Here is a 72,089-nt window from a genome sequence, read left to right on the forward strand (position 1 = left end):
ACATCAACAGAAGAAAATAGAAGGGCTATCACTAAAAGATAGAATGGAAAGGGACTCATCGGTCTGTGGACGCGACAGATATACCTTGAAGTCTCTGGAACAGTCGCCTCGCCTCAAGGGTGATAGGACTGAGTCAAAGTACCTGGATCTGCACATGAAAAACATGCCCAGAAAAGGCATGAGTACACCACAATGGTACTCAGTAAGTGCCAAGCCTAATCTCGGTCAGGCAGTGACGAGGAAGGTCAGGGCCCTACTGAGGTTAAATAAAATATAAAGTTTGACAGTGTAGAACAGAACAGTATAAATAACTACATCCGTAAAAGTAACACAAGATATAAAGGGCAACAACAAATATTACAGAGTCAAGGTAAACACAGAACAAAATACAGCTCAGCACCAAAATAACAATCAGGGATCTCCCAGGATACCGTCCTATAGTCCTAAATGTACATATCCAATGGATCTCGCGGGATCCCGTCCCGTAGGCCAACTCATAGTGCGCGGGGATCTACCGGAATCCCGTTCCGTAGTCCCAAATGTAAATACTTAGTACTGGTGGAATCTACCGGTGCAGTCCCGTAGTTCCATATAACTGTGTAGGGGAATCTACCGGAATCCCACATCCATAGTCCCAAATAAACAGACAAGGGGGAGCTACCGGAATCCCACATCCGTAGTCCCAAATGTAATTACACAGCAGAATATGGAAGATATTCTGAAAATGTCAATTTCATATTAAGGCAAACAAGTAATCCTAGCCTAGCATGCTGCACAGAATTCAGGTAAGCAGATGAGCAATTAAGGGAATTAAAACACTTAGACATGCTTTCCTAAGCTAACACCGGGCTTTAAGTGTAAGTAATATAAACAGGAAAAGAAACATACTAGTAATTACTTAATGGAAATCGGATTATCAACAATTAGCAAAAGTACGCACTTGTCACCTCACGTACAAGGCATTTCCATTAAAAGTAATATCAAATCCTAAGGGGAAGGTCCCTCATACAAGGTTAAGCAAGCCACTAACCTCGAACCGGCTCAAAATCAACTCGAAACCACGTTCTTGCCATGAGTACTCGACTCCAAATGGCCCAAATCTATTCAATTCAATTGCATAATGTAACTAACACTTCAAGTAGCTGATTCTACAATTTAATTCTAAGCTAATACGCTAAATTAGGTAAAATGAGCAAAACGCCCCTCGGGCCCACGTCTCGGAATCAGGTAAAATTTACATTTCCAGAATCCTCACACTCTCATGATCATCGCTCAAAGGTACCAAAATCGGACCTCAAATGGTCCCTCAAATCATCGCTCAAAGGTCTCTAATTAGTCAAGCCCTAACCCCCAAATTTACCACTGATTTTCCTTAAATTTTCATGTTTATAATGATAATAATCACCTCAATAACGAGTTTAGGTTCCAAGGATCTTACCTTCTCGAAGTTCCCTTGAAGTCCCTCTCAAAACCCCCCTGAAAAGCTCACTTCCCGGATGAAAATGGTGAAAGAATAGCTCAAATTCGCGAAGGCAACTATTTATATTTTCTTCCCAGCAATCCCGCATTTGCGGTCCACCCATCGCATCTGCGATACCGCTTATGCGGTTGGGGAACCGCTTCTATGGTTCTCACTTAAAGTTCCATCTCCGCACATATGATCCAGATGCCTCATCTGCGGTCCCGCAGGTGCGGTAATCCTATCGCTTCTGCGGTCCCTGCTCAAATTCCTCTTAGCCTCTTCTGCGGCTAAACTTCGTATCTGCGGTAGTCGCATCTGCGGCTTACCAACCGTAGATGCGGTTATGACAACAGCCCAAAGACTTCAGCTGTGATTTCCTACTTTCCAACTTCCCGTTAACCACCCGAAATCATCCCAAGACCCCTGGGACCTCAACCAAAAGCACAAACAAGTCCAATAGCCACGTCCAAACTTATACCAATCCTTAAAACACCTAAAACAACATCGAAACGACGAATCAACCACGAATTCAAGCCTAAGAACTCCAAAACTCTAAAAATACGCTTTCGATCAAAAAGTCTATCAAGCCTCGTCCGAATGACCTGAAATTTTGCACACACGTCACATTCAACACTACGGAGCTACTCTAACTTCCAGAATTCCATTCCGACCCTTGGATTAAAATATCACTATCGAACCGGAAACTTCAAAATTCGACCTTTTGGCATTTTAAACCTAAATTAACTACGGACCTCTAAAACACAATCTGAACATGCCCTAAGCCTAAAATCACCCAATGCTGCTAACAGAACCATCGAATTTCCATTCCGAGCCCGTCTTCACATTGTTCCAACTACGGTCAAATATCCAACTATTAAAGCTCTCATTTAGGGACTAAGTGTCCCAAAACTCTCCGAAACGCAACACCGAACATACCGGCAAATCAAAATAGCAGAAATAAACACGGGAAAAGCAGTTAATAGGGGGATCGAGGCGTTAATTCTTAAGATGACCGGCCGGGTTCGTCACATCCTCCTACACTTAAACATTCGTTCGTCCTCGAACAAGCATAGAGACATACCTGAAGTAGTGAAAAGATGAGGGTAATGGCTGCGCATATCCTGCTCGGTCTCCCAGGTTGCCTCCTCGGCCGGCTTACCCCGCTACTGAACCTTCACTGATGCAATGTTCCTTGACCTCAGCTTTCTAACCTGCCTATCCAATATTGCCACCAGCTCCTCAACATAGGATAGATCCTTGTCCAACTGGACGGAACTGAAATCTAACACGTGCGACGGATCACCGTGATACCTCCGGAGCATGGAAACATGAAATACCTGATGAACTCCTGCCAAATTGGGAGGTAAGGCAAGCTCTTAAAATGACCAATAAACCTCGGACTCAACTTTCCTTTCTTCTTGAATCTCATAACACCCTCCATAGGCGAAACCCGAAGCAGAATGCGCTCTCCAACCATATAGGAAAAATCACGAACCTTTCGGTCCGCATAGCTCTTCTGTCTAGACTAGGCTGTACGGAGTCTATCCTGAATCACCTTAACCTTCTCCAAATCATCTTGTACCAAGTCTGTGCCCAATAGTCTGGCCTCACCCGACTCAAACCAACCCACCGGGGACCTACACCGCCTACCATATAATGCCTCATATAGTGCCATCTGAATGCTGGACTGATAGCTATTGTTGTAAGCAAACTCCGTCAATGGAAAGAACTGATCCCAAGACCCTCTGAACTCAAGAATCTGAATAGTGTGCTCGGGCTGTCCGTCTATCTGAGGGTGAAATGATGTACTTAACTCCACTCGAGTACCCAACTCATGCTGAATGGCCCTCCAGAACCGTGATGTGAACTAAGTACCTCTATCTGAAATGATGGAAACTTGAATACCATGCAGACGAACAATCTCCCAGATATAAATCCCCGCTAGGCGCTTCAAAGAATATGTAGTATACACAAGAATAAAGTGCGCAGACTTGGTCAGCCGATCTACAATCACCCAAATAGCGTCGAATTTACTCAAAGTCCGTGAGAGCCCAACTTGAAAGTCCATGGTGATCCTCTCCCACTTCCACTCCGTAATCTCTATCTACTAAAGCAACCCACCCGATCTCTGGTGCTCATACTTCACTTGTTGACAGTTTAGGCACTGAGCTACAAATCCAACTATATCCTTCTTCATCCGCCTCTACCAATAGTTCTGCCTCAAATCCTGATACATCTTCGCTACCCCCGGATGGATGGAATACCGCGAACTGCGGGCTTCCTCTAGAATCAACTCCCGAAGCCCATCAACATTGGGTACACAAATCCGACCCTGCATCCTCAATACCCCGTCATCACCGATAGTCACATCTATGGCATCACCGTGCTAAACCTTCTCCTTGAGGACAAGCAAATGAGGGTCATCATATTGACTCTCCCTGATACGATCAAATAAGGATAACCGAGAAACCACGCAAGCTAGAACCCGACTAGGCTCCGAAAGATCCAATCTCACAAACTGGCTGGCTAAGTCCTGAACATCCATCGCCATAGGTCTCTTCGATGCTGGTAAATAAGCCAAAATCCCCAAACTCTCTGCCCAGCGACTCAAGGCATTGACCACCACATTGGCCTTGCCCGGGTGATACAAAATAGGAATATCATAGTCCTTCAGCATCTCTAACCAGGTGCTCCAAGCTTCGATGATCAGTATAAATCTCACAAGGAACCCCGTACAAATAATGACGCTATATCTTCAGGGCGTGAACAACGGCAGCTAACTCAAGGTCGTAGACTGGATAATTCTTCTCGTGAACCTTCAATTGTCTGGATGCGTAGGCAATCACCCTACCGTCCAGCATCAAAATCGCTCCAAGGCCAATCCTCGAGGAATCACAATAATCCGTATAAGACCCCGAACCTGTAGGCAATATCAAAACTGGTGTTGTAGTAAAAGTTGTCTTGAGCTTCTAAAAGCTCGCCTCACACTCTTCCGTCCACTGGAACGGAACACCCTTCTAGATCAGTCTGGTCATAGGGGCTGTAATCTATGAAAATCCCTCAACAAAATGACGGTAATAACCCGCCGAGCAAAGAAAACTGCGGATCTCTATAGCTGAGGATAGTCTGGGCCAACTCTGAACAACCTCTACTTTCTTCGGATCCACCTGAATACCCTTACTCGACACCACGTGGCCTAAGAATGCCACGGAATCCAACCAAAACTCACATTTTGAGAACGTAGCATATAACTTCTTTTCTCTCAAGGTCTGGAGCACTGTCCTCAGGTGCTGCTCATGATCTTCCCAGCTTCGGGAATACACCAAAATATCATCAATAAAGACAATGACGAACGAGTCAAGATATGGCCGGTACACACTGTGCAGCAAATGCATAAAGACTGCTGGGGCATTGGTCAGCCCAAATGACCTAACAAAGAACTCGTAATGACCATACCGAGTCCTGAAAGTAGTCTTCAGGATATCTGGCTCCCGAATCTTCAACTGATGGTAACCTGAGCGCAAGTCAATCTTAGAAAACACACGTGCGCCTTGAAGCTGGTCAAATAGATCATCAAAACGAGGCAAAGGATAATGGTTCTTCACTGTAACCTTGTTCAACTGACGATAACACATACGCATAGAACCATCCTTTTTCTTCACAAACAAGACATGAGCACCCCAAGGTGATATACTAGGCCGAATAAAACCCTTATCAAGCAATTCCTGTAACTGATCCTTCAACTCCTTCAACTCAGGAGGAGCCATACGATACGGAGGAATAGAAATGGGCTGAGTGGCTGGCAAGAGATCAATGCCGAAATCAATATCTCTATAAGGAGGCATGCCCGGAAGATCAGCTGGAAATACATCGAAAAAATTCCGTACTTCTGGGACTGAAAGTGGTATCAACACTGACATCTCTCACATAAGCTAAATATGAGTCACACTATCTCTCAACCATGCGCTAAGCTTTAAGAAAAGAAATAACTCTACTGGGAGTATGATCTAAATTACCCCTCAACTTAACACGCGGTACACTTGGCATAGCCAACGTCACGGTTTTGGCGTGACAATCAAGAATAACATAATGGGGTGACAACCAGTCCATGATCAATATAATATCAAAATCTGCCATGCTGAGCAACAATAAATCGGCTCTGGTCTCAAAACAACTAAGAGCAACCAAACACAACCGATAAATGCGGTTTACAATAGGATAATCTCCCACATGAGTAGAAATATAATAGGGGAACTTAAAGAATCTCGAAGTACACCCAAATGCGGAGAAAAATAAGAAGACACATTAGAGTAATTGGAGCCTGGATAGAATAGAACCGATGCATATCTGTAACAAACCAGTATAATACATATGATGACAAATTTGGAGGCAACGACCTCGGTACGGGCAGGAAGGGCATGGTATCTGGCCTGGCCTCCCCCTCTAGGGTGACCTCTACCTCAAGATGGCTGAGCAGGTGGGGTAGCGACTTGAGCTATAATTATAGCCTGAGAACTCTACGGGGCATGTTGTGGCTGAGAAGTCTGTGTAGGTGCACCCCTTCCAAGTCTGGGGCAATACCTCACCATATGGCGTGTGTCACCACACTCAAAACAAGCTCTGGAAGGATGTGGCGGCTGTGACTGGATCGGGCCAGGTCTGATGGACTAACCTCTGAAAGCACCCCACGCAGGAGGCACGCTAGAAACCGGATGTGCATAATAAGGCTCCTGAGGTCTAGGAGGAGCTTGAATACCACTGGCTGCTGGAAGAGGTGAATGAACAGGGTGACTCATATAACCCTTACCGTGATGACCTGCAGCTGGGGCACGAGCACCAAAATAATGGCTCGACTCTCGAGACCTCTTGGCCCCCCTCTCATTTCTCTCCCTAGCATGCATACCCTCAATCCTCCTAGCAATGCTCACCACCTGCTAATAGGAAATATCCATCTCTAACTCATGATCCATGTTATACTTGATGTTGGGAATAAGGCCCTCAATAAACCAGTGAACCCTCTCGCGAACAGTAGAAACCAAGGCTGGTGCATGTCTAGGGAAACTAGTGTAACAGATAGCATACTGTAAGATAGTCATAGCACCCTAGTGCAAATGCTCAAACTCTGCACGCCATGCATCCCTGAGGCTCTGAGGAACATACTCACTTAGGAACATATCTGAAAATTGAGTCCAAGTTAGTGGAGCAGCCTCATCCGGACTGTCTAACTCATAGGTGTGCCACCACTCATATGCGACTCCTCGAAGCTGGAAGGTAGTGAAAGAAACCCCGCTCGACCCTGATATACCCATGGTACGGAGAATGCAGTAACACTCATCTAGAAATCCAGAGCATCATCTGATGCTAGACCATTGAATACAAGAGGCTTGTACTTTATGAACCTCTCAAGCCTCAATTGCTCGTCCTCAGAAATCGCTGCCCTGTCCTCAGGCATATCTCAGACTGCAAGTTGTACAGGAATAATCTCAGGAACCTGCTCAACATGCACTCGCTACTCAGGAGTGCGGGTAGCGGGAGTCTATGCCCCTTATCCAGCCTGAGGCATAATTACAGCAAGGGGAAGCAACCCTGCTTGAGCCAAAGTGGTGTGCATGCTCATGAACTGTGCCAGAGTCTCCTGAAGTGCTGGAGTAGTAGTAGCAGTAGGCGTATCAGGTGCCTGGACTCTGGCTGGAACTGCTGGTGGTACCTCGGTGGTAGCTCATGAAGGTGCTCTGGCTACACCACGTGCTCATCCTCGGCCTCTGACGGCTGTAGTAGGGGGCGCGGGTGCCTGATCATCTCGGGTAGTGTGTGTCCTCACCATATGTGAGAGAATAGAAGATAGAAGTTTAGAATTGTGATATCAAATCTCATACGACATAGAAATCAAATGAAATGTAAATTTTCCTAATGACTACACAGCCTCTAATAGATAAGTACAGACGTCTCCGTACCGACTAGTGAGACTCTAATAAACTGGCTTGTGATTCATGACTCCTATGAACCTAGTGTCTACGACTAGGTAAGCCTAAGATGCGGAAGATAGGCCAAATTTGGGGAAAAATCAATTTAAAACAGAAATAGAGTAATAAAACAACGTTTAAAAGTGTCGCTCGGCATACACAATATTAACTCTTAAAACCAATACACTTTCCCAAAACCTGGAAACCCATAAATCACAAGCTACGAATGTAACAAAAATGCTCTAACTCTAGAATGTCTACATCAATACAAGAAAATAGAAGGGCTATCACCACAAGATAGAATGGAAAGGGACTCCCCAGTCTACAAACGCGGTAGATATACCTCGAAGTCTCTTGAGCAGTCGCATCACCTCAAGGGTGATATGACTGAGTCAAAGTACCGGGATCTGCACATGAAAAACATGCGCAGAAAGGGCATGAGTACACCACAGCGGTACTCAGTAAGTGCCAAGCCTAACCTCAGTCGAGTAGTGATAAGGAAGGTCAGGGCCCTATTGAGGTTAAATAAAATATAAAGTTCGACAGTGTAGAACAGAATAGTATAAATAAGTACAACCGTAAAAGTAACACAAGATTTAAAGGGCAACAACAACTATTACAGAGGCAAGGTAAACACAAAAAGAAATACGGCTCAGCACCAAAATAACAATCAGGGATCTCCCAGGATATCGTGCTATAGTCCTAAATATACATATCCAATGGATCTCCCGGGATCTCGTCTCGTAGTCCAACTCATAGTGCGCGGGGATCTACCGGAATCCCGTTCCGTAGTCCCAAATGTAAATACCTAGTACTAGAGGAATCTACCGGGCGCAGTCCCATAGTTCCATATAATGGTGCAGGGGGATCTATCGAAATCCCACATCCATAGTGCCAAATAAACAGACAAGGGGGAGCTACCGGAATCCCACATCCGTAGTCCCAAATGTAATTACACAGTAGCATCAAGAAGATATTCAGAAAATCTCAATTTCATATTAAGGCAAACAAGTAATCCTAGCCTAGCAAGCTGCACAGAATTCAAGTAAGCAGTTGAGCAAATAAGGCAATTAAAACACTTAGACATGCTTTCCTAAGCTAACATCAAGCTTTAAGTGCAGGTAATATAAGCAAGAAAAGAAACATACTAGTAATTACTTAATGAAAACCATATTTTCAATAATTAGCACAAGTACGCACTCGTCACCTCATGTACAAGGCATTTCATCGCTCAAATATCTCTAATTAGTCAAGCCCTAACCCCAAAATTTACCACTGATTTTCCTTAAATTTTCATGTTTATAATGATAAAAATCACCTCAATAACGAGTTTAGGATCCAAGAATCTTAACTCTTCGAAGTTCCCTTGAATTCCCTCTCAAAAGCTCACTTCCCAGATGAAAATGGTGAAAGAATAGCTCAAATTCGGAAGCCAACTATTTATATGTTCTGCCCAGCAATCCCGCATCTGCGGTCCACCCATCGCATCTGCGATACCGCTTCTACGGTTGGTGAACCGCTTCTGCGGTTCTCACTTAAAGTTCCATCTCCGCACCTGCAACCCAGATGCCGCATCTGCTGTCTCGCAGGTGCGGTAATCCTATCGCTTCTGCAGTCCCTGCTAAAATTCCTCTTAGCATCTTCTACGACTTAACTCTACTTCTGCGGTAGTCGCATCTGTGGCCTACCAACTGCAAATGCGGTTATGATAGTAGCCCAAAGACTTTAGCTGCAATTTCCAACTTTCCAACTTCCCGTTAACCAGCCGAAATCATCCCAAGGCCCCCGGAACCTCAACCAAAAGCAAAAACAAGTACAATACCGCTGTCCAAACTTATACCTATCCTTAAAACACCTAAAACAACAATGAAACGACAAATCAACCACGAATTCGAGCCTAAGATCTCCAAAAATCTAAAAATACGTTTTCGATCAAAAAGTCTATCAAACCTCGTCCGAATGACCTGAACTTTTGCACACACGTCACATTCAACACTACGGAGCTACTCCAACTTTCGAAACTCCATTCTGACCCTCGGATCAAAATCTCACTATCGAACTGGAAACTTCAAAAATTGACCTTTTGGCATTTCAAGCCTAAATTAGCTATGGACCTCCAAAACACAATCCGAACTTGCCCCTAAGCCCGAAGTCACCTAACGGAGCTAACGGAACCATCAGATTTCTATTTCAAGCTCGTCTTCACACTGTTCCGACTACGGTCAGATTTTCAACACTTAAGCTCTCATTTAGGGACAAAGTGTCCCAAAACTCTCCGAAACTCAAAACCTAACATCCCAACAAATCAAAATAGAAGAAATAAACATGGGGAAAGCAGTTAATAGGGGGATCGGGGCGTTAATTCTTAAGACGAAAAGCCGGGTCATCACAAGTTGTGATCGGCCCTTACCTGTTTACACAATAGATCGAGTATGAAATTGTGAAGTAGAAAATTTTTCTAAGGCATGAGCTATTGGCAAATAAAAATACTTCTTTCAATAGATGAATATACATGCGTACATGTTTGATGTTAGGGCTCGAGTAACCTATATGGTAATGGTTCATTCGACCGTTTGGCCCTCACAAAATTTACCTATCGAAATCCCGCTGTTATGAAGTAATTTCCTTGCAACAAAGTTGACATTCAATGGTAACGCCCCCCAGTATTCGAGGTTGATTGTAAAGAATCCTTGGATACTATTGAATTGTTCTAAGTTATCACGATCAATGGTTTCCTCGTTAAAAAGCTCACCGGAAAACCCAATTGGGACAAAACCGGTCTAAGGGAAAAAGAGTGCAACGCGTGCTTTCAGACATAAAGGCTTCGTGCTGAAGGATCTGTCATTGTTCCTGGTCGAACACCTGCATTTGGTTAGTTTAAACTATAAATGAAAATGGAGAAGGTCGTACCTTAGCAGTAGTATCACTTTAGGAGTGATACGTTCCAATTGTTTGGTAGTTTCTCGCCGCTCATCGTGCCAAGCTTGTAGGATCCCTTTCCGATAACATCGAGAACTTGATATGGTCCCTCCCAATTCGGACCCAATTTTCCTTCATTTGGGTTTCGAGTGTTGAGGGTGACCTTTGTTAGAACCAAGTTCCCTATTTTGAAGTGTCAATGATTGGTTCTTCGGTTATAGAACCTCTCGATCCGCTGTTTTTGTTCGGCCAATTGAACGAGGGCGGCCTCGCATCTTTCATCCAACAATTCTAGGCTTGTTTTCATAGCCTTGTTATTTGATTCTTATGTCGCATATCGAAACCTGATGCTATGTTCCCGGACCTCGATTGAGATAAGAGCTTCGACACCATAGACCAAAGAGAATGGTGTTGCCCCCATACTGGATTACGACGTCAATATCTCTATCCATTTCCCTTAGCATCGGTTAATCTTTTCTTAAGATTTTGAATGATGGTTTTATTGGTTGATTTGACTTGCCCGTTCCCACTGGGATGGTACGATGTTGATAGAATCCTATTAATCTTGTGATCCTCGAGAAATTTTGTCACTTTGCTGCCGATGAATTACTTTTTGTTATCTCACACAATCTCGTCAGGCATCCCAAATCGGCGTATAATGTGGTCCCAAATGAAGTCTATGACTTCTTCTTCTTCTCTGACTTTCTCGAAAGCATGTGTTTCAACCCACTTAGAAAAATAATCAGTCATAAATAAAATAAACTGAGCTTTACCTAGGGCCGACGGTAGAGGGTCGACGATGTCCATTACCCATTTCATGAATGGCCATGGGGATAAGACCGAATGGAGCTGCTCCCCAGGCTGGTCAATCATCGGCGCATACCTTTGACATTTATCGCATTTTCGAACAAACTATTTTATATCTTTTCCATATCAGCCCAGTAGTACCTTGCTTGGATGACTTTGTGAACCACTGATTCGGCACCGGAGTGGTTCCCACAAGTGCCTTAGTGAATTTCCTGTAGGACGTAGTTGGTGTCTCCTGGTCCCAAACATATTTCCATGGCCCATTGAACGTCCTTCTGAATAAAGTTCCATCCTCGGACAAAGTGAATTGTGTTGCATTAGTGCGTAGAATCCTTGACTCCTTCGAATATATCGAGAGTTTCCTGTTCTTTAGGTATTCAATGTACTTGGTCCTCAAGTCCTAGGTCGAACTCGTAGAGTTCATTTCGGCGTGGCCTTCTTCGATTACTGATCTCGAGAGTTGTACGATAGTCCCTGAGTTAAGTTCGTCATCCTCGATCGATGACCCCAAGTTTGCAAGGGCATAAACCTCACTGTTATGTTCCTGAGGTATGTGTTGTAAAGTCCATTCTTTAAATCGATGTAAAGTTACCTATAGTTTGTCCAAGTATCTCTGCATTCAATCTTCTTAGACTTCGAAAGTTTTGTTGACTTGGTTTACCACAAGTAGGGAATCATATTTGGCCTCGATGACCTCTGCTCCCAAACTTTTAGCCAGCTCGAGACCTACAATCATGGCCTCATACTCAGCCTCATTGATAATTAACTTCGAAGTCTTGATAGACTGTCTAATTATGTTACCTGTGGGTGGCTTCAAAACGATGCCTACCCCAGACCCTTTCACATTCGAATCACCATCCGTGAAGAGGGTCCACACCTCCGATGATGTACCTGATTTTAACAGTAGTTCCTTTTCGACTTCGGGCACGAGGGTTGGCATAAAGTCAGCCACGAAGTCTGCCAAGATTTGGGACTTGATGGTTGTTCAGGGTTGATACTCAATATCGTACCCGCTGAGTTCCACAACCCATTTGGCCAATCGCTCCATAAGTTTGGGTTTATGCAAAATATTAAGAAGGGGATAGGTAGTTACAACACAAATTAGGTGACATTGGAAATATAGTTTAAATTTCCTAGAGGCGCTTATTAAAGCAAGCGCTAATTTCTCTAAGTGTGGGTATCGGGCATCGGCCTCACCTAAGGTCTGGCTAAAATAGTAAACAAAGAATTGTGTGCCTTGCTCTTCTCGAACTAGGACCCCACTTACTGCTATTTCTGAGACTACCAAGTATAAGTAGAGTAGCTCGTCTGCTTTCGGGGTGTGAAGCAGTGGAGGGCTTGACATGTATCATTTAGTTCTTCTAAGGCTTGCTGGCATTTTGGGGTCCATGCAAAGTTGCTCTTTTTCTTAAGTAGTAAGAAGAACCGCTAACTTCTATTTGAGGACCTCGAGATGAATCGCCCTAGGGCGGCTATATGCCCAGTCAGCCTCTACACGGCCTTCACATTATCCACGACTTTGATATCCTCGATAGCTTTGATTTTATCGGGGTTGATCTCGATTCCCCGATTGGACACCGTAAAGTCGAGAAACTTGCCCGAGCCGACCCCGAATGCACACTTTTCTGGGTTGAGTTTCATGTTTTACCTCCTTAGTATATCAAAAGTCTCCTCCAAATGTTTCAAATGGTCCTCTGCTCGCAGGGACTTAACTAGCATGTTATCAATATAAACTTCCATAGATTTCCCTATTTGCTCTTCGAACATTCGATTTACTAGGAGTTGATAAGTTGCACCAGCATTTTTGAATCCGAACGGCATTACATTATAACAATAGGTACCGTATTTAGTGATAGACAAAGTTTTTCCTTGCTCCTCCGGGTTCATCTATTTTTGATTGTACCCAAAGTAGGCATCGAGAAAACTAAGAATCTCTTGGCCGGCCGTGGCATCGATCATGCGATGGATGTTCGGAAAAGGAAAAGAATACTTAGGGCAGGCCTTGTTCAAGTCCTTATAATCTATGAACATTCTAAGTTTATTTCCCTTCTAAGGACCACCACTAGGTTTGCTAACCATTCGGGATATTTAACTTCCCGAATGGACCCTATTTTGAGAAGTTTGGTTACCTCGTCCTTGATGAATGCATGCTTAACCTCGGACTGGGGCCTTCTCTTTTGCTTTATAGGACGGAACTTTGGGTTAGCTTAATCGATGGGTAGTGATCTCTGGTGAGATTCATGTCATATCGAGATGGGACCAAGCAAAACAATCCATGTTATCTAAAAGGAATTGAATATGTTTTTTCCTAAGCTCGAGAGTTAACCGCGTGCCCAAGTATACCTTTCGATCGGACATATGCTCGATCAATATAACCTGTTCCAGCTCTTCGACCGTCGACTTTGTTGCGTCAGAATCATCGGGGATTATGAAGGTTAGAGGTATCATATAATCATCATCCTCAAAAGTTTCCTGCTCCTCAGATCGGGCTGAGGCCGATGACTGTGGTTGCTATTTGACTTCCTGCTTTCCCTTCGACTCTAGTCCCTTTGTTAATGAAAGTGAAAATACTGGCATCACTTCATCGATTGGAAACATTTCTTTGGAGGCGGGTTGTTCACCATACATTATGTTGATTCCTTCCGATGTTGGGAACTTCAGGACTTGATGAAGCATCGAGGCCACTGCCCATATGTTATAGATCCAAGGCCTTCCCAGTAGTGTGTTGTACCTCATGTAACCCTCGATCACATGGAACATTATTTCTTGGACGGTCCCGGCCATATTTACTGGCAAAATGATTTCCCTTTTGGTGGTTTCACTTGCCATGTTGAAACTGTTAAGTACTCGAGTTGCGGACACAATTTTATCTTGGAGGACAAGTTGCTCTACGAACCTTGATCGAATAATGTTTGCCAAGCTACCTAGATCAACCTACACACGTTTAACTTGAATTTTATTCATAATAATAGATATTACCAGTGCGTCGTTATGGGGTTGTTCGATCCCTTCTGCATCCTCGTCGTTGAAATACAAGGTTTCTTCTGGTAAGTAGTCTCGAGTTCGCTTTTCCCTTGTGATCATCACCTTGGTGCGTGTAAATACCGGTCCTTGAGGAACATCGAATCCTCTAACGATCATGTGAATCACATGTTGTGGCTCTTTCTGCTCGTTCTGTCTGTTTGAATTTCTGTTTTTGAAGTGGTTCTTGGCTCGATCACTTAATGTCACGATTCTAAACCAGACCCGGCCGTGATGGTACCTATCGTAAAATAAGGCCAGCCGACACAAACCCTTAATATCAATTAAATAGTCATAATAATTCAATTTAAGTCATTAATATGCTATAAATCCCAAAATAAAAGTGAAGTAGAACAATTGCGAAAACAACACAGCCCGACATTGGGGTGTCACCAGTCATGAGCATCTAAACATGTATATAAGTGTATGAAAAATGACTACACAGTTTATTACAAAGCTAGTACAAAGATAAGTAGAGATAGGAGGGAGACGCACTAGGCGTCAAACGCCGAGCAAGTACTTAGGGAACTCCAAACAGCCTGCTGGAAGCAATCAGCCCTTGCTAGCGTGACCCGAGATACATGGATCTGCACACAGGGTGCAGGGAGTAATGTGAGTATGCCAACTCAGTAAGTAATAAAAGTAAAAGTAGCTGAGTGATAAGAAAACACGTAAAACACAGCAAAATACTACAATGAGGAAATATAAAATCAGAGTAATGCAATAAGACAGTAAAAGCTCGTAGAAATACCTTAGTTTAGTAAAAACCATTTTAAAACATCTTTTAGCAGTTGAGCGAGTGAATGAAAAGCAGTGAGAAAAGATAGACACTTAAAATCAGCCCCTCGGGCAAAATACCAACAGAATCAGCCCCTCGAACTATATCACATCTCACACTGGGTACCCGCGCTCACTGGGGGTGTACAAACTCCAGGAGGGGCCCCTTACGGCCCAAGCACAATAACAACCCATCTCATGGCATAATCAAACAGGCTCTCACCCTCATATCAGGCCATGTCGTGGCACAACAAATCAGGCCCTCAGCCTCATAATCATGAATCAGTATAACACTGCTGCGGCGCGCAGCCCGATCCAATAGTATCCACACAACACAAGTCCTCGGCCTTACTCAGTCAGAATCTCATAAGCCACACAGGCAACAGTAAAATGTGATACTCAGCCCAAAATATCAAAAAAAAAGTAAATATGGCTAAGTTGTGAAAACAGTAGAATATAGCATGACTGAGCACAAATACGAAGTCAAAATAGTGAGGAGTAGTAGTAAAATCCCCTTAGGGTCCAACTGTTGGCACGAGGCCCAAATAAAGCATTCAGCCCAAAATATGATGATAGCAAATAGTTTTCAATCAAATATGCAATTAAACAGTCATACGGGACGGACTAAGTCACAATCCCCAACGGTGCATGACCCCACGCTCGTCATCTAGCGTGTGTCACCTCAAAGTAGCATAACAATGTGAAATCCGAGGATTCATACCCTTATGACAACATTTACAATCATTACATACCTCTATCCAGTCCAAACTCTAGTCCGCGATGCCTTTGCCTCTCAAATCGGCCTCCGGATACTCCAAATCTGCCACGACCCGAATTTCCTACCCTCGGGAGTCTTGATGGCGCCTACTAATGTGAGCTAGGCAAGCCAATTATTGAACATATTACCTTTATCCATTTTTATACCCTTTTAGCATTTATAAAGCAATAATGTGAAAAACAGCGGAAATTTCATTAAGTAGAAGAAATGTAGTAAAATATCTAAAATATGAATATAATACAACTCTTTAAGCCTTAATCACCCAGAACTGGTGTCATAGTACCACAGACGATCTAAGAGTGCTAAATACAAAGCCTTAAAATAAAGATACACTATTTCCGAATCAAAGAAATAAAACAGGAAATAAACGATAGAAGAGACGCCAGGGCCTGCGAACGCCTACAGGTCTACCTTGGATCTCCGTGTGGACTGAAGGTAGCCACCCAAATGCTATGGTCCAAGAGTTGCTCCAGGATCTGCACATAGTGCAGAGTGTAGTATCAGCACAACCGACCTCATGTGTTGGTAAGTGCCTAGCCTAACCTCGACGAAGTAGTGACGAGGCTAGGACCAGACTACCAAATGAACCTGTGCAGTTATATAATATACAATGGAAAATGAAACAAGAATAATCAAGTAAAGATGGGAGGGTGGTACATGTTGCGGGGGTGTATCAATATCAACAATAAATCAAGAGTAATGGCATAAGGATAGCTTAGAATTCACGACAAAACAATAAGAAACTTGTATCCAATCTATAAACACTTTGTATCAACAATTGTTGTGCCACGCAACCCGATCCCAATATATAACAACACTATTGCGGCGTGCAACCTGATCCATATCATTTATCACCGTTGCAATGTGCAACCCGATCCACATATATCATTGTTGCAGCATGCAACCCGATCCACATATATCATTGTTGTGGCGTGCAACCCGATCCACATATAATATTGTTGCGCCGTGTAACCCGATCCACATATATAATCAACAACAATCATAACAAGAGTCTTGGCAAGGGATCAATAAAGAACTACACTATCCTGGTAAGGGAATCGACAAAATCAGTAAATACGTCCCGGCAAGGGAGAAATAGCTATAACCAAACTTGTTCCAATATCTAACTACCTCAGTTAACACCAATACTCAATCATAAGTAATTCCACGAGAACAATCATAATCCTTGCTTAATACAGAGAATCATCAATTTAAGCATCCGTAGTATTATTCAAGAACAAAGTAAATCACAATTTAAGACTCACGGTCATGCTCGACACCAATGTATAGATACTCGTCACCATGCCTATGTGTCGTACTCAACAAGAAACAAGTAGCAAATAGGAAACAACTTCTAATCCCTCAAGCAAAGGTTAAACTAAACACTTACCTCGATGTCACGAACACAATTCACGTCTCAATTATCGTTTACACCTTGATTCCACCACCAATTCTAGCCACAAGTTACTTAATTACATCAATAAACAATAAATGAATCAACCCCGATGCATAAAAATGAGTTTTCCAAAGTTTTACCCAAAAAGTTAAAAATTGCCCCTGGGCCCACATGGTAAAAAAACCCGAGATTCAAACCAAAACCCGATTACCCATTTTCCCACGAACCGAAATATATAATTTGTTTGAAATCGGACCTCAAATCGAGGTCCAAATCCTCAATTCTTGAAAAACCTATGTGCTACCCAAAATACCCAATTTCCCCCATGAAAATCATTGATCTTGAGTTGAAATCATGTGAAAAGATATTAATGATTGAAGAAAACGAGTTAAAATTGACTTACAATCGACTTTGGAAGAAGAGTTGTTTTTGAAAATTGCCCAAGAGTGTTTTGGTTTTAAAAGAGTGTGAAAAATGGTTGATTTTTGGCTAACTATAAAATTTGCAGGTTGTAGATATGGGAATTGCGAACCCCGGCCTTTGCTATGTTCGCATTTGTGACTAAGGGGGATTCCAGGCAGATGTGGCATTTGCGACAGACTCTTCGCATTTGGGAAGAAGGCAGCCCATGCCACTTCTCGCATTTGCGATACATTGCTCGCATTTGCGAGACAGGCTTCGCAATGCGAAGCCTGCAGGCCTGAAGCATACATAATTCCCTAAGTTAAAATTTCACTCTGTGGCCTATCCAAAACTCACCCGATCCCCCGGGGCTCCCAACCAAACGTGCACACCAACCTAAAAACATCATACGGACTTGATCGTGCATTCAAATCACTAAGATAACATCAACAACTAGGAATTTAGCATCAAAATCATAAAATTTTCTTAAGAACTTCAAATTTCTAATTTTCTCAAAAATGATCCGATTCACGTCGTTTCAAGTCCGTTTCTCACTAAATTTTACACACTTATCTTAAATCACATATAAGACCTGTACCGGGCACCGGAACCAAAATACCGGCCCGATACAATCGAGTTCTAATCACAATTCATTTCCAAATCTCCTAAATAATTTCAGAAAATAACTTTCTTTAAAAATTCATTTCTCAGACTTGGGACCTCAGAATTCGATTCCGGGCATACGCCCAAGTCCCATATTTTCCTACGGACCCTCCGGGACCGTCAAATCATGGGTCTGAGTCCACTTACCCAAACTATTAATCGAAGTCAACTTAATTCATTTTATAATCAAAATTTACCATTTTCACAGATTTTCACATATTAACTTTCTGGCTATGCACCCGGACTACATACGCAAATCGATGTGAGACAGAAAGAGGTTTTTAATGCCTCGAAACGCAGAATTCATTTTAAAAACAGGTGATGACCCAAGGTCATCACATTCTCCCCCTCTAAAACAACTGGTCGTCCTCGAATGGACAGATGAAGGAAGTACATGAGTCGGGAAAAAGATAGGGATAATGGCTCCGCATATCGGACTCGGACTCCCAGGTCGATGCCTAAGTAGGCTGACCTCTCCACTGAACACGAACAGAAGGAAAACTTTTCGATCTCAACTGACAAACCTGCCGGTCCATAATAGCTATCGGCTCCTCCTCATAAGACAAGTCCTTGTCTAACTGGGCAGTGCAGAAATCTAACACGTGGGATGGATCGCCGTGATATTTCCTAAGCATGGACACATGAAACACTGGATGCACGGCTGATAAGCCCGGTGGCAACGCAAGTCTATAAGCCACCTCTCCCACTCGATCAAGAATCTCAAACGGGCCAATGAACCTAGGGCTAAGCTTGCCCTTCTTCCCAAATCTCATCACGCCCTTCATAGGCGACACTCGAAGCAATACCCGCTCACCAACCATGAATGCCAAATCACGAACTGTACAGTCGGCATAACTCTTTTTCTTGGACTAAGCTATACGAAGCCTATCCTGAATAATCCTGACCTTGTCCAAGACATCCTAAACCAGATCTGTACCCAACAACCGGACCTTTTGCAGCTCAAACCATCCAACTGGCGACCGTCATCGCCTACCATACAAAGCCTCATAAGGAGCCATCTAGATACTCGATGGGTAGCTGTTGTTGTAGGCAAACTCCGCTAAAGGCAAAAACTGATCCCACGAGCCTACCATACCGCTCGGACTGCCCATCCGTTTGAAGATGAAATGTTGTGCTCAACTCAACCGGTGTGCCCAACTCTCGCTGAACTGCTCTCCAAAATGCGAGGTAAATTGCGTACCTCGGTCCGAAATGATAGACTCGGGCACACCATGAAGACAAACAATCTCCCGGATATAGATCTTACCTAACCTCTCGAAAAAATAGGAGACTTCCACAGGAATGAAATGTGCTGACTTAGTTAGCCTATCAACAATAACCCACACTGCATCGAACTTCCTCTGAGTCCATGGGAGTCCAACAACAAAGTCCATAGTGATCCGCTCCCACTTCCACTCGGGAAGCTCAATCCTCTGAAATAAACCACTAGGCCTCTGATGCTCGTACTTAACCTGCTGACAGTTCAAATACCAAGCCACATATGCAACGATATCCTTCTTCATTCTTCTCCACTAATAATGTTGCCGCAAATCCTGATACATCTTAGCAGTGCCCAGATGAATAGAGTATCGGGAACTATGGGCCTCCTTTAAAATCAACTCTCAGAGCCTATCTACATTAGGCACGCAAATTCGACCCTGCAATCTCAAAACTCCATCATCACCTAAAGTAACCTGCTTGGCTCCTCCGTGCTGCACCGTGTATCTAAGGACACACAAATAGGGATCATCATACTGCTGATCATGGATACGCTCCAATAAAGAGGAACGAGCGACCGTGCAAGCTAACACACGACTGGGCTCAGAAACATCCAACCTCAGGAACTGATTGGCCAAAGCCTGAACATCCAAAGCAAGACTGCCCATACTGGCTGACTTCCTACTCAAAGCGTCGGCCACCACATTGGTCTTTCCCGGATGATATAAGATGGTGATATCATAGTCCTTTAATAGCTCCAACCACCTCCTCTGCCTCAAATTTAGCTCCTTCTGCTTGAACAAATACTGCAGACTCTTGTGATCGTGAACACCTCACATGCCATGCCATACAGATAATGCCTCCAGATCTTCAACGAGTGAAAAATGGCTGCCAACTCCAAATCATGAACTGGATACTTCTTCTCATGAATCTTCAACTGCCGCGAAGAATAGACAATGACCTTGCCATCCTGCATCAACACCGCACCAAGTCCAATACGAGATGCATCACAATAAACTGTATAAGGCCCTAAACCTATGGGTAAAACCAACACCGGTGCCATAGTCAGAGCTGTCTTGAGCTTCTAAAAGCTCTCCTCACACTCGTCCGACCATCTGAACTAGTCACCCTTCTAGGTCAACGTAGTCATCGGGGCTGCGATAGATGAAAACCCCTCCACAAACCGACGGTATTATCCTGTCAATCCCAAGAAACTCCGAATCTCTGTAGCTGATGCTGGTCTAGGCTAGTTCTTGACTACCTCAATCTTCTTCGGATCAACCTGAATACCCTCTGCAGATACAACATGACCCAGGAATGCAACTGAACTCAACCAGAACTCACATTTTAAAAACTTGGCATACAACTGACTATCCCTTAAAGTCTGAAGAACCACTCTAAGATGATGCTTGTGTACCTCCCGATTGCGGGAATATATCAAAATATCATCAATGAAGACTATCACGAATGAACCCATGTAAGGCCTGAACACTCAGTTCATCAAATCCATAAAAGCTGTTGGGGCATTTGTCAACCCGAATGACATCACCAGGAACTCATAATGCCCGTACTGAGTGTGGAAAGCTGTCTTAGGGACATCGGATGCCTTAATCCTCAACTGATGGTAGACAGATCTCAAGTCAATCTTCGAGAATACCTTGGCACCCTGAAGCTGATCAAACAAATCATTAATCCTCGGCAATGGATACTTATTCTTGATTGTAACCTTGTTCAATTGCCGGTAATCGATACACATTCTCATTGATCTGTCCTTCTTCTTAACAAACAACACTGGCACACCCCAAGGTGAAACACTCGGTCTAATGAAACCCTTCTCAAGCAAGTCTTGTAACTGCTCCTTCAACTCTTTCAACTCAGGCGGGGCCATATAATACGGTGGAATAAAAATGGGTTGAGTGCCCGGAGCCAAATCAATGCAAAAGTCAATATCCCTATCAGGTGGCATACCTGGCAGGTCTGAAGGAAATACCTTAGGGAACTTACAAGCAACAGGCCCAGAATCAATGGAAGGAACCTCGGCACTAGAATCACAAACATATGCCAAATAGGCCAAACACCCCTTCTCGACCATACGTCGAGCCTTCACATAAGAGATGACACTACGGGTAGAATGACCAGGAGTCCCTTTCCACTCCAAACGAGGTAAATCCGGCAAGGCTAAGGTCATAGTCTTGGCATAATAGTCCAAGATAGCGTGGTAAGGTGATAACCAGTCCATCCCCAATATGACATCGAAATCAACCATGTCCAGAAGAAACAAATCTACACGAGTCTCAAGACCCCTAATCACAACTATGCAAAAGCGATGGACTCGATCTACCACAATAGAGGCACTAAAGGAATGACTAGGCATGACCAGATACGGTGCAAAATAAGATGACACATAGGAGTATATAGACCCTGGATTAAATAAACTGAAGAATCTCGGCCACAAACTAGAACAATACCTATGATAACTACATCGGAAGCCTCAGCCTCAAGCCTAGCTGGAAGAGCATACCCTCGGGGTTGGGCCCCACCACCCTGGACTACATCTTTGGGACGGCCTGCAGCTGGTTGGCCTCCACCTCTAGCGGTCTGACCTCTACCTCTATCTCTAGCACCTTTACCCCCACCTCTAGCTGGCTGGGCGGGTTGTGGAACACCTGGTGCCTGAACCATAACACGGGAACCATACCGCTGCGACTGAGTACCTACCAATCTAGGACAAGCCCTCCTGATATGACCATACTTATCACACTTAAAACATCCACCTGAATGCTACAGTAGAGGAAACTAAGACTGACCCTGGCGACATTAATGACCACCCCAAAAACTCTTGAGCGTCGGTGTACTGATAGGAGTTGGTGGTGCACTGTAGGACTGCTGATCAGAATACTGCATATGAGAACTACGGCCACCCAAAGCACCGTGAGAAACCTGAAGTGTTGACTGAAAGGGCCTAGGAGGATGGCCTCTACCATATGAATCCCTGGCTCCAGAGAGAATCTGCCTGAATGACGGGGCCTCTTGTCCGACCCATGACCATCTCCCTGCGATAGAACCATCTCAACTCTCCGGGCCACATTGGCTACCTCCTGGAAAGATATCTCACTCCCAGCCTCCCTAGCCATCTGAAGATCCCTCTCTCTCTCGGTGGGAAGTATGATAAGAGCATGATGAGCCAAGTCGATGAATCTGGTCTCATACTAGGTAACAGTCACAGAACCCTACTGAAGACGCTCAAACTGCCTCCGATAGGTTTCTCTCTGAGTGATGGGGAGAAACTTCTCCAGAAATAGCTGAGTAAATTTCTCCCAAGTCAAGGCTGGTAATCCAGATAGTCTATCCAAACAATAGTCTCTCCACCAAGTCTTTGCGGATCCCGACAAGCAAAAGGTACAAAAATCGACCCTATTGGTCTCTACTATCCCCATGATCCTGAGAACCTCATGACAGCTGTCTAGATAATCCTGGGGATCCTTAGAAGATGCACCGCTGAAGGTAGTTGTGAAGAGCTTGGTGAACCTGTCCAATCTCTACAAAGCATCAGCAGACATAGATGCTCCATCACCGATCTGAGCTACCACACCTGTCTGAACTGCTCCAACTGGCTGAACTGTTGGAGTCTGAAACTGGGGAGCTACCTGCTCCAAAGTGCGAGTAGCAGGAGTCTGGGCTCCTCTTCCAGCCTAAGAGATGGCTGGTGCTATAGGAAGCAAGTCTGCCCGGGTGACACTCTCCATAAGGTCCACTAGACGGACCAGAGCATCCTAGAGTACTGGGGTAGCAATAAACCCCTATGGGACCTGAGCTGGGCCCACCGGAACTGCTGGGGCTAGAACTTAAACATCAAAATCAACCTGAGGATCTACTGCTGATGCTGCTGCTTTGGGCTGAGCTCTGTCCCTACCTAGGCCTCTAGCACGGCCTCGGCCTCGCCCTCTGCCCCTCGTGGGAGTTGCTGCTGGGGGCTCGGGCTGCTGGTCAGTGGATGAGGAAGCGCGTGTTCTCGCCATTTACGAAAAAACAGAGTAGAAATTCAATTAGCATTGAGAAACCAAACCGCATGACAGGAAGGAATAAATGTGAAGTTTTTCCTAACTATGTAGCCTCTAGGGATAAATACAGACGTCTCTATACCGATCCCTCAGATTTACTAAGCTTGTCTGTGAACTGTGAGACCCAAGTAACCTAGAGCTCTGATACCAACTTGTCATGACCCGGATTTCCCACCCTCGGGAGTCGTGATGGTGCCTACTAATGTGAGCTAGGCAAGCCAATTATTGAACAAATTACCTTTATCCATTTTTATACCCTTTTAGCATTTATAAAGCAATAATGTGAAAAACAACGAAAATTTCATTAAGCGGAAGAAATGTAGTAAAATATGTGAAATATGAATCTAATACAACTATTTAAGCCTTAATCACCCAGAACTGGTGTCACAGTACCACAGATGATCTAAGAGTGCTAAATATAAAGTCTGAAAATAAAGATACGCTGTTTCTAAATCAAAGAAATGAAACAGGAAATAAAGGATAGAGGAGACGCCAGGGCCTGCGGACGCCTACAGGTCTACCTTGGATCTCTGCGTGGACTGAAGGTAGCCACCCAAATGCTATGGTCCAAGAGCTGCTCCGGGATCTGCACATAGTGCAGAGTGTAGTATCAGCACAACCGACCCCATGTGTTGGTAAGTGCCTAGCCTAACCTCGGCGAAGTAGTGACGAGGCAATGACCAGACTACCAAATGAACCTGTGCAGTTATATAATATACTGCATAAAATGAAGCAGGAATAAACAAGTAAAGATGGGATGAGGGTACATGCTGCGAGGGGTGTATCAATATCAACAGTAAATCAAGAGTAACGGCATAATGATAGCTTAGAATTCACGGCAAAACAATAAGAAACTTGTATCCAATCTATAAACACTTTGTATCAATAATTGTTGCGGCACGCAACCCGATCCCAAAATATAACAACACTATTACGGCGTGCAACCCGATCCACATATATCATTGTTGCGACGTGTAACCCGATCCACATATATCATTGTTGCGACGTGCAACCATCCACATATAATATTGTTGCGGCGTGTAACCCGATCCACATATAATATTATTGCGGCGTGCAACCCGATCCACATATATAATCAACAACAATCATAACAAGAGTCCCGGCAAGGTATCAATAAAGAACTACACTATCCCGGCAAGGGAATCGACAGTATCAATAAATACATCCCGGCAAGGGAGAAATAGCTATAACCAAACTTGTTCCAACATCTAACTACTTCAGCTAACACCAATACTCAATCATAAGTAATTCCACGAGAACAATCATAATCCTTGCTCAATACAGAGAATAATCAATTTAAGCATCCGTAGTATTATTCAAGAACACAATAAATCACAATTTAAGGCTCACGATCATGCTCGACACCAATGTATAGATACTCGTCACCATGCCTATACATCGTACTCAATAAGAAACAAGTAGCAAATAGGACACAACTCCTAATCCCTCAAGCTCAGGTTAAACCAAACACTTACATCGATGCCACGAACACAATTCACGTCACAATTCACGTCTCAATTATTGCTTTACCCTTTGATTCCACCACTAATTTGCTCGTATATAGCCACAAGTTACTTAATTACATCAATAAACGCTAAATGAATCAACCCCAATGCATAAAAATGAGTTTTCGAAATTTTTACCCAAAACGTCAAAAATTGCCCCCAGGCCCACATGGTCAAAACCCGAGGTTCGAACAAAAACTCGATTACCCATTTTCCCACAAACCCAAATATATAATTTGTTTGAAATCGGACCTCAAATCGAGGTCCAAATCCTCAATTTTTGAAAAACCTAGGTTCTACCCAATACACTCTATTTCCCCCATGAAAATCATTGATTTTGAGTTGAAATCATGTTAAAAGATGTTAATGATTGAAGAAAAAGAGTTGAAATTGACTTACAATCGATTTGGAAGAAGAGTTGTCTTTGAAAAATCGCCCGAGAGTGTTTTGGTTTTGAAAGAGTGTGAAAAATGGTTGATTTTCGGCTAAGTATAAAAATTACAGGTTGCAGATATGGGAATTGCGAACCCCGACCTCTGCTATGTTCGCATTTGCGAAAGCAGTGTCGCATTTGTGAAGTCGCATGTGCGACTGAGGTCTCGCATTTGTGACTAAGGGGGATTCCAGGCAGACGTCGCATTTGCAATAGACAGTTCGCATTTGCGAAGAAGGCAACCCAGGCCACCTATCGCATTTGCGATACATTGCTCGCATTTGCGAGATGCGAAGCCTGTAGGCCTGAAGCATACCAGCAATTTCCTAAGTTAAAATTTCACTTTGTGGCCTATCCAAAACTCACCCGAGCCCTCGGGGCTCTCAACCAAACATGCACACCAATCTAAAAATATCATACGGACTTGCTCGTGCATTCAAATCACTAAGATAACATCAACAACTAGGAATTTAGCATCAAAATCATGAAATTTTCTTAAGAACTTCAAATTTCCAGTTTTCTAAAAAATGATCCGATTCACGTCGTTTCAAGTCCATTTCTTACCAAATTTCACAGACTTATCTTAAATCAAATATAAGACCTGCCGGAACCAAAATACGGGCCCGATACCATCAAGTTCTAATAACAATTCATTTCTAAATCTCATAAATATATTCAGAAAAACAATTTTCTTTAAAAATTTATTTCTCGGGCTTGAGACCTCGGAATTCGATTTCGGGCATACGCCCAAGTCCCATATTTTCCTACGGACCCTCCAGGACCGTCAAATCATGGGTTCGGTCCATTTACCCAAAATATTGACCGAAGTCAACCTAATTCATTTTATAATCAAAATTTACCATTTTCCACAGATTTTCACATATTAGCTTTCCGGCTACGTGTCCCGACTGTGCACGCAAATCGATGTGAGACAAAAAGAGGTTAAGGCCTCAGAACATAGAATTCATTTTAAAAACAGGTGATGACCCAAAATCTAACCAAAATCAGTATATAATCATCAAAATATGCTAAGGGAACAAAGCCCACTCGAAAGTAACCAAATTACAAAACAAATCCCAAAATTTACCAAACCCGACCCCCGAGCCCACGTCTCGGAATCTGACAAAATTTACATCAATGAAATCCTTATTCCCCCACATGTTCATTCGTATCAAAAGTGTCACACCTGTTTTTACCGCCCGAGGGCGGCATAAGGGAGTTCTTTCCAATTTAAGTAACAATCGAAACGGGATTATTTTATTTAAAATCAGAGTCGCCACTTGGGATGGTTTATGGTGTCCCAAGTCACCAGTTCAAATCCCGAATTGAGAAAAGATTGACTCTGTTTTATAGTCCGCAAACACAGAAATCCGGGTAAGGAATTATGTTAACCCGGGAGAAGGTGTTAGGCATTTCCGGATTCAGTGGTTCTAGCACGGTCGCTCAACTATTATTATTGGCCTATTTATTTGATTTTTAAAATAGTTTTAAACCTATGTGCATTTTTAACTTTTGAAAATCGCTTTAATTATTTAAAGGATTAATTCAAGGTTATTCAAAACACATCGCAAGCCACGCTACATGAAATGCACCCGTGGTTCACGACACGTTCTATTTAACCTTGTTGGAAATGAGAGCCGGGTCACATAAAATGTACACCCGGATTTATAACATGATAATTTCTACTATCATTATTCAAAATTATGGTAGGGTCACATGAAATGCACACCCGAATTTGGTAATTAAAAAAATCAATTTAATCGCATTGCCTCAATTTCTGAAATACACCCATTTGAACTGAGATATAACTTGAACACATATATCTAGGATAAATGGTTTGTATGTTCTTACGCGAAATAAGAAACTTTTCGAATTTCTGCTTAGGTAGAACATAAAATGAACATAGTTCTATTGAATACCACCCCTCTTAAATTTGTATAGATAAATTAACAGACTAATGCACGTTGTCGTCATCTAAGGTAATCAGATTTAAATAGAATTTAAAACACAATAAATGAGAGATGACAAAGTACATATTTTGGATGATAGATAAAGCATACTATAGAGTTTGCTAAGACGAGAATAAGAAGAATATGAGAGGACTACCTCCACTTCTTGCCTACGAAGTTCCTCCTTAGCCTCTGACCGTACGCCGGAAACTTGAACCGGGACCTCGTCGGGGACTTTTTCCGGTCTATTTCTGCTTATTTTTTGGCGAAATAGGGGCTGCTGTTGGTCGCTGGTGTGGGCTCCGCCGGAGAAGAGGAAAAGGGGGGTCGTTTGGAGAAGATGAAGTCAGGGGGTGGGGGTACGATTTTTTTGTCAAAAGATGGCTCCTCTCTTTTTGGTTATAGCGTTTGATTGTATCCCTAGGTCAGCTTTTTGGTCCTTTTCTTATTGTCATCTTTTTTGTCTTTTCTTTTGATTTATGAAGACAAACAGCGGATTGGGTTGTTTTTGGCGTACGGCCTTATTTAGGCATTAAGTACTATTATATGGGGGTAGGAATTAGTTTAGGGGTATGGGCCTAGGTATTATGGTCTTGGGAAGGTTCGAAAATTACACTTAAAAATGGGTCGCTTGAACCCAAATTTATTCTTTCCCCGCGAACAAGACTAAAATACGATCTCATTTATTAATTAGTCCTACTTAAGTAAAATAATTGTTAAAATAAGACTGACCGTTAAAATAAAATTATTTTTTGGCATTTTTCAAGATTAAAAATGACTACAAAATATTAATGAAACTATTTTTTTTGTAATTTTTATTTTCTTGTAATAAAATAAAGTAAAAGAGTCAAAATTAGTTTAAATAAAGATATTAGGCCTAAACTAAATATTTACATATTAAAATATAAAAAATCTTGGGGAGAGTCAAAAATCACATGTCTACAGCTGCCCCTCTTTGACTGGAAACGCGAAGAGTTTTCAGACAAAGAACGACGAGACAGGTATTTTGACCCGACCCTTATTTGGAGAGACCAATACAAAAAGAAAGGAGAATGTGACCGAGCCCTAGTATCTGAGCTGCCTACATATCCTTGGCTATAAAGGAATCAGGCCACGTGTAGTTCAGAAGTGAATGAGGTGATAGAGTACCGAGGTGGAGAGCCGATTGGGGTGTCGTCGAGGTTCCGGTCCGCGATCCCGTTATTACATCAAAATCAAAAAATAAAAAAGACTAACTAAGCCTATCAGCAACGAATTACAAGATTCCTATCTATGAGTCTTCTGAAGCTTGATCTTGAGTCTTGGTTGGTTATTCATGCGGACTCTGATGTGAATCTTGATGCTTGTTAGCTACATGTGTTAGTTCAATCTTCTTCAGCTTTTCAGATCAAGACGGGACATGCAGAGCTTGTGACTTCAATTATGTCTTGAGCAGACCACATCTTTTCTCCACTTCTGCACTTTGGATTCACTTTTTTTCCTTTTATTCTTGATTGAGACTTCTTTTTTGTTATCTCGGACCCCTGTCAACCCGCATTTTTGAGACGAGCTTCTGCTACTTCTAACTTGAATCGGATTCTAAAATGACTTCCCTTGTTCTCCAGACAGGCGCCTGATTTCCAACACTTGAACTTTTTTTCCTCGAAACTTGAACTACTTCCCTTTGTTCTCCAGGTGGGCTCCTGATTACCAACACTTGAATTGCTTTCCCTTTGTTCTCTTGGTGGGCTCCAATTTCCAACACTTGTACTGTTTTTCACTTTGTTCTTCAAATGGGCTCCTGATTGTTGAACCTGAACTGCTTTCTCTTAAGACCGCTTTTTCTTGGAATCGTCTTCCCTTGTTTCTCCATATGTGTGCCTGATTGCTTGAACCTGAACTACTTTCTACTCTTGAAACTCGTGTTGTTTTCCCTTGTTTCTCCAAGTGGGTGCCTGATTGCTGAACCTGAATTGTCCTCTTCTTGAAACTGCTTTTTCTTTTGAACTTTCTTCCCTTGAATATTGCTACTTTCCCTTTATTCTCCAGGTGGACTCCTGATTTCCAACACTTGTACTGTTTTTCCCTCAAAACTTGACTCGTTTTCCGTTGACTCTTGAACTGTCTTCCCTTATTCTACAAGTGGGTGCCTGCAATCAAAACAACAAAACCAACAAAATTTTCTGCCCCAATTTGCACTCGGAAGATTTGTGAGTTGTTAGCAAAACTGTAAACCACTTATGCAATGATGAAAGTAAAATTAATGACTCGACTAGGATGTATGTCTCCTATAAGTGATTTAGCTTGCGGAAAACTATAAACTAAGCTTGACTAAAGTAAAAACTGACCTCATTCTTTAGGTGGGACCCCTGATTTCAAGAAAACTAAACATTGATAGCTTAAGAAACTAAGGTTGACCCCTTTTTTTTTAAATCCAGACTTCTTCTTTTTTCAAATTATCCTAGGAGAAAATTCGTCAGACTAGGTCACTTTATTTTGGTATCTTAAGAGAAAGATTCATCAGACTAAGGTTTTGATCCAAGGAGAAAGTTCATTTTCTAATTTATTATCTTAGGAGAAAGATTCAGCAGATTAAGATTTTGATCCTAGGAGAAAATTCATCAAACTAGATCACCTTTTTTTGGTATCTTAGAAGAAAGATTCATCAGACTAAGATTTCTATCCTAGGAGAAAGTTCATCAGACTAGGTCTTCTATCTTAGGAGCAAAATTCACCCGACTAAGACTTTGATCATAGGAGAAAATTCATTAGATTAGGTCTCTTTTTTTGTATCTTAGGAGAAAGATTCATCAGACTAAGATCTCTATCCTAGGAGAAAGTTCATCAGACTAGGTCTTCTATTTTAGGAGAAAAATTCATCAGACTAAGACTTTGATCATAGGAGAAAATTCATCAGATTAGGTCTCTCTTTTTATATCTTAGGAGAAAGATTCATCAGACTAAGATTTCTATCCTAGGAGAAAGTTCATCAGACTAGGTCTTCTATCTTAGGAGAAAAATTCATCGGACTAAGACTTTGATCCTAGGAGAAAATTCATCAGACAAGGTTTTCTATCTTAGGAGAAAGATTCATCAGACTAAGATTTTGATCCTAGGAGAAAGTTCATCAGACTAAGTCTTTTTTTATTATCTTAGGAGAAAGATTCATCGGACTAATATTTTGATCCTAGGAGAAAGTTAATCAGACTAGGTCTTCTATCTTAGGAGAAAGATTCATCAGACTAAGATTTTGATCCTAGGAGAAAGTTCATTAGACTAGGTCCTTTTTTTATTATCTTATGAGAAAGATTCATCGGACTAAGATTTTTATCCTATGAGAAAGTTCATCAGACTAGGTCTTCTATCTTAGGAGAAAAATTCATCAGACTAAGATTTCTATTGGGAGAAAAATCCATCAGACTAGGACTTTTTATCCTAGGATGCAAAATGTGAATATCAATGGCAAGATTTTTTACACATTAACAAAACAAATAAAGGTAAAGATTTGAGAAACTTCCTTTTGTCGGCTCTTCTCTTCTTTTCTTTTTCTTCTCTTTTTTTCTTTCTTTTTTTTGTTTTTTTTTCTCTTTTTTTTGTTTTTTTTAACAACTTTTCTTGCACTGCTTTGTTCCTGTTTCACACAAAGAAAAATTTGTCAGTTTTGAAAATGGTAGTCGGTTGTGGCCTTGAGTCCTTGGACAGCTTTGACTTTTGCTCAATCAGCTTGAGTAGGTTTCAAGAGACTTTTACTCTGCATCAACCCCGATTTTTTCAAACCCATTACCATTTGTATTTGTGGTTCAATCAGCCTTATCCCAACGGGAGATCTTTGCTCAAGTGACCTTTTCTGATATCTTGAATGACTTCCTACTTTTGAGCAATTTGTCTGCCAGAGAGAATCACAAGTTATCTTTGTTTGCGCCAAGCAGGCTGACAAGAGTCTTTTAGGGGGGGATCTTTTGCATGAATCCTCAAGGCATGTTAAAAGTAACAACTGAGTGTGCTGGCCAACTTTACTTTGTGCAATTGACAAACTGGTAGTAGATTTTGAAATCTTTTCTTGCTTGTTTGAACTCGGAGTGAAGGACACAATGATGCAATGAGACAATTATTAACAAAAAATGCCCCTGTCGGAAGGACAGAAGGAAGAGTTTTTTTTCCTTTTTTTTTCAATAACTAGCCTTAATGGTCATGACATGCATTTTGGACTCAATGGCTTGATCTATCAAATTAATCCAATCTTCCCTTTTGCCATTCTTATGACCTTTGAAGTCGGGCTTGTTCGTGCCAATCCTTTGCATCGCTTCATGACTCACTTTCGATTAGTGGTTCCCCGAGGGATTTTCACCAACAAGTCTCTCTCATTTATTCATCTCTGCTTACCGTCGCCTTATAGTGCCTATGAGGGTTTTCACTTGTAAGACTCTCTCATTTTTCTTCTTCTCTTTTTTTAATCTGTTGTTTTCTTGAGCAACTTGACAGTGTTCTATGTCGTGTGACAACTGTTACTCATTGCATAATTCTTCTCTTAGCATTCTTGAAGGCATATCGGGAGGTCTTTATTTGGAAGGATTTTGGATAGCGTTGGAAAGAAGGGACGGCATGAAGGCTTAAAGTAGACTCAAAATGAGGGGTTGTGGACTTACATCTCTTGGAATCGACTCTTTCAAAAGTAAAATAAAATCTCTGCCCCAGTTTTAGATACTGGATTTTTTTTCTTTTTTCTTTTCTTTTTCCTCTTTTTTTTATTTATTCTCATTTTTCTTTTCAATGGTTGATCGAACTTGATGTGGGTTGCCTACGTAACATGTGGGAACATGAATCAGATCTTGCGTAGTTCGGGAAGATCGGGAATAAAGTAACTAAATTGACTCTCTTTTTGAATTTTGAAATTTATTTAGAAATATATATATATTGAATTTTGACTCTTTTTTTTTGGAATTTCCGAAAGAAAAACTTTTAAAGAAGGAAAGAAATATTTTTGAATTTTTGGACTTTTATTTTCAATTTATGAAAGAACTACTTCTAAAGAAAAAGAAAATATTTTTGATTCTTGAATTTCTTTTCAATGAAAATATTTTTATATTTTTGATTTTGTTTTTTTTTTTTCAAAATTTTTGAAAGAAAGACTTCTAAAGAAGAAAGAAAATATTTTTTTGGATTTTGATTTGATTGTTTTGATTTTTTGGGAAAAAGACTTCTAAAAAACGTAGAAAATATTTTTTTGGATTTTGATTTGATTTTCTTTTCAAATGAAAGACTTCTAAAATGAAAGAAAATATTTTTTGTTAACTTTTTTTATTTGGACTTTCTAAAGAAAGACTTCTAAAGAAGGAATTAAAGGATTTTTTTTGAATTTTTGAAAAATGGGGTCGGAACCGATGAGGTTTGCCTACGTATCTCACATCCGGTGAGAATCAGACCCGCGTAGTTCACCGGTTTTGATGGAACAGGAAAAACATGATTTATTTTGAAATGACTTTTTCTCTTCTTTTTTTCAAAATTTCGGCAGAATTTTAGGATAATTCAAATACCTACCTCTCACTCTCTTTTCTTTTTTTTTTTTTTTTTTTATTTTCTCTTTATTTTCTCTTTTTTCATTTTCTTTCCCTATTCTAGAAGCCAGTCAACATGCAAGCCGAAACAAACAGATAGGCAAGTAGCACGTAAGATGCATCAGGATGTTCTTTTAAATTGGGTACACTTGTCCTAGACGGATCCAACCCCTGTGTTGAGTCCGCAAAGTCAAATGCACGTGATGCAAATAAGCATTGCTACTAGGGATCCGACATAAGGCTATGTTATTCTAGGTTTAAAAACCTGGGTGTATTGTTCTAGATCTGGCTTACCCGAGCGGTCGAGCCGAGGGGGGCAGTGTACCGGAAATACAGAAGCTTTACCTGCTTTGCAACTTGTCAGAACCTCGTTCTAAAATTGGGATATGACTCTAACAGAAAAGAAGTCACACAAAGTGCACAATTCCTAGATGATTTAGAAGACTTAGAGAGAAGAGGGTTTCGTAACAATTTATATACAGTTCAAAAATATCAAAGCGGTAAAAAGCGGCATTTAGCACATTAGGCTCAAACATGTAAAAAATCATATAATAATAAAAGCCAACTATAACAATTATTCTAAGCTCTAATTCTGAACCTTGAACCAAAAGTTCTGGGTTCTCCTCCCCAACAGAGTCGCCAGAGCTGTCATACCTCCTTTTTACCACCCGATGGCGGTATAAGGGAGTTCTTTCCAATTTAAGTGACAATTGAAACAGGATTATTTTATTTAAAATCAGAGTCGCCACTTGGGATGGTCTATGGAGTCCCAAGTCACCGGTTCAAATCCGAAATCGAGGAAAGATTGACTCTGTTTTATAGTCCGCGACCACAGAAATCCGAGTAAGGAATTCTGTTAATTCGGGAGAAGGTGTTAGGCATTCCCGGGTTCCATGGTTCTAGCACGATCGCTCAACTATTATTATTGGCTTATTTATTTGATTTTTAAAACACTTTTAAACTTATGTACATTTTTAACTTTTGAAAACCGCTTTTACTTATTTAAAGGATTAATTCAAGGTTATTTAAAACACATTGCAAGCCACGCTACATGAAATGCACCCGTGGTTCACGACACGTTCTATTTAACCTTGTTGGAAATGAGAACAGGGTCACATGAAATGTACACCCGGATTTATAACATGATAATTTCTATTATCATTATTCAAAAATTATGGTAGGGTCACATGAAATGCATACCCGAATTTAGTAATTAAAAAAATTTAATTTAATCTCGTTGCCTCAATTTCTGAAATACACTCGTTTGAACTGAGATATAACTTGAATACATATATCTAGGATAAATGGTTTGCATGTTCTTACGCGAAATAAGAAACTTTTCGAATTTCTGCTTAGGTAGAACATAAAATGAACATAGTTCTATTGAATACCACCCCTCTTAAATTTGTAGAGATAAATCAACAGACTAATGCACGTTGTTGTCATCCAAGTCAATCAGATTTAAATATAATTACAAAAAAGGAGAGATGACAAAGTACATATTTTGGATGATAGATAAAGCATACTATAGAGTTTGCTAAGACAAGAATAAGAAGAATATGAGAGGACTACCTCCATTTCTTGCGTACAAAGTTCCTCCTTCTTAGCCTCTAACCGTACACCGGAAATTCAAACCGGGACCTCGTCGGGGACGTTTTCCGGTCTATTTCACTTTGATTTAGCAAACAAGGACGGTCTTTTTCTGCTTATTTTTGGCGAAACAGGGGTTGATGCTGGTCGCTGGTGTGGGCTCCGCCAGAGATGAGGAAAAGGGGGTCGTTTGGAGAAGATGAAGTCAAGGGAAGAGGGTACGATTTTTTTGTCAAAACACGGCGCCTCTCTTTTTTGTTATAGCGTCTGATTATATCCTTAGGTCAGCTTTTTGGTCCTTTTCTTTTTGTCATCTTTTTTGGCTTTTCTTTAGATTTTTTAAGACAAACGGCAGATTGGGTTATTTTTGGCATACGTCCTTATTTAGGCATTAGGTACTATTATACAGGGGTAGGAATTAGGTTAGGGATATGGGCCTAGGAATTATGGGCTTAGGAATAATGGGCTGGGTCCTAAAATTACACTTAAAATGGGTTGCTTGAACCCAAATTTATTTTTTCCCCGTGAACTAGACTAAAATACGATCTCATTTATTAATTAGTCCTACTTAAGTAAAATAACTGTTAAAATAAAACTGATCATTAAAACAAAACTATTTTTTGGCATTTTTCAAGATTAAAAATGACTACAAAATATTAATGAAACTATTTTTTTTTTTGTAATTTTCATTTTCTTGTAATAAAATAAAATAAAAAAGTCAAAATTAATTAAAATAAAGATATTAGGCCTAAACTAAATATTTACATGCTGAAATATAAAAAAAATCTTGGGGAGGGCCAAAAAATCACATATCTACAAAAAGTACCAAAATCCGACAACAAAAGACCCCTCAAACCCTTAATCAAAGGTCTCCAATCTCAAGCCCTAGTTCCTTCAATATTTACCCACAAATTTCCATAGATTTCAAGCCTAATCAATGAAATAACACCATAGGAACGAGATTCATGATCAAAAATCTTACCTCAATGAAGTTCCCTTGGATTCCCTCTTCAAAATCCCCCAAAAAGCTCCAAAATTGATTTAAAAATGGTGAAGAAAGACTGAAAATCGCGAAGGAGGGTTTATATACTTTCTGGACTAGGGATTCCGCACCTTCAGTCCTTTTTTCGCTTCTGCGGTTTAACCCACCGCATCTGCGGTTTTCACTTAAAAGCTCATTTCCGCATCTGCGAATAAATGCCCGCACCTGTGCTATCGCAAGTGCATTCTAGTAGTCGCTTTTGCGGTTCCAGCTGACTTACCTCTTGGCCGCATCTGCGGCTCCATCTCTGCTTCTACGAGTCCGCACCTGCAGTCCCCTAGCCACAAGTGCGGTTATGACAGCAATAGAAAAACTTCAGCTACCAAACCCAACTCAAAGTCTTTCGTCAACCATCTAAAATCACCCCGAAGCCCCCCGGAACCTCGACCAAAAGCACGAACAAGTCATATACCACTATCCAAACTTATATCAATCTTCAAAACAACTCAAACAACATAGAATCAACCAAATGATATCGGATTCAAGCCTAAGGTTCCAAAAATATTCCGAATTCCGTTTTTGATCAAAAAGTCTATCAAACCATGTCCGAATGACCAGAAATTTTGCACACACATCTCAAATAACATAACGGACCCAAAATTCTATTTTCGCCAATCAAGCCTAAATCTACTCCGGACCTCCAAAACACATTCCGATCACACTCCTAAGTTCCAAATCACCTCCCGAAGCTATTCGAATCATCAGAACTCACATCCGAGCCTTTTTTCATATAAGTCAACATCCAGTTAACTTTTCCAACTTAAGTTTACTCAAAGGAGACTAAGTGTCTCAAACCTTACCAACACTTCTCCGAACCTGAGCCAACCAACCCGATAACACGTAATACAGATGAACAAGACAATAAGAAGCAGAAATAGGGGAAATGGAGCGGTAACTCATGAAACGACCGGCCGGGTTGTTAGATTTAATAGTTCTCTAAGGTGCCCCTCCTTGAATAATTGGGCTACTTACTCCCTTAGCTGTCTGCAATCTTCTATTTTATGGCCATGGGTTCCATGATACTTGCATATTTGGTCAGGGTTTCTCTGGGCCGGACCGGTCTCTAGAGGTTGAGGCCACCTGGTATCTTTGATACGCCTAATGGTCGATACTATGGCGAAAGCATCTACGCTGAAGTTATATTCTGACAATCGAGGAGCTTCTTTAGACCCGGTATCCCTATCGAAGCCACTCTTGGTCATGAGTCCTCAGGAGCTCTGTATCCTATCATTCCTTCTATCATTCCGAACGGGGTTGTGTCCACACCTGTTATTTCTCCGATCTCTTCCGTATGGCTAATATCGGTCTCTTTTGATCGTGATTCCCGATTGACATCCCTTTTAACTATGTCCACGGGCTTGTTTGGATAAAAAATCAATCGGAGCCCCTAGTTGATCGTCTTCGACCCTAATCTTCGACTAATATTCAATCAAATTCTGCTTTAATTGTTGCAAAGCTATGGAAATCCGTTCGTTGAGACCTTGACTGAAGGCTTGAACAGCCCAATCATCGGTGATCAGTGGAAAATCTATCTGTTCTTTTTGAAATCGAGATACGAATTCCCTGATCATCTCGTTATCTTTTTGCCTTAGTTTGAATAGGTCCGACTTTCTAGTTGCAACCTTAATGGCTCCAGCATGTGCCTTTACAAAAAATCTGCAAGCATAACAAATGAATCAATAGAGTTAGGTGGTAAATTATGACACCATAGCATAGCACCCTTTGATAGAGTTTCTCTGAATTTCTTCAGCAACACGAATTCAATTTCATCATCTTTCAACTCATTTCCCTTAATGGCGCACGTATAAGAAGTGATGTGTTCGTTTGGATCTGTTGTCCCGTTATACTTCGGAATCTCAGGAATATGGAACTTCTTTGGGATTGGCTTTGGAGCCGCGCTTGGGGAAAAGGTTTTTGGACAAACTTTTTGGAATCAAATCCTTTCAATACCGGTGGTGTCCCCGGGATTTGGTCGACCTGGAGTTATAAGTTCCCACCTTCTTATCAATTTCCTCGATCTTCTTTTTCCCTGTCTCGATTCGCTTGGTCAGTTCCTCGAGCATTTTTACGATAGCAAGATTAGTCTCCAGTTCTCCCTCATTCGATCTTTTTGGCACCGATTCAGCTCTATGAACAACTTCTTGCGATGGCTCAAGCTCGATTCTGCTTGATGCATGATTCTAATTTTGGAGTTGTGCTATTGCAGCTTATTGAGTCTGCAACATCTCAAATATCATTTGAAAACTAATTCCACCTTCGTCATCGCTTTGTGCGTTCTGATCGGCTGCTCGAGCATCTTTGTTGAACTTTTACGCTACCTTATAAAGTGTAAGTTATAAGAACTTCTGCAAGAATATCTTATAAAAATTATTGTTATTTCTATGACTTTGTACTAAATACAAATAAATAACATGAAAATAATTTTATCACGATTCTTTAAAGATTTGTCAAATAAAATAAAGTGAATTTTGTTTTGGTCTTTTAGAGTTATAAAGTGGATATTTTTGGTCTTTTAGAGTTTTCTTTTTGTTTGTTTGTTGCTAACGGTCTTTTAAAGATTTGAGAATGGAGAGGTTGATCCTACATAACTCATAAGAAAGATTTATGAGTGATGATATAATGTCTAAAAATAACTAATGTTGAGTTAATATTTTACAAAAATAACTTAATATATTAAAACATAGAGAGATGCTATTTGTTGAAGAAAAAAAAAGGTTTATTTAATTACAATTCATTTAATTTAGAATAAATTTTCCGTTATTTATCCCCATTGTATCAAGTTTTATTTTTAGCAAATTTGGTTCTTAATAGTATACTATAATCAATTTATTTCCCTGTCAATAATCTTCTTATGAAAACAAAATTAAGTACACAATAAAATAATTTTTGATTTATATAAATAACACTAATAGTTCAACAAGCATAAAGATCCAAAATAAAATAGTCATTGATTTTTTACTATTTTAGAATAAATTTTTATCTAAAATAAAATTTTGTAATGAATTCGATAAAAGTGTAATTACTATTCATATTACCAATTTGTATCGAGCTATATATCTTACATTTTTATTTTATATCTTACACTTAGACTATATCAAAGTAAAATAATTGTCAGTTAAAAATTTGTTGTCACGACCCAAACCCGAACCTAGTCGTGATGGCGCCTCTTGTGAAGACAAGGTCAACCGACACTTCTCCTTTTTCCAATTATTAATAGTTAAGCATTAAGAAATAGCCGAAACATGATAAAATAATCCAAAGTAACAGATAATGTCATAAATACGCGGAAGAACAACCCAACACAGCCTGATACCGGAGTGTCACTAGTCATGAGCATCTATGAATCCTAATACAAGTCTGAAAAGTCTACAAACTATTACAAAACATCTGATAAGAGATAGAAATGATAAAGAGGGATAAACACGGGACTGTGGACGTCAAGCAGCTACCTCGTGAACTCTGAATGTCCGCCGAGAGCTCTCAACTCGCACTGGCAGGATCAGCAACGCCTGAATCTGCACACAGGGGTGCAGGGAGTAAAGTGAGCACTCCAACTCAGTGAGTAACAAATGTAAATAAAGACTGAAAGTAAGAAATCACGTAAGGCACAAAGCATTCTATAATGAAACAGTAAAACCATTCAAAATCAGTAAATCAGTAAAAGATAAGTAAAATTCCGTAAGTCAAATGTAGTTTCATGAAAAGTTTTTTTTCAATGATTAAGCAGGTAATGGACAGTCAATTATGAAAAGTAAACACATAAAGGCTCACCCCTCGGGCACAGTATCAACAAATTCGCCTCTTGGGCAACATCTCAGAACAGTACCAGCCCCTCGGGTAATCACATAGAACAATACCAGCTCCTCGGGCTCAATCTCACATCACAATGGGTACCCACGCTCACTGGGGGTCTACTGACTCCTGGAGGGGCCCCTTACGGCCCAAGCGCAATATCAAGCCACCTCGTGGCGTACATATCTCAAGCCCTCGGCCTCATAATCAGTATCAAATGTTTCCTCACAACATAGGCTCTCGGCCTCACTCAGTCAAAAATCCTCACAAGCCACTCTGACAGTAGTAAAACATTTTTCACAGCCCAAAAATATCATTTAAAAGATCATGTAAGTGTTTAAAACAGAGTAAATATGGCTGAGTATGAAAACACTGAAAAATAACATGACTGAGTTCAAGTATAAAGTCAAATTAGTGAGAAAATACCCGTAAAAATCCCCGAGGGGTTCAAACAGTTGGCACAAGGCCCAAATATGGCATTCAGCCCAAATCATGATAATAGCACATAGATTTCAGTCAAATATGCGGTAAAATACTTATTCGGGACGGACTAAGTCAGAATTCCCAACAGTGCACGACCCCACGCTCATCATCCAACGTGTATGTTACTTCAATATAGCACTACGATGTGCAATCCGGGGTTTCGAACCCTCAGAACATCATTTACAATCATTACTCAACTCGAACCGGTCAAATCTCTAGCTCGCGATGCCTTTGCCCCTCGAATCGGCCTCCACTCGCGTCAAATCTATCCAAAATTAGAATCACGATGTCAAAATATGCTAAGGGAACGAAGCCCAAGCGAAAACAATTAAATAATACCATAAATCTCGAAATTGGCCAAACCCGACCCCCGGGCCCACGTCTCGAAACTAGATAAAAATCACATCACCGGAATTCTTATCCTCCTACGAGTCTATACATATCAAGAACACTGAAATTGGAGTCCAAATGATCCCTCAAATTCTCATTTAAAGTCTCTTAATCTCAAGCCCTAATTTTTCAATTTTAGGCTTAGATTCCATGATTTATTAGGTAGATTTCACAATAGAATGGAGTTTTAAGTCCAAAATTCTTACCTCCAAATGTTTCCCCTTGAATCCCTCTTCAATCTCCTTCAAAAAGCTCCATAAATCACCAACTATGGAGGAAATAAACCCCATATTCGCGATCAAGACGACCTTTTAATCTTTTTGCCCAGGCCTGAAAATCCTTCTTCGCGAACGCGGTCAACGCCTCGCGTTCGCGAAGCACAATTTAACTTTGACCAAATTTCCTCTTACGCGATCGCGACCAGACCCTCGCGAACGCGATGCTTTATCCAGACGAACCTTCGTAAACACGTTTCATCCATCGCGAACACGATGAGTTAATTCCCCCAAAGCTCAGCTTCTCTATCCTTCTATGCGAACGCGATACCACAACTGCGAACACGTTGCACAATGTCGTAGCCCTTTGCGAACGTATAGCCTGCCTCGCGAACGTGAAGGCTAAATTTCCACCTTCCTCTGCTGACTTTTCACGAACGTGAGGGTCCACCCGTGAACGCGAAGAGTAAAATACCTGCAACTACTGAAAACCAATATCTGCAACTTTCTTCAACTTCAAATGATCCGTTCAACCCTCCGAAACTCACCCGAGGCCCCCGGAACCTCAATCAAAGACACCAACATATCTCAAAACCTCATTCAAACTTATTCCAACCCTCGGAACTCCCAAAACAACATCAAAACACCAAAATTACATTGGATTCAAGCCTAAGAATTCCAAAAACTTCTAAATTTCGCTTTTGATCAAAAACTCGACCAAACCACGTCCGAATGACCTGAAATTTTGCACACACATCCAAAATGACACAATGGAACTATTGCTACTCTCGGAATTCCATTCCGGCCCCTATATCAAAATCTCACCTACCAACCGGAAATCGCCAAAATATCAACTTCGCCAATTCAAGCCTAAATTTACTCCGGACCTCCAAAACTCATTCCGATCACGCTCCTATGTCCAAAATCGCCTCCCAAAGCTAACCGAATCATCAGAACTCACATCTGAGCCCTCTAACACATAAGTCAATGTCTGGTTGACTTTTTCAACTTAAGCTTCCTCAAAAGAGACTAAGTGTCTCAAACCTTACCAAAATTATTCCGGATTCGATCCGACCAACCCGATACCACATAACAAGGATAACAAGGCATAAAGAAGCAGAAATGGGGGAAACAGAGCGCTAACTCATGAGACGACTGGCTGGGTCATCACATCCTCCCCAACTTAAACAAACGTTCGTCCGCGAACGAATCAAGAAACATACCTAAAGCCTCAAACAGGTGAGGATATCTGCTCTGCATCTTCCGCTCGGTCTCCCAAGTAGCCTCTTCTATGGGTCGACCTCTCCACTGCACTTTCACTGAAGCTATATCTTTTGACCTCAACTTTTGAACCTGACGACCCAAAATAGCTACTGGCTCCACATCATAAGTCAAATCATCATCCAACTAAACCGTGCTAAAATCCAAAACATGAGACGGATCCCCAGTATACTTCCGGAGCATAGAAACATGAAATACCGGATGCACACTCGATAAGTTGGGTGGCAAAGCAAGCTCATAAGCCACCTCCCCAATCCTCCGAAGCACCTCAAAAGGACCAATTAACCACGGACTCAATTTACCTTTCTTTCCAAATCTCATAACACCCTTCATGGGCCAAACCTTCAATAGAACCTTTTCACCAACTCTGTAGGACACATCTCGAATCTTCCTGTCAGCATAACTCTTTTGCCTTGACTGCGCTGTACGAAGCCTCTCATGAATCACCTTCACCTTTTATAAGGCATCATGCACCAAGTCTGTCCCCAATAGCCTAGCTCACCGGGCTCGAACCAACCAACTGGAGATCTACACCGCCTCCCATACAAAGCCTCATATGGAGCTATCTGAATACTCGACTGGTAGATATTGCTATAAGCAAACTCTGCAAGCGGTAGAAACTGATCCCATGACCCTCCGAAATCTATGACACAAGCACGCAATATGTCCTCCAATATCTGAATAGTGCGCTCAGACTGTCCGTCCGTCTGAGGGTGAAAAGTTGTGCTCAACTCAACCTGAGTACCCAACTTTCACTGCACAAACCTCAAAAACTGCAATGTAAACTGAGTGCCCCTATCTGAAATGATGGAAACTGGGACACCATGCCAACGAACAATCTCCCGGATATAGATCTCTGCCAACCGCTCTGAAGAATAGGTAGTACACACAAGAATGAAGTGTGCGGACTTGGTCAGCCGATCCACAATCACCCAAATAGCATCGAACTTTCTCAAAGTTTGTGGAAGTCCAACAACAAAGTCTATAGTGATCCTCTCCCACTTCCACTCGGGAATATCTATCTGCTGAAGCAAGCCACCCGGTCTCTGATGCTCATATTTCACATGCTGACAAGTGAGACACCGGGCTACAAATCCCACAATATCTTTCTTCATTCTTCTCCACCAGTAGTGCTACCTCAAATCCTAATACATCTTCATGGCACCCGGATGAATGGAATACCGCGAGCTATGGGCCTCTTCCAGAATCAACTCCCGAAGCCCATCCACATTGGGCATACAAATCCGTCCCTACATCCTCAACACCTCATCATCTCCAATGGTCACATCTCTAGCATCGTCATACTAAACTATGTCCTTAAGGACAAGCAAGTGCAGATCATCATACTGGCGCTCTCTGATGCGATCATATAAGGAAGACCGAGAAACCACACAAGCCAATACCCGACTGGGCTCCGAAATATCTAACCTCAAGAACTGATTGTCCAAGTCCTGAACATCAACTGCAAGAGGTCTCTCCCCAACTGGAACATATGCCAAACTCCCTATATTCACTTCCTTTCGGTTCAAATCATCGGCCACCACATGGCCTTTCCCGGATGGTACAATGTAGTGATATCATAATCCTTAAGAAACTCCAACCATCTCCGCTGTCTCAAATTAAGATCATTTTTCTTGAACAAATGCTAAAGACTGTGATGATCAGTGAACACCTCACAAGATACGCCATACAAGTAATGCCTCCAAATCTTCAATGTGTGAACTATGGCAGCCAACTCCAAATGAATGGGGTAGTTCTTCTCATGGGGCTTCAACCGACGAGAAGCATAAGCAATAAATCTACCCTCCTGCATTAACACACAACCAATCCCAACTCTCGAAGCATCATAATACACGGTATATGAACCTGAAGCTGATGGCAAGACCAACACTGGAGTTGTGGTCAAAGTTGTCTTGAGCTTCTGAAAGCTCTCCTCACACTCGTCCGACCATACAAATGAAGCACCCTTCTGTGTCAACTTGGTTAAGGGCGATGCGATAGATGAGAATCCCTGCACAAACCGGCGATAATAAGCCTCAAAACCAAGAAAGCTGCGAATTTCTGTGGCTGAGGACGGTCTAGGCGAACTCTGAACTGCCTCTATCTTCTTCGGATCAACCTGAATACCCTCACTGTACACCACGTGCCCTAAAAAAGCCACTGAACTGAGCCAAAACTCACACTTGGAGAATTTTGCATAAAGTTTCTCCTCCCTCAATCTCTGCACCACAACTCTCAAATGTTCCGCGTGCTCCTCCTGAATACGCGAATAAACCAGAATATCATTAATGAATACTATGACAAACGAATCAAGATAAGGCCAGAGCATGTTGTTCATCAAATACATGAACGTTGCTGGGGCATTAGTCAGCCCAAAAGACATCACCAAGAACTCATAATGACCATATCTGTTCCTGAAAGCTGTCTTGAGAATATCTAAGTCCCTGATCTTCAACTAGTGATAACCTGAACGTAGGTCAATCTTGGAGAACACTCTCGCTCCCTGAAGCTGGTCGAATAAATCATCAATGCGAGGCAAAGGATACTTGTTCTTAATTGTTACCTTGTTCAATTTCCTATAATCAATACACTAGGCCATCCTTCTTTTTCACAAATAGGACCGGCATACCCCAAGGTGACATACTAGGCCAAATGAACCCTTTATCAAGGAGTTCCTGAAGTTGTTCTTTTAATTCCTTCAATTCCACTGGTGCCATACGATACGGCGATTTAGAAATGGCCTGAGTGCCCAGCACCAGGTCAATACCAAAATCAATATCCCTGTTCGGTGGCATGCTCGGTAGGTCTGCAGGAAACACATCGGGAAAATCCCTCACAATTGGAACAGAATCAATACTGGGAGTCTCAGCACCGACATTCCTCATAAAGGCTATATACCAAAGACAACCCTTCCCAACCATACGCTGGGCTTTCAAGAATGAGATCACTCTACTAAGATCATAATCAGTCATACCTAGCCACTTGATCTGTGGCACACCCGGTATAGCCTATGTGACTTTCTTAGCATGACAGTCCAGAATAGCACGACACTGAAATAGCCAATCCATGCCCAAAATGACATCGAAATCCACCATACACAATAATAAAAGGTCAACACGGGTCTCCAGACCACCAACAGTCACCACACACGACCGGTACACATGGTCTACAACAATAGTATCGTCCACCGGGGTAGATACATGAACAATTGAAGCAAGAAACTCACGGGGCGTACCCAATTAATGAGCAATGTATGATGACACATAAGAAAAAGTAGAACCGGGATCAAATAATACAGAGGCATCTCTGTGGCAGACTGAAACAATACCTATAATAACAACATCTGAAGCAATAGCATCGGGTCTGCCTGGAAGTGCATAGAAACGGGCCTGACCGCCACCTGATCGACCTCTCGTACACCTCAAACTAGAACAAACATAGCACATAGTCGTGTAGTCCACTAATCTATAGCAGACTCCCCCACTTGGCTCGAAGCCATAGATCAAAAGATACTCAATAACTCATAACGCATAAACTCTATTGCTGCCATAACTCCATAGTGAGATTAACTCGATCCTTCATAAGTTCATGAAACACAGACCATCTGGTACTTTAACTCTTATGCAAATTTCGCATTCACTCTCGTAATAGTTAAACCCACTCTCTTAAGCGACCCAAACTTAAATTGCAACACTTATATTTCACGTGTAAATGAGATCTTCTAACGGACAACATAAGGATCACACAACCTCAGAACACTCCGCAGGAGATAACCCACCTACTATGCCTCAACCTAGCATTTCTGTATACCTTCCACCGTCATAAACATTATGCAGTCACCTAAACTTCCTGAGTCTGAACTCATACCGCAACATGAAATTTACTCCACTCCCAACTAGGAAACATGGAAAGATTCTTCACACACCCATAACTCGGGGCTATACCTCAAATCAAGATAAAAATCGAGCACCTAATAGTCCTTCTATCCTCCAGCAGACCCTTCTCGTCGCTTCAAAATCACATTAATACATCTCTCAGTCACATCACACTCATCACGTAACTATCTAGTCATCACCTCCCTTAATAGGGACACAACAGAACATATGGATCCAGAAACACGCGCTCACGAAATCAACAGCTTAGGGCTCAAGTTATAGGTGAAAATACGGCCTCGAGTCCTCCAGACTGGCCCAACTTCAACGCACAGAGATCACATCTCGCCCCTCGATAAGGGAATCACAAGCCATCGATGCATAGCCGATATGGAACGCTCATGCGCGCATACGAACGTATGGAAAGAATTCAAAGAGTTAATTTTCAAGTTGAATCAAGGACGCACGATAAGAATTCAAGAATGTGAAATTATTCCTAAAGGTTCTGCAGACTCTCGAGGATAAATACAAACGTCTCTGTATCGATCCGCGAGACTCTACTAAATTTGCTCATGACTCGTGAGACCTATATAACCTAGGCTCTGATACAAACTTGTCACGAACCAAACCCGGACCCGGTCGTGATGGCACCTCTCGTGAAGACAAGGTCAGCCGAAACTTCCGCTTTTTCCAATTATTAACAGTTAAGCATTAAGAAACAGTTGAAACATGATAAAATAATCCAAAGTAGTAGATAATGTCATAAATACGTGAAAGAACAACCCAACACAGCCCGATATCAGGGTGTCATTAGTCATGAGCATCTATGAATCCTAATACAATTTTGAAAAGTCTACAAACTATTACAAAATGTATGATAAGAGATAGAAATGATAAAGAGGGAGAAACACGGGACTGCAGACGTCAAGCAGCTACTTCGTGAACTCCGAATGTCCGTCGGGAGCTCTCAACTCGTATTGGCAGGATCCGCACGCCTGAATCTGCACACAGGGGTGTAGGGAGTAAAGTGAGTACTCCAACCCAGTGAGTAACAAATATAAATAAAAACTGAAAGCAAGAAATTACGTAAGGCATAAAGCATTCTATAATGAAGTAGTAAAACCATTTAAAATCAGTGAAAGATAGGTAAAATTCCTTAAGTCAGATGTAGCTTCATGAAAAGTTATTTTTTTCAATGATTAAGCAGGTAATTGACAGTCAATTATGAAAAGTAAACACATAAAGGCTCGCCCCTCGGGTAAAGTATCAACAAATCCGCCCCTCGGGCAACATTTTAGAACAGTACCAGCCCCTCGGGAAATTACATAGAACAATATCAGCCCCTCCGGCTCAATCTCACATCACAATGGGTACACGCACTCACTGGGGGTGTACAGACTCCTGGAGGGGCCCCCTACGGTTTCATATCAATCAAGCCACCTCGTGGAATCATCACTAGGCCCTCAGCTTCATATCAATCAAGTTACCTCGTGGAGTACATATCTCAGGCCCTCAGCCTCATAATCAGTATCAAATATTTCCTCACAACATAGGCCCTCGGCCTCACTCAGTCAAAAATCCTCACAAGCCACTCAGGCAGTAATAAAACCTGTTTCTCGGCCCAAAAATATCATTTAAAAGATCATATAAGTGTTTAAAACAGAGTAAACATGGCTGAGTATGAAAATAGTGAAAAATAACATGACTGAGTTCAAGTATAAAGTCAAATCAGTGAGAAAATACCAGTAAAAATCCTCGAAGGGTTTAAACAGTTGGCACAAGGCCCAAATATGGCATTCAGCCCAAATCATGATAATAGCACATAGATTTCACTCAACTACGCCGTAAAATAGTCATTCAGGATGGACTAAGTCACAATCCCCAATAGTGCATGACCCCACGCTCATCATCCAGTGTGTACGCCACTTCAATATAGCACTACGATGTGCAATCCGGGGTTTCGAACCCTCAAAACATCATTTACAATCATTACTCACCTCGAACCGGTCAAATCTCTAGCTCGCGACACCTTTGCTCCTCGAATTGGCCTCTACTCGCGTCGAATCTATCCTAAATCAGAATCACGACGTCAAAATATCTAAGGGAACGAAGCCCAAGCAAAAACAATCAAATAATACCAAAATCCCCGAAATTAGCCAAACCCAACCCTTGGGTCGACGTCTCGAAACTTAATAAAAATTACATCAACGGAATCCTTATCCTCCCACGAGTCTATACATATCAAGAACACTGAAATTGGAGTCCAAATGACCCCTCAAATCCTCATTTAAAGTATCTTAATCTCAAGTCCTAATTTCTCAATTTTAGGCTTAGATTCCATGATTTCTTAAGTAAATTTCACAATAGAATCGAGTTTTAAGTCCAAAATTCTTACCTCCAAATATTTCCCCTTGAATCCGTCTTCAATCTCCTTCAAAAAAGCTCCAAAAACAACCAACTATGGAGGAAATAAATCCACATCGCGGACAAGATGACCTTTTAAACTTTCTGCCCAGGCTTGAAAATCCTTCTTCGCGAACGCAGTCAACGCCTCGCGCTCGCAAAGCACAATTTAACTTTGACCAAATTTCCTCTTATGCGATCGCGACTAGACCCTCGCTAATGCGATGCTTTACCTAGACGAACCTTCGAAACGCGTTCCATCCATCGCGAACGCGATGAGTTATTTCCCTCGAAGCTCAGCTGCTCTATCCTTCTATGCGAACGCGACACCACAACTGCGAACGCGATGCACAATCTCGTAGCCCTTCGCGAATGCATAGCCTGCCTCGCGAACGTGAAGGCTAAATTTCCACCTTCCCCCGCTGTCTCTTCGTGAATGCGAGGGTCCACTCGCGAACGCGAAGAGTAAAATACCTGAAATTGCTGAAGACCTAAATCTGCAACTTTCTTCAACTTCAAATGATCCGTTCAACCCTCCGAAACTCACCCGAGGCCCCCGGGACCTTAACCAAAGGCACCAACATACCTCAAAACCTCATTCAAACTTATTCCAACCCTCGGAACTCCCAAAACAACATCAAAACACCAAAATTACATTGGATTCAAGCCTAAGAATTCCAAAAACTTCTAAATTCCGCTTTTGATAAAAAACACGACCAAACCACGTCCGAATGACCTGAAATTTTGCATACACATCCCAAATGACACAACGGAACTACTGCAACTCTAGAAATTTCATTCTGACCCATATATCAAAATCTTACCTACCAACCGGAAATTGCCAAAATACCAACTTCGCCAATTCAAGCCTAAATCTACTCCGGACCTCCAATACTCATTCCGATCACGCTCCTATGTCCCAAATAACCTCCCGAAGCGAACCGAACTATCGAAACTCACATCCGAGCCTCTAACACATAAGTCAATGTCCGATTGACTTTTTCAACTTAAACTTTCTCAAAAGAGACTAAGTGTCTCGAACCTTACCAAAATCATACCAGATTCGATCCGACCAACCCGATACCACATAGCACGGATAACAAGGCATAAAGAAGCAGAAATGGGGGAAACGGAGCGGTAACTCATGAGACGACTGGCCGGGTCGTCACATTTGTAATCTATTTATCTACATTAACATATCTTACACTTTTATTTTATAACTCAAGTACAATTTTTAATATGATACTAATGCAGTCTCATTTTTTAAAAAATTATTATCGTGACAGGGTACACGCACAACGCGCGTACACTAAAATCAGTACTATATTAAAGGCACGAAGCCCCTTTGTGAAATATCGTTTGCCTTTTTCGCCCTTTAAAAATAGTGTTTACACTGAATAAAATAGTCATTTAATTACTTTACTAATAATTACGACCTATAATTTCATTGAAAATTGGTTATTAAATCATTCTTAATTTAAACTGGGTACCTAAAATTTAGGACTTTAAAATTAATCAAAATTTTACCTTAAATATAGGTTTAAAAAGTTAATTATTTGGAATATTAATATAAAATTTAAAGAGTTCGTATGAAGTAGTTTTAGTTTTTACATAGCATTTAGAAAGTGAAATACTACGGGTACTCAAATTGTATTTGTGGTGAACAAACTCATTTTTTAACATTAATGAGTAATTTTTTGAAGAGCAATTTTACTTCATTTAGTATTTGCAACAAATTAATTTAATTATGTGATAAATAATGTGAGACAAATTAAAAACTACTAAATATAAAGAAAAAACAATGTTTCACTTTTCTTTTAATTTTGTCTTCTTAAATCCGTTTAGACTATTATAAAAGCTCGAAACTACAATGTGAAATTGATCGACTTTGTTATCATTTAAAAATAAATATTATATTAGACAAAATTATCGTTTAATTATTATTTTCTAATATTACAGATGTTGAAATTAACTAAAGTTGTGACTATTATATTTTTTTCTTTTTTGAGCTATATAGGAACTCCTAATATGTAGGAGTGTAATCCAAGTAAGATTACTTATACCAACCGAGTAAATTAAATTTCACGAAAACTCATAATTTTAGGAATTCACACAAAACAATAATAATCCATGTAATATTTTTGGTCGAAAGAAAAATTTTATTTCAACCAGTTTTTTAATTTACATCACCAGTACATTGGACTCTAGTATCAGGTCTCATGACTGAAACCAATAAACAAAGAAACCTATACAACCAAGGCTGCTTACTAAGATCCCATAACACTATGGGTCTTTTTCCTATCCTATTTTCTATGAATTACAATTAGTATAACTATTTAGTGTACTCAATATAGGTGTCCATTTACATTTCTTCTGTCCTGTTATGTGCACCTGCATGGCAATGTCTTTTGCTCTATCTTTAGCCTCTCTGCTCTGGTTTTGAAATCGTCTTTCATTTCTCTCCATCCAGATGTGATATACTACTACTGCAAACACCACTCCTAGCAAGGTTTTCCTTAGATTTCTGTTGTTTCCATTGGTAGTTAACTATTGCACCTCAGCTTCCCAGTTTTCAACCTTTCTCTTGTATCTTAACCATTCTAGCATTCCTATCCATAAGCTCTGTAAATATGGGCACTCGAAATACAAGTGATCATGTGTCTCTTCTATGTCATCTCCACACAGTACACAAGAATGAGTCACATGAATTACCCATTTTGCTAGTCTGTCAACTGTGGTCAGCCTTCTTTGTATTGCCATACATAAAATGAAGTGCTGCTTTAGTAGTATTTCAATTAACATGACTAATGCTTTCCAGTGGACTTTGGGTTACCTTGGAGTAGCATGAATATAAGCCTTCTGAATGATGAATCTCTCATTCTAAACAAAGGATTCAATTGTTGGTATGTCATTAGCCCACCATTCCCTTGCTGTAAACAGTTTCCTTACTAGCCAACTAGCCTGCTTTGGGACCTCCATTGTATTGATGTCATTCTGCTTTTTGTAGTGGCAATGTATCCATCTAATCCAAAGTTTGTCTTTCTTAGCCATTATAGCCTAGAGAAGTTTAGTCAAAGCAGCTTTATTCCATCTCTCATAGTTGATAATGTTTAGACTCCCATAAGGCTTTTGGTTTACACAATGTTTCCCATGCTATAAGAGCTCTGTGAGTATTCTCATGACTACCAGTCCGCAAATAGTTCCTGCATATACCATTAAAAAGTTTAATAAATTTCTTTGGAATAAGGAATACTTGAGCCCAATAGGTCTGCATTTCAAACAGGACACTCTTAATGAGTTGTAGTCTTCCAGCATAGGACAAGAATTTTGATGTCTAGCTTCTTATCCTCTCCACAATCTTCTCAACTAATGGCATGCACTGGTGAATAGTAATTTTTCTTGAAGACAAAGGGACTCCCAAGTATTTGAATAGGATGTTGCCTGCTGATAGGAAGTTCTGCTAACATTCTGTCTTTGAACTCCATAGGCATACCTGCTATGTATAATGAGCTCTTTTCTAAGTTTTCTTGTAGACCTGAGACCTTGGAGAAGTGATAAAAAACTCCCATTATTAACTTCATTGATACCTCATCTGCTCTACAACACATCAGTAAGTCATCTGCAAAGCAAATGTGTATGACTTGCAGTCTAGCACATTTATGATGAAAGTTAAAGTCAGGGTTCTGAGTCAGTGTCTTCAGAGATCTATTTAGGTACACCATTGCTAATACAAACAAGTATGGGGACATAGGGTCCCCCTTTTCTTGCTACAAATTTATCAGTTAGTCCACCATTCAGTAGTAGAGTATAGCTGATTATAAATACACATTCCATGATTAGTGCTACCATCTTGTATGGTATCCCAAACTCAAGCAGTACTGCTTTAAAAAATCTCCATTCAACCGAATCGTATGCTTTTCTGATGTCTACTTTGATCATACATCTAGGAGAGACTACTTTTTGAGAGTGCCCTTTAATCAATTCATGAGCCATTATGACATTGTCAAGAATATTTCTCCCTTTTAAGAAGGCAGACTGGGAAGGTCCAACCACTAGATCCACAACTAGTTTAAGCCTATTTGTTAGTATCTTAGCAATAATCTTGTACATTGTTGAGCAACAGGCAATAGGCCTAAACTCCTTCACATAGCTAGGAATTTTCACCTTTGGAATCAATGTAACAGTTGTGCAGTTTTTATTTCAATAGTTTGCCTGTTTGAAAGAATTGTTGTACTGCTTCTATGACCTCCTTTCCAATGATTGGCCAATATTCCTTAAAGAACTTAGCAGGATATCCATCCATACCTGGTGCCTTGTCATTAGGAAGATTCTTCACAATCTGACAGATTTCCTCTGTTATTACTACTTGTAACAGTTGCTGCTATTGATTCAGTGTTAGACAAGGACCATTTCGTGCTATATTGACATCAATCCCTGGTAGTTCATCTGTTGTTGTCCCCAATAGTTGCTGAAAGAACTGGATGAATTCTCTCTAAATGTGTTTTGGCTCAGTGATCTTCATCTGTTGTTCATTATAAATGTAACTCACCTTATTTCTTGCTTCTCTGGCCCTCATATAAGCATGGAAATATTTGGTGTTGCAATCTCATAGTTGGATCCATGTTACTCTTGACTTCTGCCTCATAATTTGCTCCTGAATTGCTTCCCATTTCTCTATGCTTTTTAAGGTCATTCTTTAATCTTCTATCAACTGTTTGTTGAAGTAGTCATCATTGAGCTTCCCCTGTATCTCTTTCAATGTTTCTCTAAATTGTATCAGTTTTTGATCAACTGAGGAATGTTCTTATTGAATATCCCTTGTTTGTTGCTCAATAAGCTTCAGCTTTCTCCATATAAAATACATTGCATATCCTTGAATCTTTTGACTCCAAATGTTCTGGACTACTTCCTGGTACTCTATTTGTTGCATCACTAATGTTAGTAACCTATAAGGCCTTTTTACTTTAACCTTGAAGCATATATATTGCCTCTACCCCATTACAAGCATTGAACCAATCAGCATTCCCAAAAGCCCAATCTGTGTGGCTGTATATTTTAATTTCTACATCCCTTTTATTGCTCCATGAAAATCTTCTACCTCTTTTTGTGATTTGTCCCACTCCAATATCATCAAGATAGTTTTGAAAATCAATCATTTCTGCTTGATGAACTGGAATTCCATTCACCCTATCATCCACATTTAGCACACTGTTGAAGTCTCCTATTATGAGCCAAGGTCCATTAGTTTGCATGTTCCTCAAGCTTCTCTATAGTGGAATTCTGTGTCGAATAGTGTGTAGGCCATATACAAATATTATGTAACTGGTAAATGATGATTTTTTTCCTTCACTAGACAGTGAACCATCTGGTCAGTGCTCTCCAGAACTGTTACATGGACATTTGCTTCTTTCCACAGTAACCATATTCTACCATTAGGTGCATAGTCATAGTTGTCTTTGAATTGCCAGTCTACACCCATCTTCCTGCAGATATTCTGTGACCTGTGTTTTTTAACTCTAGTCTCCAAACAAGCTATCATATCTACTTTGTTTGTCAGCAAGAACTTCTTTAGTTCTCATTGTTTATAGGACTTGTTCAGTCCTCTAATATTCTAGGACACAATGATCATGGGGGCTTATGATAGTTGGGATTGCCCTCATTAGCTGTTTGGCCTGCTATAGTACTAGAAGATTGCCCCTGATGTCCCTCAGTGGATGGCCTCTCCAATATGGTCAGCGGTGCAAATGTATTCCTTCTAGTTAGTTCTTCATAATTGATCTCTTTATGTTTTATTTTGCCAGCTGCTCCTTGTATTACCAGTTCCTGTTTGCCTCTGTTAGTCACTTGAATCTCCATAACTGATTCTGTGTGATTCTCTTATTGCAGGGTAGTTGTGTTATTGCTTTCCTCTGCTGCTGCTTTAGGTTTCCATTCCATTTTAGTTCTCTTCTTTCTTCCTCTCTTATGCTTCATTGGTTCCTCTTATTGTTGTGTTGCTTGTTGACATTCTCTAGTACCATGCCCAAATTTGTTGCAATCTAAACAGAATTTTGGTTTCCATTCAAATTCAACTCTCTACATCCAGCTTCTATCTGGTATCTCAACACAAACCTCATCAGGCAATGGTTGTGTAATGTCCATTTCAACAAGGATTCGAGCATATGATACCCTTTCACATTATGCTGTAAGTCTATCAATGCAAATAGGTTTGCCTAGTAGGCTAGCAATCCTACCTAGGTTTTCCTCAGCCCAACATTGGATCGGTAGCCCAGGTAAATTGATCTAAATTGGAACAATTCTCATAGATTCATTCTGCATCTAGAAATTTGGGTCCCAATCCTTCAAAATCATAGGTTGGCTATTGAACGTGTAAGGGCCATTTTGCATTATTAGGTTTTTGTCCTCTATAGATTCAAATTTAAAGATGAAATACCCATCATCATACAGCAACACTGTTGGAGTTGTGACTGTATTCCATACACCATAGACAAATTTCAGCATTTCCTTGAATGACGGATTTCCCCCTAGGACATAACCTATCAAAGTTGTTCTCCACCGCTGGGACTGTTGTTCTATCTCCTTTGGGTTTAATTTGGCCTTTTTCACTCCGTCCTTCACTGTCGGAGGGTAAAATTTGAGTTGCATGCCTTGAGTTTGAACTCTTTTACCTTTCACTACTTCAGCCATGGTCTACTTTGCTTGAGATCCAGCTGAGTATGTTAATTTTTGTGCCGCTGTAAGCATACCTATTTCCATTGGTTGCAATTCTTTCTTCTCCACCTCCGGTGGAGCTTGCATGACTGTAGGTGCACTTCCCATACCTGGTAGCCAATGTAACCGTTGTATTGGAGCTAATTTTTGGGGAATTCCATTTTCTGGTGTAATTAGTAGTCATACTATCAATTGGAGGAGGTGATTGTGTAGGGTGGTTATGGTGGTTTTGGTGAGTCATCAATCGGCGTTGTCAGCTTCCTTGCTCAACAATCACTGGTGTTTCTCTCTCTACTTTCTCTCTCTACATCTCCCCTCCCTAAAACGTCAATCCATGTAATATTAGAAGTGTTTTGCTTTAAGATATTAAGAGACGAAACTTAAAGAAAATTGTACAGAAATCATACCCAGGTGCTCACGATTATTTTCAGATGGCTAAAATTTTGAAGATTTAAGGTTGGTAATTTTCAAAATATTAGTCATTTCAAGCTTTTTTTAAAGAAAATATTAATTAAATATTTTTCAAAAGTGTTGTCATTGAGTTTTATAGTTTCTCACAGTATCGATATGTGGTTGCTAATACTATCTATCACTATTGAGCTAAAAGAAGTAACAATATTTTAGTAGCATGTACAATCTCTTTATCATGATAATGACTGAATTTACGTAGAAAGAATTCTCTGAGAACCTAATTCTATCCCTAACGAAAGTCCAAATAATAAAGTATTTGTAGAGTAGTGATCTTTCTGTATCGAGTTAGATAAATGTAATTAACATTTGTAACGACTCGACCGGTCATTTTGAAAATTAATGCCCCGATCCCCTATTAACTGATTTCCCCAAGTCTATTTCTGCTATTGTAATTTGTCGGGATGGTTCATCTTGTGTTTTGGGACACTTAGTCCCCAAATGAGAGTTTAAGCTTTAAAATTTGGACCGTAGTTGGAGCAATATAAAGACGGCTCTGGAATAAAATTCCGTTAATTTATTTAGCTCCTCTGGATGATTTTGGGCTTAGGGATGTGTCAGAATTATGTTTTGGAGGTCCGTAGTTTATTTAGGCTTGAAATGCCGAAAGTTAAATTTTTGGAGTTTTCGGAACGATAGAGAAATTTTGATATCGGGGTTGAAATTTGATTATGAAAGTTGAGATAGGTCCGTTGTGTTGAATATGACTTGTGTGCAAAATTTGGGATCAATCGGACATGGTTTGGTTGGTTTCCGCATCGGTTGTAAAATTCTTGAGATTTCAAATTCATTAGGCTTGGATTGGAGGGTGATTCGTGGTTTTAGCATTGTTTGATGTGATTTGAGGGTTCGACTGAGTCCGTATGATATTTTAGGATTGGTTGTATGTTTGGTTGAGGTCCCAGGAGCCTCAAGTGAGTGTCGGATGTTTAACGGAATTGAATTTGGACTTAGGCAAATTTTCTGATGTGCTGAACCTGTTGGTTTCGCACCTACGGAGTTTGGACCACAGGTGCGGTGCCACAGAAGTGGTTTGGTGACTGCAAATGCGGTCTAAGGCTTGGAGATTAATTATTGCAGATGCGGTTCAAGGACCACAGCAGCGGAACCACATCTACAAGAGGAGGGATGCAGATGCGGAATCTGGAGGCTTAATGAATTTCCGCAGGTGCAGAATTTGAGATGCAGAAACGGGACTATAGGTGTGGTTGTCCCCTCGCAGAAGCGGAAATCGCTAGGCAGAAAAGAGTGAAATCGAGGGTTTGAGTTCATAACTTCTAAAATTTGATTTAGAGCTAGGTAGGAGGCGATTTCTTGAGATATTTTGAAGGAGAACTATTGGGTAACGAATTCTAACTCTAATTTGGTTCTGCTACAATAATCTATTGTTATATTTCCTATCTAATTAAGGAATTTTAGGGTAGAAGTTTGGAAATGGGGGAAATAGTTCCCCAATGGAAAACCTGAGTTTTGAATAAGAATTTGACGTCGGATTGGGATGATTTTTGTACGAGTGAACTCGTGCGTGAATGAGTGTTCATAATCCGTAAAATTTATCCGATTCCGAGATGTGGTCTCGGGGAGTATTTTTGGGAGTTTTTCTTATTTATCGTCGTAGCTTTAAATTCATTAGTTAAATTAGTTGTTTGTAATTTTATTTACGTTACGTAATTGATTTGGTTAGATTTGGGCCACTCGGAGTTGGATACCCGAGGCAATAGCGTGATTTCGGATTGATTTTGAGCTGGTTCGAGGTAAGTGGCATGCCTGACCTTATGAGGGGGAACTCCCCTTAGGATTTTGGTACTTTTATTATATGAATGTTGTGTATGTGAGGTGATGAGTGCGTACACGTGCTAATTGTTGGAAAAAACATTTTTCATTAAATGCTTATGTATGTTTCTCCTTTAATCGAGCAATACTAGTATGTGAAACCTCCTGCTTAGCTTAGGGAAGCATGTCTACTTGCCTTAACTGTCTTATCTGTTTATTTTATTTTACTCGGATAACGTGTAGCATGTTTAGGGTAGGGATTTTACCTATTTCTTTGATGCTAACTTGATTAGAACTGTATACTTCCTGGCTGAGACTGTTGTGCACATTGATTGGTTGCCTATTTACTGTGGGACTAAAGAACGGTATTCCGGGAGATCCCGCTTGCCTGTTTACTTTAGGACTACGGATCGGTATTCTGGGGGGTCACCCTGCACATATATATTTAGGACTACGAGACGTTATCCTGGGAGATCCCCCTATATATTTACGATTTGGACTATGGGGTGGTATCCCGGGAGATCCTCTATTCATTTACGTTTGGGACTCGGGACGTTATCTTGGGAGATCCCCTGTTGCTATCTCTATCTATTGAGTTATTTATTCCTATGATTTCCTCTTTATTGACTGCTAGCATCTTTAATTATACTGTCTCATTTCACATTACTTTACCTTGTTATATATATAACCAGTAGGGCCCTAACCTGATCTCGTCACTACCCGACCGAGGTTAGGCTTGGCACTTACTAGGTACCGCCGTGGTGTACTCATGCCCTTTCCTGCACATATTTTCCATGTGCAGATCCAGGTTCTTCTGCTCAGCCATACTATCCGTGAGGCGAGGCGATTTAGAGACTTCAAGGTATATATGTCGTGTCCGCAGACCTAGAAGTCCCTCTCTATTCTCCCTTTAGTTATAGGCTTTTTCCCTGTATTACCTTTGTATTAGACTTTTGGAGTTAGAAACCTTATGTATTTTACTTTAGCTTGTGATTCATGAGGTTTCGAGTTTTGGGAGTGTGATTATTGGTCGAGAGTGTTATTATTATATATGTCGAGCGGCATTTTAAACACTTTATCTATATTTATCTGTTAGATGGCTAGTTTGTACTTTTAAATTCCTTTTTCGGCAAAATTGTTAGGCTTACCTAGTCGTAAAGACTAGGTGCCATCACGATAGTTCACGGAGGGAGAACTTGGGACGTGACAAGTTGGTATCAGTGCTCTAGATTTATAGAAGTCATGAATCACAAGCCGGTTTATTTAAGTCTCGCGGATCGGTACGGAGACGTATGTACTTATCTTCGAGAGGCTATGTAACTGTTAGGAAAATTCCACTTCATTTGATTTCTTTGTCATACGAGATTTTTGATATCAAAATTCTAAATATCTACCTTCTATTCTCTCACAGATAGTGAGGACACGTGCTACCTGAGATGACCAGGCACCCGTGCCTCTACTAGAGCCGTCAGAGGTCGGGGCCGGGGTAGAGGCCGAGGACGCGCACGTGGTACAACTAGAGCACCAGTACGAGCTACTACAGAGGAGCCACCAGCAGCTCCAATCGGAGCCCAGGCGCCTGATACGCCTACTGCTGCTACTACTCCAACTCTCCAGGAGGCCCTTGCACAGTTCATAAGCATGTACACCACTCTAGCTCCGGCAGGGTTGATTTCCCTTGCTGTAGCCACATCTCAGGCTGGGGAAGAGCACAGACTCCCGCCGTCCGCACCCTAGAGCGGCGGGTTCAGGTTAATCAGATCCTAGAGGTTATACTAGTACAGCATGTAGCCCAGTTCAGCCCGAGGATAGGGCAGCAGCTTCGAAGGATGAGCAACGGAGGCTTAAGAGGTTCAAGAGGTACAAGCCTCCTAAATTCAGTGTTCTAGCATCAGAGGATGCTCAGGGATTTGTGGAGGAGTGCCACCATATCCTCCGCACTATGGGTATATCAGGATCAAGTAGGGTTTCTTTCACTGCCTTCCAGCTTTGAGGAACAGCCTATCAGTGGTGGCGTACTTTTGAGTTGGACAGTCCAGTTGAGGCCTCCTCCCTTATGTGGACCCAGTTTTTAGATATGTTCTTGAGGGAGTATATTCCTTAGAGCCTTAGGGACGCATGGCATATGGAGTTTGAGCATTTATGCCATTGTACTATGACTGTTTTGGAGTTTGATGTCTGTTTCACTAACTTGGCTAGGCATGCACCGGCCGTGGTTTCTGTAGTTTGTGAGAGATTTTGCTGCTTTATTGAGGGGCTCATTCCCATAATCAGGTCTAGCATGGCCTGGGAGTTGGAGATGGATATCGCTTATCAGTAGGTGGTGAGCATTTCTAGGAGAGTAGAGGGCATGCTTGCTCGGAATAGGTAGGAGAGAGCGGCCAAGAGGTCTCGAGAGTCAGGCCATTATTCTGATGCCTGTGCCCCAACTGCAGTTCGTCATAGTAGGGGATATGTGAGTAGCCCCATTCATTCAGCTCTTCCAGCAGCCAGTGGTATTCCAGCTCCGCCTAGACCTTAGGAGCCTTATTATGCACCTCTACTATCTAGTTCGCCTCCTGCATGGGGTGCTTTCAGTGGTAAGTCCAGCAAACCCGGCCTGAGCCAGTCACAGCCACCATGCCCTCCCAGTAGCTTGTTTTGAGTGTGGCAACACACGCCATGTGGTGAGGGATTGCTCTAGACTTAAGAGGGGTGCACCTCCACAGACTTCTCAGCCACAGTGTTGTCCACAGAGTTCCCAAACTATGATCACAGCACCAGTTACTACCCCATCTGCTCAGCTAGCCAGAGGTGGAGGTCAAGAAGGTAGAGGTCGCCCTATAGAGGGAGGCCAGGCTAGATATGTCACGACCCCAGTTCTCCCTCCGTGAACCATCGTGACGGCACCTAGTCTCTATGACTAGGTAAGCCTAAATTGCGGACGAAAAACCAAAATTTACGGAAGTAAAACAATTTAAAAACAAGAATAAAGTAATAATAGTGTTTAAATGTGCCACTCGGCATACACCATGTTTAACTCTCAATACCAATACATAAATCCAATACCCGAAAACCCACGAATCATAAGCTAAGATCAATACTACATAGGTCTAACTTCGGAATGTCTAACAAGAACAGAAAAAAATACAGAAGGGATAAATACTAAAAGCAGGAATAGAAAGGGACTTCTCGGTCTGCGGATGCAGCAGATGTACCTCGAAGTCTCTAGAGCGGTCGCCTCCTCAAGGATGATAGGCCTGAGTAGCAGTACCTAGATCTGCACATGAAAAACATGCGCAGAAGAGGCATGAGTACTCCACAGCGGTTCTCAGTAAGTGCCAAGCCTAAACTCAGTTGGGTAGTGACGAGGAAGGTCAGGGCCCTACTGATATTAAATAAATATAAAGATGACAGGATAAGATAAGCAGTACAATTGAGAATCTACAGTAAGAATCTACAAAGGATAATAAGAGTACAATAACGGGAACAGAGATGAAGGCAAACCACAAGAAAGTACCACTTATAACAAGGATGATAATCGGGGATCTCTTGGTATCCTGAGGATCTCTTGGTATCCTCAATATATGCTAGGGATCTCTTGGTATCCATCAATATATGCTAGGGATCTCTTGGTATCCTCAATATATGCTAGGGATCTCTCGGTATCCCGAGGATCTCTTGGTATCCTCAATATATGCTAGGGATCTCTTGGTATCCTCAATATACGTGTCAAGGATCTCTAGGTATCCCGCACCTCAATTCAGATCATAAATACGTACAGGGGATCTCAAAGGATGCCGTCCCGTAGTTCCAAAGTAAAAACACACAGCAGCAACACAAGAATACCCAATGAAGCTAAATTTCGTACCAAGTAAATAGTTAATTCTAGCCTAACATGCTTCACGTAATGCAATTAAGGCAGCTTAAGCAAATAGGCAATTAAATCAACTAAACATGCTTTTCTAAACTAGCAACAGGCTAAATTCACAAGTAGAATAAAACAGGAAAAAAGACTCAATTGAAATACTTAAGGAAAATCCGGATTTTCAACAATTAGCTCAAGTATGTGCTCGTCACCTCACGTACAAGGCATTTCAATTATCAAATATATCATATCCTAAGGGGAAGGTCCCCCACACAAGGTTAGACAAACCACTTACCTCGAACAAGCTCAAAATCAACCCGACACCACGTCTTTGCCACGAGTACACGACTCCAAATGGCCCAAATCTAATTCAATTCAATTGCATAATGTAAATACCACTTCAAGTAACTGATTCTACAATTAAATTCCAAGCTAATACACCAAATTATGTAAAATAACCAAAATGCCCCTCGGGCCCATGTCTCGGAAGTGGGTAAAATTTATATTTTCAGAATCCTCACACTCTCACGAGTTCATGCATACCAAAATTACCAAAATCGGACCTCAAATGGTCCCTCAAATCATTACTCAAAGGTCTCCAATACTAATCCCTAGTTTTCCCAAATTTTCACCCTTAATTTCCATGATTTCTAGCTCTAATCCGTGAAATAATAGCATAGGAACGAGTTTTAGGTCCAAATTCCTTACCTCAATGAAGTTCCTTTGAAATCCCTCTTTCAAATGGTCCCAAAAGCTCTCAAGCTTGATAAAAGTGGTAAAATAAACCCCAAAGTCGCAGATCCCTTTTTAAAATAATTTGCCCAGCAGTTTACGCATCTGCGTCCTTGGGACCACTTCTGCGGTCCCGCATGTGCGGAACATGGGGTCGCATCTGCGACTTACACTTAAAGTCCAATTTCCGCACCTGCGATTTCCCGTCCGCAGGTGCGGTATCGCTTCTACGGTTAACTACCCGCATCTACGGAACTTGCCGCTTCTCCACAACTCCGCTCCTGCGATCGCTGAGCCGTATCTGCGGCATCGCACCTGCAGAACCAAAACCGCAGGTGCGGTTATGACAGCACCAACAGCTGAAGCTGCAACTTAAACTCCAAAATTTCCTTCGTCAACCATCTGAATTTATCCCGAGGCCTTCGGGACCTCAACCAAAGGTACCAACAAGTCACAAACCACTATCCAAACTTATACCAATCCTTAAAACACATAATTGAAACTTCGAATTAACCATGGATTTAAGCCTAAGAACTCCAAAATTCTCAAAATACGCTTTCGATCTAAAAGTCTATCAAACCTCGTCTGAATGACCTGAAATTTTGCACACACCTCACATTCAACACTACGAAACTACTCCAACTTCTGGAATTCCATTCCGACCATCGGATCAAAATCTCACTGTCGGACCGGAACTTCAAAAATTTAACTTTTGGCATTTCAAGCCTAATTTAGCTATGGACCTCCAAAATACAATCAGAACACGCCCCTAAGCCCGAAATCACCTAACGGAGCAAACGGAACCATCGAATTTCCATTCCTAGGCCGTCTTCACACTGTTCCGGCTACGGTCAACTTTCTAACACTTAAGCTCTCATTTAGGGACTAAGTGTCCCAAAACTCTCTGAAACTCGACACCGAACATCCCGGCAAATCAAAATAGCAGAATTAAACTTGGGGAAAGCAGTTAATAGGGGATCGATGCGTTAATTCTTAAGATGACCGGCCGGGTCATCACAATATATTCTTGCATGTACTGAGGTTGTTACTTCTGATTCTGTCATCACAAGTATTTTTCCGGTCTGTCATAGAGATGCATCAGTTCTGTTCGATCCAGGATCCACTTATTCTTATGTGTCCTCTTATTTTGTCCTGCATTTGGGCGTATCTCGGGATCTTTGAGTTCCCCTATTTGTGTTTCTATTCTTGTGGGAGATTCTCTTGTTGTGGACCTCGTTTATTGGTCGTGTTTGATTTCTCTTAGTGGTTTTGAGACTAGAGCCGAATTATTATTACTCAGCATGGAAGATTTCGATGTTATCTTGGGCATGGATTGGTTGTCCCCCCATTATGCTATTCTTGATTGTCACACCAAAATCGTGACGCTGGCTATGCTAGGTGTACCGCGAGTAGAGTGGAGGGGTACTTTAGATCATACTCCCAGTAGAGTTATTTCATTTCTTAAGGCTCATCGAATGGTTGAGAAGGGGTGTGACGCGTATCTATCCTATGTGAGAGATGTCAGTATTGATACCCCTACAGTTGATTCAATCCTAGTAGTGAGGGATTTTCCTGATGTGTTTCCAGCTGATCTTCCGGGTATGCCACCCGACAGAGATATTGATTTCAGTATTGATTTGTTGTCGGGTACTCAGCCCATTTCTATTCCTCCTTATCGTATGGCTCCTCCTGAGTTGAAGGAGTTGAAGGAGCAGTTGTAGGAGTTGCTTGATAAGGGCTTTATTCGGCCCAGTGTGTCACCTTGGGGAGCCCCTGTCTTGTTTGTAAAGAAAAGGATGGTTCTATGCGTATGTGCATCGATTATCGCCAGTTGAACAAAGTTACGGTGAAGACCCGGTATCCTTTGCCTCGTATTGATGACCTGTTTGATCAGTTGCAGGGTGCTCGAGTATTTTCTAAGTGTTACATCCCGTACTTTAATATTAGGATAAATCATAGTAATCCATATGAGCTTGAAGAAATTAAGACCATTCATGAGATTATAGAAGATTTGTGACTATGTTATTGTAAGACCCTGTAAGTTTAACAACATGTTATTCCATGCTTTCTCAGTTTTTTCTCCTTTGTTCTAGGGTTGGCAATGAAGAATTGTGAATACAGTGTAGTCCTTTGAAATAAATAGAGTATTTAATTAAGAAACCTAGGATAAAGGATTGTTATTTTCCATTAGGATCTAATTCGGTTTTGAATTTTTTTTCTTAATCTGATTAAGGAATGTGTGAAAGAGGATTAGAGGTAAAATTGGAATCTAATAAGATCTGGTGTTGAAAAGTATTACAAATCTAATGAAGGAAAAGAAAATAAAATAAAATAAAAAAATAGCAATTTGCACAAAATCCACATAGGTAACTTTTTTTTATTATTTTACTTGGTCTTTGGTGTGGCTTGGTTAACTTTTGTTCACGCTTTATATGCAAGTATGCTTGCATCGTTGGTTTGAAAAAAAAAAAAAAAGAATCATTATTTAAGATACATATTGGCTACTGTTTTTCAGATTTTTAATGAAAATACAAAAATATGATCCAAGTAACGATACGTAAACATAATTATATTCCATAAGTAGTTTTACTCTTAGTAATTAAGGATGTCTATGTTATTCATTCCCGTAAAGTGATATTTAAGCATGTCTAAGTTTGTATCTAGTTCCATATTGAGGTATTTAATATGATATTTTGAGTGGAACACTTTTTGCAAAAATAGTTTGAAAAAAATATATGATATTATATAGTTATTAATATTACTAATTTCAAATATATTTTAAATTATACACGTAATATAGGAAATTTTATGATATTTTCTTTATTATAAAGATAAAAATTATTTTCTCACAAGAAAAGAAGGTTATATTTTACTATTTTAAGAATTAAGCGGACAAAATTTTACTCTTTATATGAGTATAGAAAAATTAGAAGTTGAGAAAATATATTTATTTATTTTATATGGTACCATATAACCATGATAGTAGTATGTATAAGGTGTATTAAAAGTAAATAGAATTTTAATTAATTTGAGATCATTCTTAATTATTAATTAAGGTTGTCACGTGGCAGCAAGGCCATAACAAAATTGTGACTCTTACAATTGAGTGATAGGTGACATATTTATTTATCATGTGGCAAGATTTGGGGTGATTCATGTTTCACCTGTCAGTCACTACTAAATGAGTAAATGGATTGATCAGTTGGAGGATATGAAAAAAATTGTCTTTCGTTCAGCTTAAAGTTGTCAAACATGAACCAAGACAAATTATATTTCAAATAATCTTTTTTTCCTTTCTCGGTATTTGTCTTTGCATCTAACTTTTTGTGAATGCAATTGTTCTGACTTAGAATTCAGTTGTGCATATTATATAAGCATTGTCCCATTACCTATTATTTATATTTTGCCATTATAAAGATGAAAGAAAACATGTTAGTGACTTGGTTAAGTACAATATGTTGGCAAATAATTTTGAGCCATCTAAGCTGGGTAGCTATGGAATCGAATTCACCACTGTGATTCTGAGGGCGTGATTCCTCAAGTATAGATTAATTGAAATTCTTCACAGGCTGTCCTAGTTTTGAGAGTGTTACAAATTTTTGTTGAACAAAATTCATGAATTGACAAGAAAGAAGGCTGATTTGAGGTTAAAGTTCAGTCACTTAAATTTCAACTTAGGTATGTTAAGGTTATCTCTTTTTTTTTCGGCATGATCCATACGACACAAAGGAAACGAGCAAATTTATAATTTTCATATATGACTTTATTCATAGAAATATTAGAGATGCTTATGTTCTTGATTCCTCATGTATCATATTATTCTATCATCTGTTCATGGGTCTCAGAAAAGTTTATTTCATGATATTATTCAAAGGCATAATAGTCATATGACATTTTGAAAGATTTTATTAACGTACTTCTCATGCATTGCATTCGTTCACATGTGCATTTACCCATGCCTCATATGGCGTTATATACGTGTATATATGTATATGGGATATGAAAAAAGGTAATGGTGTTATATACGCACCACCACCTGATCAACTGGTATATGATGAAGATGTTGCCCACAGTGGCTGAAATATGACTCAGACGGCGTTATATACGCGTATATATGTATATATATGTATATGGGATATGGGAAAAGGTTACGGCGTTATATACGCACCACCACCTGATCAACTGGTATACGTTGATGATTTGCCCACAGTGGCCGAAATGATACGATGGGATGCCCTCAGAGGCTTGATGATGTTATGTACGTACAGACCTATGCATTACATGACATTCATACGAATATGCATGACATTATAAATATTTCATGATTTACAGAGCTATCCAGACTTACAGATTGAGTCTTTTACTCCATGTTTCTTTCATGTCCTTAATTAATGTTGAATTATGATTATGTTTGAGTTCTACCTTACATACTCAGTACATTATTCGTACGGACGTCCTTTTTGTTGGGATGCTGCATTCATACTTGCAGGTATAGATAATCAATTTGACGAGCCCTCATAGTTGACGAGATTGGCATTCAACAAAGGATCGGTAAGACTCTACCTCATTTGGAGTGCAGCCGAGTCTATGAGTCATTGTGTCATAGTTTTTCTACAGACATATGGGTAGGTCGGTATCCCGTCCCATTTGATGTCTAATAATCTTAGAGGCTTTTTTAGACAGGGGTTCAGTTTGTACAGTATGTCAGAGGTCTTGACGACCCATATGTATTCATGTTTTAAGTAAGATGGTTCAGTGATACAGTATTTTCCACTTATAATTGTACATTATGAATTATGGCCATGTGGGCCCATGATAGTTACAAAATGAATGGATGAGTTACAGAGTGGTTCGCTCGGGCCACTACGGCACCGGGTGCCAGCACGCCTCTCAGGTTTGGGGCGTGACAAAGTGGTATCAGAGCGGGTTGTATCCTAGGGAGTCTACAAAGCGTGCCTAGTAGAGTCTCACTTATGGGTGTGTTGCGCGCCATGTTTATAATTGAGAGGATATAGAGAATTTAGTAAATATTACCCTTGTTTTATTTCCAGATCGTGCCATAGAGCTGAGTCGTAAGAAGTTGGTATGAAGCTTTCGTCAGATTTTGTATGCACCAGAGGTGCAGGTATCACAGTAGAGCTTTAAGGCGTAATGTGGAAGGGAGGTTATGAAAGAAACAGAAGATATGATGCGAGATTGAAAAATAAGTAAGGTAAGGGTGAAGAAGAAAAAGTTGTGAATGGTCGAAACTTCAGATATAGTTTTGGGATTTTAGTTTAATTTACAGAGGAGACCCTAATAAAAATTTTGTAAATCTCTAAGAGTTAACATTCGAGGACGAATATTCTAAAAGGGGGAAAGATGTTACATCTCATACTTTAATATTAGGATAAATCGTAGTAATTCATATGAGCTTGAAGAAATTAAGACCATTCATGAGATTATAGAGGATTTGTGACTATGTTATTGTAAGACCCTATAAGTTTAACAACATGTTATTCCATGCTTTCTCAGTTTTTTCTCCTTTGTTCTAGAGTTGGCAATGAAGAATTGTGAATACAGCGTAGTTCTTTGAAATCTATAGAGTATTTAATTAAGAAACATAGGATAAAGGATTGTTATATTCTATTAGGATCTAATTCGGTTTTGATTTCTTTTTCTTAATCTGATTAAGGAATGTGTGAAAGAGGATTAGAGGAAAAATTGGAATCTAATAAGATCTGGTGTTGAAAAGTATTACAAATCTAATTAAGGAAAAGAAAAGAAAATGAAATAAAAAAATAGCAATTTGCACAAAGTCCACATAAGTAACTTTTTTTATTCTTTTAGTTGGTCTTTGGTGTGGCTTTGTTAACTTTTGTTCACGCTTTATGTGCAACTATTTTCATGGGCGGCTTTCCAGCCATGACCCATGACCCCTTGGGCGCACCCTGTGGCGTCCTAGCAAGACTCCCAATGCCTAGCTCCACAGACAACCACGTAGTCTTGGCCACGCCAAGTGACAAGCGCTCATGTGCCTCTATCGCCCCACCGATATCCCTCACCAGTGCCGTGCGCGCAGACCCTGATGCCAAAGACTATGCTGCTGACAACGGACCTGTTTCTACCTTGTAGAAAACTAAGTCCTTTTCATTGTAAATATAAAGTAGTTTTATTCCATGTACTTACATTATGTTTCTCTAGCTTAATCGAGTCTAGTCTTGTAGCTTTGGTTTATTTTTTTTAAGCATTATAAGGGGGATCAAACATTCAAAACTTTCTAGCAAGCAAACAATTCTCTGTACTGGTGTCTCTCCCCCTCGACACCGCGTTACCTTTCTGTAATAGTTTTCATTAATGCAATCAAGCTTTCTTTCATTCTCAATTCTCATTTTTGTTCTCTCAATTGATCTTGACATTGGTTTTCCCTTACGGCACTGATAATCTCGTCTAGCATACGGAGGGGACCTCAGTTGGCGGACAGTAACTGCACAGACATCAGTTGCTTAGCCTTACGTCTCCCTTCCAAGGAATCTCAGGAAAGCGCCGCATAACAGTTGGTATCAGTGCCTAGGCTTGACATCGGACGAGGGAATGCATTGTCATTACTACCATTTCTGACCATGGTGAATCATGGGGACCGCATTGCGTCCCTTGAACAGATGGTTGATGGATTATGCCCATCGTGTATGCGGTGCCTGAACTAAGAACCAGCCTAGTATAAAGGTTGGACGGCCTGGACCGCAGGGTGCTCCAGGCCGAAGTTGACATAGAAAACATCAATCGCGACTCCGATGGGGACCAACAAACGGCAGCCACAGAGGCAGCCAAAATATTTGGCAAATTTGAGGGACTCCAACAGGAGCGTTCCGAGGATTTAGCTTACAGGGAACAAGAGGCCGACACGGTGACAGCCACATTGACGATTTGACAGACAAGCTAAATGTTGTCAATGCTGCTTTACAGGGCCTGCTTCGAGGAGATGGAAACCAAATCGGGGGCGCTGTGAACCCCGCTTCTGCGACACAAAAACTAAAAATTCCTGAGTCAAAGCCATACAGTAGAGCTAGGAATGCCAAGGAAGTGGAGAACTTCATCTTTGATGTCGAACAATATTTCGATGATGTTGGGGGCCTAGAAGAAGCTAAGAAGGTAGCAACTGCTGCCATGTATCTTCAGGGTGATGCTAAACTCTGGTGGTGGGTGAAATACGAAGCCATCAAGGCCGGTGAAGATGCTCTCGAAACATGGGCAGAACTGAAGGCAGCCATCCGCCTACAGTTCTTCCCCGAAAATGTTGAATACAATTCAAGGAGAAAGCTACGGGAGCTCCGCCAGACCAAATCTGTGCGGGACTACGTGCGGGAATTCTCCGCGCTCATGCTAAGCATACGCGACATGGGGGACAAAGACAAGCTCTTCACTTTCCTAGAAGGGCTGAAACCTTATGCCCGTATGGAACTGCAAAGGCAAAGGGTAGATACCCTGCCCAAGGTGATCCAAGTAGTTGAATGCCTTGGGGACTATCAAGTGGAAGATCGAAAGGATAAGCCTCAGCCGCCTGCCTGAGCGGGATTCAAAGGGGGCCAACCTAGCAATGGTGGCCCTAGCAGAAGCGGGGAGATCAGAGTGCAACAAAATCTAAGGCTCCCTCTTTAGGCAACAATAGTGCTGCATCAAACAACAATGACCAGGGGAGAAAGCCTCCCTTAGGATGTCGTCATTACGGCGGACCACATTAGAATAATGAGTGTCCACATGCACAGCTGAACGCCCATCAAGCCTTTGATGATGGGACAGACGATGCAGACCAGACTGAACCTGTAGGTACATTCAATGCAATTGTTGGCTCTATTTCTGAGGCCTTAGTGGGTACCAGTGCTGGTATCCGTAAGAAGAAGGACCCCTGCCCAAACACCAAGAAAGGGAAAAAGAAGGCGGGTGAGAGGACTCCTCCTAAACAAGAGAGGACCTTAATGTTCGTTGAGATAAAGGTAAATGGCAAGCCCATTCGGGCGATGATAGATATGGGTGCTACACACAACTACTTAGCCTCGACTTAGGTGGAGCGCCTTGGTCTAGTTGTAGGAAAGGGCAGAGGTAGTGTCAAGTCTATCAACTCACCTCATCAGCCAGTGGGTGGGATAGCCAAAGAGGTACCAGTGAAGCTTGGCCCTTACGAAGGAAAATTCAACTTGCGCGTGGTGATCATAAATGACTTCAAGTTGATAGTTGGATTGGAATTCCTGAGGCAAACCAACACCATGCTTGTACCGTATGTTGACATGTTACTGATGATGGGAGCAAATGGGACCAAGCCCTGCATTATCCCGTGCATGCCCATGAAGATGGCCGTTGAAAATATCTCAGCCTTGTAGTTGAAGAAGGGGGTCAAAAGACATGAACCTACGTTCCTAGCAACCCTTTGCATTGAAGATGTAGAACGCTCCTCGGGTCCCATTCTTGAGCCTGTGAAGGAGCCACTACTGGATTTTGAAGATGTCATGCCACAATACATGCCAAAGCCACTACCGCCTAGGCACACTGTGGACCATGAAATTGATCTGGTGCTGGGTGCAAAGCCACCCGCTCAGGCACTTTACAAAATGTCACAACCCGAACTCACCGAGCTTCGGAGACAATTGACGGAAATGCTAGACACAGGGATTATCGTGCCCTCCAAATCCCCATACGGGTCCCCTGTTCTATTCTAAAAGAAATATGATGGCAGCCTGCGACTTTGTGTGGACTATCGGGCTCTAAACAATATCACTGTGAAGAACAAATACCCTATTCTGCTAATGGCAGACTTGTTCGATAGACTGGGTGGTGCGACGGTGTTCAACAAGATAGACCCGAAGATAGGTTATTGGCAAGTTCGGATTGTAGAGGGTGATGAACACAAAACGACCTATGTGATAAGATATGGGTCGTACGACTTCCTGGTTATGTCGTTCGGCTTGACCAATGCCCCAACTACGTTTTGCACCTTGATGAACCAAGTCTTCTGAGAGTACATTGACGAATTCGTGGTGGTCTACTTTGTTGACATTGTGGTATATAACCAAACATTGGAGGAACATCTGGTGCACTTGTGGAAGGTCCTAGCTCGATTGCGGGAGCATGAACTATAAGCGAAGCTATCTAAGTGCTCATTTGCTCAAAAGCAAATTGACTTCCTCGGACATGTCATCGAGGAAGGGCAGATCAAGATGGACTAATAGAAGATTTAGGCAATCACAGATTGGTTGCCGCCTAAGGATATCCACGCCTTGAGGACGTTCCTTGGTCTATGCAATTTCTATCGGCGATTTGTGAAAAACTACTGCCTCATTGTAGTACCATTGACAGAACTCCTCAAGAAGGTCATGCCTTGGGATTGGGGAACTAGGCGAGTGGAGGCCTTCAACGCATTGAAAGCGGCTATGTCTAGTAGCCCTATCTTGGCCCTCCCTGATCTGGCCAAGCCATTCGAGGTACAAACAGATGCATCCGATTATGCCCCCGGCAGAGTCTTTCTACAAGAAGGGCATCCTGTAGAGTACGAGAGTCGGAAGTTAAAGGATGCAGAGCAGTGCTATGCCTCCCAGGAGAAAGAATTATTGGTTGTCGTCCACTACTTGCGCCTTTGGAGGCACTATCTGTTGGGGACCCCGTTCGTGGTCAAGACAGACAACACAGCTGTTAGCCATTTCATTACCTAGCCGAAGTTGAATGGTCGATAGGCCAGGTGGCAGGAACTCCAAGCAGAATTCCACTTCAACCTGGAGTACCAAAGTGGGAAGACCAATCATGTTGCTGATGCACTCAGTTGGAGAGCTGATCTAGCATCGGTGTGCCTACTCGCCACCGTAAAAGGGGAGCGAAGTAGCCACCTCAATCAAGGACCAGATACAGGATCTACTCATCAAGGATCCTGCTGCATAGTATTTGGTTGATTTGGTACGATAGGGCAAGACTCGCTAGTTCTACATGGAAGATGGTTTCCTGAAAGTGAAAGGGAACTAACTTTATGTTCCTAAAGGAGGAGATCTGCGAAGGACTCTTCTGGCGGAATGTCATGATACTCTGTGGGCCGGCCATCCCAGTGAGGAACGCACTATGGTATTACTTCGCCGTGCATATTATTGGCCTCAAATGGCTGATGACATCGCTCAGTATGTGAAGACTTGTCTAGTATGCCAGAAGGACAAGTCGGACCACTTGACACAAGCGGGACTCTTGGAACCACTAGCTGTCCCAAAGAGACATTGCGAAAGCATTTCCTTGGATTTCGTCACCGAATTGCCCAAGGTCGGAGACCTCACAACTACTTTGGTTCTGGTAGATCGGTTTTCCAAGTATGCTAACTTTATTGCTGCCGCAAAATATATATCAGCAGAAGATACAACTCGACTCTTCTTCTCTCATGTGGTCAAATATTGGGGCCTGCCCAAAGACATTGTTAGTGATCGCGACTCACGCTTCACTAGCAACTTTTGGACCTAACTCTTTAAGTGCCTTGGGTCAAAGCTGAGTCACAGCTCAAGTTTTCATCCGCAATCTGATGGCCAGACGGAGCGGTTCAATGGTATATTGGAGAAATATCTCCGCCACTTTGTA

At 41.2% G+C, this 72,089-nt stretch overlaps 1 long non-coding RNA gene across 1 annotated transcript; it reads right to left on the bottom strand.

Annotated features, from left to right (window-relative positions):
* Positions 1-23,750: 23,750 nt before the first annotated feature.
* LOC142162785 (uncharacterized) lies at positions 23,751-34,832 on the bottom strand. Its single transcript, XR_012694183.1, has 2 exons — positions 34,482-34,832; positions 23,751-24,165 (listed from the first exon to the last, which is right to left on the bottom strand). It is a non-coding gene; the product is annotated as an uncharacterized LOC142162785 (long non-coding RNA).
* Positions 34,833-72,089: the final 37,257 nt, after the last annotated feature.

The sequence above is a fragment of the Nicotiana tabacum genome, chromosome 8 (genome assembly GCF_000715075.1).
Source record: "Nicotiana tabacum cultivar K326 chromosome 8, ASM71507v2, whole genome shotgun sequence".
Taxonomy (NCBI): Eukaryota; Viridiplantae; Streptophyta; class Magnoliopsida; order Solanales; family Solanaceae; genus Nicotiana; species Nicotiana tabacum.